General features: G+C 46.8%; 1 protein-coding gene and 2 pseudogenes across 1 annotated transcript; 1 reads left to right on the top strand and 2 right to left on the bottom strand.

Annotated features, from left to right (window-relative positions):
• Positions 1–4,458: 4,458 nt before the first annotated feature.
• On the bottom strand, positions 4,459–15,797 carry LOC142456746 (arpin-like). The gene is made up of 6 exons (XM_075557979.1): positions 15,597–15,797; positions 13,982–14,057; positions 11,139–11,271; positions 7,260–7,466; positions 6,498–6,661; positions 4,459–5,199 (listed from the first exon to the last, which is right to left on the bottom strand). Exons 1-6 carry the CDS (start codon positions 15,686–15,688, stop codon positions 5,191–5,193), a joined length of 681 nt encoding a protein of 226 aa, XP_075414094.1. The 5' UTR covers positions 15,689–15,797; the 3' UTR covers positions 4,459–5,190.
• Positions 15,687–41,201, top strand: LOC142457258 (AP-2 complex subunit beta pseudogene; annotated as a pseudogene).
• Positions 41,202–50,962: 9,761 nt separating this feature from the next.
• LOC142457260 (tubulin delta chain pseudogene) lies at positions 50,963–52,186 on the bottom strand (annotated as a pseudogene).
• Positions 52,187–71,842: the final 19,656 nt, after the last annotated feature.

The following is a 71,842-nucleotide window of genomic DNA, read 5'->3' on the forward strand; positions in this document are numbered from 1 at the left end:
ATGATGGTCTTGCCCGCAGGCAGGGTTCATTAGAACATAGCCTACTTCCACACCCTCTCCAGCCAGCCAGGGAGGGCTACCCTCCCTTAGGGTCCTGCCTAGGTTTGTCCTTCAAGATGACCTTGCTGGGGGTTTCTGTCTGTCATGCCCCAACTGCCTTGGTAGGAAGGCCCTAGTCTAATCTTCCCAACTTATTGAATGTGCCCCAACCGTCTCAGGCTCGTGTCTGTTACCCCAATTAGGAGGCATTGATCTGTCAACAGAATGCCTGTCAGACCATTTCCTTTGGCCTCTGATGTCCTTTTTATAGCTCATTATCTCAGCAAACCCTTGAATGCCATTACGATCTTGTACTAAGGGCTCCCTCATCTGGATGATGTGCCTTTGTCCTCTTTAAGACTTAAATGCTCTTCTTAAATTGTATTTGAAATTGGTGGGTCTCTTGTGCCCCAAACAACTCCTATGTGCTATTCAAGATGCCAATTCCATTATGACCTCATGCTGATGGCCTCCTTCGTCCAGGTGATGGGCGGGGCTTTGTCTTTGTCCTCTTCAATGCTAAACAAAGGTTATCTGTAAATATTTGAGATCTGGGTGTGTATGTTCTCTTTTGTCTCCTACAACCAGAGTTGGGATTTTTAACATCCATCTGGGGCGGGGGTGAGGGTGGGGGGGAGCACAGTTGAATCCGTCATCTGGGGTGCCCTGGAACAGGATTTTATCCCCTGCCTGTTTCCCTGACCGAGATGTGCATCTAATAATGCTCCACCCATTAGCTGGGCCTGCCTGATACCTGAGCCAGTGCTAAACAAGGTGAGAAGTCAAAGGTCATGACCTCACCATCTTCGTGGGAGCCTGAGGCTGAGTTTGGTAGCACTGGCTCTTCTACCAGAGTCAGAAAGTTTCCTGGACACCCACACAGCCTGAGCCATAGCAGCTCCCCACTTCCTAGTGCCAGGATAGGGCTCTGCCTCAGTGGCCATACCTGCTAAGCCTAGAACCCTACTTCTTACCCCCAAGCTTTCCCTTCCCAGGGAGTGCTGGTTTCGACTCCCAATACTTCCTAGAATTACAGGAACTATGGCTTTCCCCACCCCCACCCTCCAGTACCTCCATTCGCCCAGAATCTGGGCATCTTGCTCCCCAAGTCCTGTTGATTCAAATCATTTCTTCTTCCCACCTCTACTGCCAGAGCTGTAGAACCAACCACTGGAGCCCTCGCCAGGTTCCCTGCAGTCACGTGAAACATACCACCTTCTACAGTAAGGATGGCAAACCTTTGTCTGTCAAGGGCCAGTTGGATATTCATAACCTGGTTTGCAAGCCACACTAGTCAAACATTGTATGAGCTCATCCCTAATGTGATGGCTGGAGTTGCTTTCTTTTGGTGAAGCGTGATGGGCTTTATCTGGCCCGTGGGCCTGACATTCCCCGCCTCTGCTCTATGGGATCATTTGTTAAGGCCCAATCTTGAACATGCTTAAGGTGCCCTGCCCACCTCCAACACATCCAACTCTATTCATTCTCCACGCTCCTGCCACAGTCGCTGTTTCTTCTCGGTCGCGTGCGGTGTTGCCACAGACTCCCAAGGCTAGTCCTCGGTAGGTGGGATGGTCACCTGCCCACAGAACTTGCAATACCCTTTGGCCACAGTGCTTTGAGCAACAGGATGCCCCCACTAGTGCCTCTGCTCAGGCTTCCCAGTCCTCCTCTCACTCAACCCTCTCCCTGACCACTCCCACAATCAAGGTCCCAGCCTCGGGGCAGCTGTAAGACACCAGTGAGGTGGCTACGACAACCATTGAGGTGAGAGACTGCGAAGCAAAGAGAGGAGAGGCTTACTTCTCAATGACCTATGACTTCAAGTTGTCCCCGAGGCCCGACCTGTGCTGACCCTGTCCCTACCAGAATGACGCACTGCCCTGTCCTCTGTCATCCTCAGCCTTCTTCCCATGCTTGAGCCCATTGTGGTAGCCACCGTGTCAGTCCGACTCCTGGAAGGCCTTGCTCGCTTTCGCTGCCCCTCCACTTCGCCAAGCATCGTGTCCGTCTCCAGGGACTTGTCTCTTCTGACAACATGTCCAAAGGATGCACGGCAAAGTTTCGCCATCCTCGCCTCTAAGGAGCACTCTGGCCGTACTTCTTCCAAGACAGACACGTTTGTCCTTTTGATAGACTGCGGTATCTTCGGTATTCCTTTCCAGCACAATTCAAACATGTAGATTATTTTTCGATCTTCCTTATTCAGTGTCCAACTCTCACATGCCCATGAAGCATTTAGAAATGCCACGGCTTGGGTCAGGCGCACCTTAGTCCTCGAAGTAACATCTTTGCTTTTCAACACTCTAAAGATGTCTCGGGGGAGCAAAGTTACGCAGCAGAACGCATCATTTTGATCTCTTGACTTCCAGGCGGCCAGCTAACGTATGAATCCTAAGCCTCATGGCCATTAAGTTGAGCCGAGTCATAAATAGGTTGGAGGACAAACAAATGTTTGAACTATGACAGTGAACCCTGGACATACAATATTAATTATTCACCTATTGATAACAACAGAGGTGGGCCCAGCTGGGAAAGATTAGCTGTCAAGGTTCTGAGCAAGCCCCCTGCAGTCTGGGATGACAACCCTGTTTCATAGAACTCTGTGCCCTCCACTCTTCAGTAGGAGAGCACAGGGAAGGAGCAGAAGTCTTGCCTCACTGTGTTAGTCCAGGTAGACTAAAGAAACAAATTCATAGACACTCATTTGTGTGTAAGAGAGAGCTTTATATCAAAGAGCAATTGCACATTAAGAAAACATCCCAGCCCAGTCCAAATCAAGTCCATAAGTCCAATATTAGCCCATATGTCCAATACCAATCTATAAATTCCTCTTCAGATTCACAAAACACAACCAATGATGCCTAATGCAGGATTCATAGGCCAGTGGGTGGCAAGTCTTATGGATCCAGTGGCGGTGGAAGCATCTCAGCACTAGCAGGGGTCTCCACGTGCCTCCTCCAGCTCCAGGGCTCTAGCCTAACTCCATGTGTCTTGTCATCAGGAATACAGAGAGTGAGTTTCTCCTGCCTCCAGTGAGCTATTTATCTCCATCACACAGGCTGAACTCCACCCCTTAGCAAGTTGACAGATTATGTAACCACCACATTCACACAACTCTAGATTTGAGTTCTGGCTCTGTTGCTTAGTAGCTGAGTGACTTTGGCTCGGCTGCTCAATCTCTCTGAAGCCTCGTTCTTCCTCTGTAATATACACACAGAAGCCGAAAGGTGTGATCATTAATATTGGCATTGCCGCCAAATGGCCTGGGTTTGAAGTCCTCTCCTACATATGCAGGGCCTTCAGAAAGTTTGTGGGAAAAGTGTATTCACTTTCCATTCCATTTCCCCCCCAGCTTTTTTGAAGCCCTTCATATTGGTTATGAAGCTGCTGAGCTTCAGTTTCATATGAGAAAAATTGAGCTAATAATCATAGGTACTCCTGGAATTGCTGTGGAAATTACAAATAAGATCGTGCCAGTTCCCAGCACAGTGCCAGCACACGGGGGCACTCACAGAGGGCGGCTGGAGCTATTATCACAGAAAGCATCTGGCATGGTCGCCCAGGTGGAATCTAATTGATGCTGATTCAAGGAAATCACAGGTGTGTCAATTCAGACTACGTTCCATAAGGTTTTCAATGACTAATTCTTCAGAAGTAAATTTCCAGGCCAGTCTTCCAAGTAGCCTTGCAGTAGACTTGAATGTTCAACCTTTCAGTTAGCAGCCAAGTGTGTGATCTGTTTGTGCCACACAGGGACTCCTTGACACATTGAGCTTCCGAAACTGAATCCCTATGGGAGCAGACAGTCTTATCGTTCTCCCTTGGAGCGGCTGGTGGGTTTGAACCACTGACTTTGCTGTTAGCAGCCGGCAGTGCCACTAGGGCTCCTTCTTGATATATTAACCAAGTCCAACCCAACCACTGCTATCAATTTGATTCCAACGTCCGAGACTATGGATCCTCACATCAAGCACTCACCATTACCCAGCCCAGTCCGACGCACAGTGACCTATGGGGCAGGGTGGAGCTTCCAGGCTGTAACGCTGTACGGGAGTAGAAAGCCTTCATCTTTCTCCTGAGGAGCAGTTTTGTAACTACTGACCTTGGAGTTAGCAGCCCAAAGCATAACCCACTAGGGAACCCCGACTCCTTGTCATCTTAATTCACCATCGTTGTGAGCTCACCGCCACCCCCTGTCTTTCCTCAAGTCAAGCAAGGTCCATCTACGTGCCCCCCAGTCCTTACTCCTCCTTAGGACATGTACACTTAACTCCCTCTCGCTCCTCGGATCTGCATTTGGGTACACTAGCCAGCAAGGCAAAGTTCAAGAACAACGAGAAATGGGAGTCCTTCCAATCGGGACGCTACTCAGCTGGAACACTGTTTACGCGACAAGAACTCAGCACGCTGGAAGAATTCTTTTCTGAAAATTTACTTGTTTATTAAAAAGTTCCCAAGGTACAAAACAACAACAGAAGTGTTTTCAAAAACGCAGCCTGGCAGAGTGAGTCTGAGAGATGGGGAGTGAGAGTGCACACTGTTGGCCTCGCAGAGAACAGCATTCACCAGGAACCAGCCCAGGAAGGAAGCAGCAGACAGGAAACTCGGAGGGGGCACAGGATCAGTGGAAGGAAGCAGGGACAGGGACAAGGAGGCTGGGAGCAGGAGAGCAGAGGCTGCAATGCAGAGTGTGGGGCTTGGGACGGTGTGGGTGTGTGGAAAGAAAGCAGGAAGAATCGCAGGCACAGAGAAAAGTGCCCCCTGGAAACTTCCCCCACCATTCTGACCAATGGATGCTCCCCAACTCTGCACCAAGACCAAGCCAGTTCATCTCAGACTGCCCCAGACTTGTCTACCACCTGTCTCTCAAAATAAGTTCCAGATCATGGGCCAGGATGGAAAAGGTCTAAGAAGACTAGATTCTCACCCAGGGAGGGTCCTTCCCTGAGCCACTGTATGCCCCCACCCCCACGAGAGGAGCTTATCCAAAGGGTGTTCCAAGATGGGGGTAGGAAGGATCAGGTAAGGCTGATTCAGGTGGATTGCTCTTTGTCTTCAGCTCCAGAGTGGAAGTGGGTGGAAGAACCTCTCAACAGCGCCACAGCAGGTTCTGGTGGGGCCCTGGAGGCCTGCTGTCCCCCATGAACTTCAGGCATCCTGGGGAAACCCAAGGGGGCAGAGACACAAAGAGAGAGCTCTTAGTAAAAGCATGTTAGTGAGTCTGGGTAAACAGCTTCTCTTCCTTAGGCTCGCCCTGGAGCCAGGCCGGCAGCTCTCAGTGATTTTGCAGTCCAGATCCCCCGTCCCAAGACAAAAGAGAATCCAGACTCTCAATTCTATCTGGCCTTGCTTTCTCTGTCACCCCCAAATAAATAAATAGATAGATAGATAGATAGATAGATAGATAGATAGATAGATAGATAAAAAGCATCTTTATCACCTAGATAAATGGCTCATTTTCCTGTTGGGAAACATTTTTGTTTTTACTGTTCAAATTGGGGCCTTTGATAGCGATTCAAATCTTTGAGTGAAATACAGTTTAGGAAAACAACCCAACTGTGAAGAGCCTGCAGCCTGATGCTAAACCAGGAGGCTGACCCAGGGGGAAAAACTAGTGAGGAGCAACCCAGTCACTTCCCAGCTACTTCAAACAAGAAGCCAATCACTCATGCGCCTGCACCACGGCCCGGCCTGACCCGGCCCGGCTAATGCAATCACTTGCAGTGGAAATGCTTGAGAGATTTACTGGCCTTTGCAGGCTCCCCTCAGTACCCCTTTCTTCCAATCCTCCTGGTTTCCTTACATCTTTGGGGCATACATGCAGACAGACCCAGCTCGGAAAGGTTCCAGGTCAAACTGTCTCCCCTGAGACATCTATTTTTGGGGCTGCAACCTGCCTTTCCTGTTCTTATGTTAATGAGAAAATCCAACGTAGGGTGGATCCTAAACCCAATCACTTCTGAGTTACGAAAGTAGCCACAGCGGCACTCATGCAAAGACATGCCAAGGGACACGGACAGCGGTCAATGGACGCTGCGCACTAAGAGATTCACAGAAGGGTCTACCTGCCAGGCCCAGTTTGGATGCAGAGCCTCCAAAGGGGAGCACATTCACATCTGCTCTTGAAGCCATTCGCGGATGGGGCTTCTGTTCGGGCAGCACCAGATACTGAGACGGAGGGTGTGCCCCCGGAACCTTGTAGGAATGTTTCTGGTGCGTGGATGTAGGGTGCCCTGGAGTCCATTGTGACTCAGCAACGCCACAAGCAGCGGAACGGGGACACTGCCCGTCCAGGTCCCCCTCACCGTGGCTGTCAGGCTTGGGCTCACCCCTCAGAATTCCATGAGGAGCTTATCACGACCGATAAACGAGCTGCTGTCCTCCCCTCGTCCCACAACACTACCCGAAGAGAGGAGCACTCCAAGGCCAGGTCCACAGCCGTCTCCCGGACCTACCCACTCCTCGTCCTCTGCGCCGTCTCCCTGCTCGCGGGCCTCCGCAGTGGCCCCTTCTGAAGACTTCTGGGCCATGATGTTGTCTGTCCAGGAAGTGCCTGTCTTTCCATCCCCAGCAAAATTACATCTGGTCACGGTTCCTGCCTCCAGTTTGGCTAATGACTCTGAAAGAAGAAGAGAAGCTGAATGGCCTTCTGCCTTGCGTGGGAAACACTGCGGGGAAGGGGAGGGCTTCGTCTGGGGTGGGGGGTCCTGTGGGACTCGATTCAGCCTTTGTCCTCTGTACTGTCTCGGCCAGGGTGTGGTGAGGGAGTCTCTGAGTGGTTCTCAGCCTTCCTAATGCCGCGACCCTTTTGTACAGTTCATGTTGTGGGGACCCCCCTAACCAGAAAATTATTTTCATTGCTACTTCATATCTGTCATTTTGCTACTGTTATAAATTGGACAACCCCTGTGAAAGGGTCATTTGAACCCCAAAGGGGTCACGACCCACAGGTTGAGAACCACTGCACTAGATTACTAGGCTATAAGGCTGCTCACAAGAACCATGGGCTTGGACAACACTCTGGAATCCAGGGCATCCAGGCCAAGACCCCAAAGGCATGTGTCCAGGAATTTTAAAATAAATATCAAGTGACTTGGGGCCCACCGAGACTGGACTAGCCAGTGGCCATGAGCTCCGAGGAAAGGCTCAGGAAGGGGACCAGGAGTCCTCAACTCCCACACAAGAAGTTATGTCAGCAGGAAGGCTGTACTGCTCACCCAGGAAGGGGCCATCTCCCCGCGTTTTCAGCCGTAACCCGGCCCCCAGCTCGAGCTCCATCACTTCCATCTGTGCCTCGGGCATCCAGAAGGCCACGGTCTGGTCTGGGGTGAGGCTCGCTGTCAGTGCCAGCAGCTCTGGCTTATTGACCAGCTCCTTCAGCGCCTCGGGGGTGAGCCTGTCCGTGTCCCCCTTGGCTTCTACCTCTGCAGATAGACAGCATTGGATGGGTTATTATCGATTCACTTACAGAAACAAAAACACACACTCACTGCCATCGAATTAAGCTTGGCTCAAAGCTACCCTGCAGGACAGGGGAGACCTGCTCCTGTGGCTTCCTGGGGCTGTGAATCTTACAAGAGCAGAAAGCCTCAGTTTTCTCCTTCGGAGTGACTGGTGGGTTTGAACTGCTGGACTTGTGGTTAAGTAGCCCAAGGCATAATCCACTATGTCACCAAGACTCCTGAAGTTCTTACAAAGGGCTTATGTTTATCTTTTCTTTCTTCTTTTTTTCCCCTTTACGTTTCTTTTGATTTCTGTTCCTGAGAATATGAGGGTAAGTCAAAAAGCATGGCTAGAAAGTCATAGAAAATGTTCTTCAAGAGAAACATCAAATCGCGAAGCTACCGTTTTCTCAGTATGTCGTCCACACTTAGGTCCACCCTCTTCAGAAGGTGGCGCTTCCATCTCCCAGACATTCTGCATTCTCTGATTTACACCAGGGCAAAATGGCAGCTTTGGCCTTCTTGGGGTCTCAAATCATTCTTCTTTGAAATATCCTTTTGAGTTTGGGAAACAAAAGGATGCCTGAAGGGGCCAGACCAGGGGTAGGGCCATGGGTAGATGGGGTAAGGCACCCCAATGAGATTTTCACAAGCCATTCTGCTACCCTCAAAGACGGAGCAGCTGCACAGCTGATGGGTAAAATTACCCCTTGGTCCAACTTCCTTGGCCTTTTCCTCACCACTGTTTTCAATTTTCTGAAATCCTCCTCAAAATAAGTTCCGCAATCACCAGGTCTGAGAAAATCTACCAATATGACCTCTTTGGAATCCAAAAATTTCGGCACTAGAACTTCTCAGCTGATCTCTCTGCCTTCATTTCACTGGCCCGGCAGCTCCCTCAGAAGCCACCGTTTCGATTGGCGCACGCCGCTCGCTCGGGACTGGACTGGCAGCGGCAAGGCTCGTCCTCAGGAGCTTCAGCTTTGTTGGAAAGATCAGCCCTTCGAGCCAGCCCATCTTCATGCAGTGCTTTTAGAAACCGTTCAACCCAAAGCTTGATCACTTACCACTGAAAACGCCGAGCCAGTGAGAGCTCAACTCCAAGAGCTACCTTAACAATGGTCATCCTATAGTCTTCGACCAGTGTCTGCTCTTCGGACGCTGTTTCTTCATTCACCGGGTTGACTGTCTTCCCTCTTGGGGTTCATTTCGTAAATTTTTCCAGCATTCCTCAAAATTCTTGGTGCTTCTAAAAACTATTGTTTTACGTAGGACAGCCTATCTATGTTACGAAGCTTCGGTGATTTTAGAAGATGTTCATCTAAGTTTTGCTAAAAATCTTATATTAGCCCTGACCTCAAAATGGTTTTTCCTGACATAGAAGTATGCCTTTTGCTGAAGGTACCTCACGAAACTAAGACGATATTACTACGAGAACTTATCTGTCACCAGTCATCAGTCATTGCTCGTATGAACTGGAACCCCAACCAGCAATTCAGTGACATTGATTACATTCTTCAAGTTGTGGCGCCATGCCCGGCCTCCTTTTCCCCAAGTGTCCCTTCTGCATCACCATAAACTCACTGCCCGCCCCCATGCTTCTTGTCTAATCCACAAGAGTAGCTGTTGTCAATTTAATACCCTATAGATCAGCAGTTCTCAACTTGTGGGTCGCGACCCCCTGGGGGTCGAATGACCCTTTCACAGGGGTATCCCAATTATAACAGTAGCAAAATTACATTTTTCCATAATTATGAAGTAGCAATGAAAATATGGCTGGAGGTCACCTCAACATGAGGAACTGTATGAAAGGGTCATGGCAGTAGGAAGGTTGAGAACCACTGATCTAGATTGATCTTGACTGATCAGACTGCTCAAAACAGTCTTCACTAAAAAACTTTCGGGGATACCTATGTTTGGTTTCAGGTTTCAAGATGATCTCAGGGCCCTGGGCTCAGGGGTTCATCTAGCCTCCATGGCTCCAGAAAGTCTGGAGTCCCTGAGAATTTGAACTTCTGATCCATATAATCCCTGTTTAGATCAGGATTCCTGTAGTGTCTTTGAGGAATCAGCTGTTCGGTAATGGTCGCTGTGCACGCTCCAGTTCTGGTCTCATGGCAAAGGGGGCAGTTGTTCATGGAGTTAGCCAGCTACCCCTTCCATTCCTCCTCCTATGCCCGACTCTCCTCCTCCCTCTGCTACTCCCACAGAGCGTCTTTTGTGACTGAGTGCTCTAGATGCCTTGCCTCAGTCACCCCTCACAGACTGCACAGCAGGCCTGTGGGTACTCATGAATCTGAGCTTAGAGCAAATTACTTCATTGCCCTGCGCCTGAAAAGGAGGGAGAAAATGTGCCTGTTTGACAGGACTGACAGCAGCTGTAAACGAAATGAGGCCTGTAAAGCATGTGTCAGCACAGTATCTTCCTGACCAGTAAATCTCAGTGAGGGTTACTCCATCTTTAAGATTCCCATGTTACAGATGAGAAAACCTGTGCTCAGAGAAGTTAAGTTACTGCTCTAAGATCACACAACGAGTCAGTCTCCAAACTCACTACAGAATTCTGCCTTCCTCCTGAAACCATGGAGGCCAGGCAGGGATCTCTCCAGATCCTGAGTCTTACTGCTTTGGGGAGAGGTAGGGAGGATCTGCTGAAGCAGGAACAAACTTTAGTGGTCTCCAGATGCTCTACGGATCCCCTCTTACTGGAAGCTTCTCCTGACTTACATGGTTACAAGGGCGGAAGAACCCCAAAGCAGCAGGTCAGGCAGCAGGCTGCTGGCTCGCAGGGTTTTGGGGGTTGTTGTTATTGTTAGGTGTTCTCGAGCCGGCTCCGACTCACAGTGACCTTATGTACCATAGAACGGAACGCGGCCCCGTCCTGGACCAGCCTCACAATAGCTGCTAAGGTTGAGCCCATTGTTGCTGCCACTGTGTTAATTCATCTCACTGAGGGTCTTCTTTTTCACTGACACCACTTTACCAAGCACGATACTCTCCTCTTGGGGCTATTGTCTCCTCATAACATGTCCAAAGTACACAAGATAAAAGTCTAGACATCGTCCCTTCTACAGAGCATCCTGGTTTTACTTCTTTCAAGACAATTTGATTTGTTCTTCTGGAAGTCCATGGTATAGTCAATATGTTTGCCAATGCCATAATTCAAAATGGAAGCTAACAAATCCCAAAATCGGCAAGTCAGATGAAAGACTGCTGGCTCAAGTCCCCAGACCAGGAGGTCAGAGGATGACAAATCAGATACAGGATCAAGAAAGGGTAGGCTTTGCCAAAACATCTACAGCTGTTGGATGCAGGCCATTCCCACAAGGGAATAAATGCCTCTTCCAATGGATTGACCACTCACATCAGATCACAAAATGGAGACTGTTTACTTAGTGTTTATCAAACCACTAAGAAGCATGACCTAAACAGATGGACACAACCAGTTAAGAGTCCAGAGCCAGGTCATGGGTGGTCTTGTAGCCTGTAGGAGAAGATGGAAGGGAAATAGAAAGCTAGACAGGACCCTGGTCCCAAGGTAGCTTCAAGGCTAACCATCCTGGGAAGATATTATCTAGGGGCTGAGAGGTTCAGGGGCCAAGGAAGAACGCCCTGTGGGAGGGCCCTGAGGGAGAAGGGTGGAAGGATACCTACTGTATGATGACATGAGGAAGCCCGTGTTCACCTTCTTTGTAGCGCTGAAGTTGGGTTCAAGTTCATTTCCCTTGGGGTCAAATTTGCGGCGGTGGATGCTGCTGGGCTGGACATACAACACGTAGTAGCGTTCCTGTGGTCCGGCAGAGAGAGAATGAGGAGGCTGCCATCACTGTGCTCACCTCAACACACAACTCCCCTTGGCTCTGGGCGTGGCCCTCCTCAACCTCACCTTAACCCTCAAGTCCCACCTCAGCTCTAAAAAATATTCAAGCTGGGCTGATGTCCCCCATTCAAATATTCATTCATTTATTCATTCATGTGTTCAGTAGAGCACACAATGAGCCCTGGTGGTGTAGTGGGTTGCATGTTGGGCTGCTGACCACAAGGTCAGCGGTTCGAAATCACCAGCCACTCTATAGGAGAAAGTGGAGGCTTTCTACTCCTGGAAGCAGTTACACTCTCTGAAACTCACAGGGGGCAGTTTTACTCTGTCCTACAGGCCTGGTATGAGTCAGAATCTACTAGATGGCTGCGAGTTGAGGTTTAGAGGTCCATAGTAGGGTGGGCACAAGGCCTGCACATGACCAGGATAGAAAGTACATGCAAAAATCCATGAGCCAAGCACAAAGCATGAAGCACCCCGAACACCATAAAGCAGAAGTGGATACAGCCAACGTGTCATGGGAAAGGTACTGAGAAAGACCTTGGGCCCAGTGGCCCCTCTGCCTCTTCCAACAGATTCATGACCTGGAACAAATCACTCCCAGCCTCCCAAGCTCCAGGATCCTCTGGGAGCCAGGGGTGAAGTGATGGCTACCCTTAGGAATGCTGCAAGGCTTCAATGGGATCCTGGGGAGGAGCAAGCACGGTGTTAAGCGGGAAGCGAACCCTAGCTGCTATTTGCCGGCTAGTCTAACAAGAAAAGGCCAACGCATGATGCCAGCAGACTGATGAAGAGATGCCCACTTCCTGGGAGAGCTGAGGAAGGTGAAGTCTCAGAGAGCAGAGAGACCTGCAAGTGCAGAGGTAAGGGACTAGAATAGATATTAAACACAAGACAGGTACACAGAAATCTAGAGTCCCACCTACAGTGGAGCGCCTTGAGCCACTTGGCCAAGACCTGGGGAAGCCGAGGCTAGGAAGGCAAGCGTGATCAGTTGGAGGCAGATCCCCAGTTGGCATTGGGAGCTTATCTGGTAAATAAGAAGGAATCCTTCGGAGCAGCAAAGACCCCAGAGGGTCTCTCAGGAAACAAGTTGGCAACAGGGCAGGAATGAGCTTTGGAGCGAGGGGCAGTCAGAAGGGGTAGGTCGGAGAGCCCATCACGACGGACTGGCGTTCCTGGGGATCTAGCCGAGGTGAGTGGATATGGATGAGGGAGGTCAGGAATGGCCAAGGGAGGAGCTCGACCTGACTGGACATTGCTTTTTTAGCTCTAGCTTCACCAAGAAACTTGGAGGAAGCAAGTTTGGAGCGGGCTGAGGAGAGCACCCTGCCTGCCTGGGCACAAGTCAGCCCTAGCAGAAGTTCGGCCTCAGCATGGGCGTGCACATGGACTCTCCTGAGAAGGTTGGCTCAGGACTCCAGATTGGCATGGCCAGGAAGGGCGAAGCAAAGCATTTCTTGGCATCAAAGTAGTGGGGGGCTGGGAGGGGGGACGTTCTCATGGGGTAGAGAGAAAGGCTCTGGGTAGCACCATTGGCCACCTTGACAGGGTGCTACTATCAACGAGTCACCTTGTCAACATATCCGGGTCATGCCATGGGGTGGCGCGGACACTCAGAACAAGCAGCATCCGCTGGAGGCAGCCGTTCAGTTGGCGCTCTGGGTTGGGATTCTATTTGGCAGACAGGCAGGGATCCTTTGGCGCAGCAACGAGCGACAGCAAAGAGATGGCTGTGTAAGATGTCACCTTGGACATGAGAGAGAGCAACAGTGGCAGGGGCTCCAAGGAGATGGGAAGTCACTAACTGTCAACAACGGAGAGGTCACATGAAGCGTGGAAATAAAAGCCCAGAAAACAGCAGCCCTCTCCCATAGTCCCTGCCACCAATGTGCACCCAGTGGAGATCCAGGTCCACACAGGTGACCTGCTTTGTAAACGCCCAACATTCTTAGATGCCCAGTCGCAAACAGCAATGAAAAAAGATGAGTCGGTGCCAAGAGCCGCCCTGCTTCTATAGAGCTGCAAACAACAAACGTAGCGGTACATTTATGATAACCCACTCCCAAGGGCTGGCATGCGCACAACTGCCCAGGATCAGAGCTGGTACCCAGGAGGGGTGAGGTCGTTGGTTGCCCTCTCTGACCTTGCCTGCTACTTTGAGGCAGTGGGAAGTACCAGGCCAGAGGGAAGGGATCTGGGCCCTAGACTCTAAGAACAAAGAGCCAGCCACCCATCCTGCCTTCCTCCCCTCCTCTACTCCATGCCCAGCAAGGCTCCTGGCCCCATTCCTTTCATAAGTCACCCCTGCAGGCCCTCCTCAGGGCATCCACAAGCTGAGTCCTGAAGCATCCACCTCACCCCTTCCTGCTTTCAGGCTCCCAATCTCAGCCCAATCACACTATCTGGGTCCAGGGCCTGGTCTGTTTTCTGAGCTACGACCCGGGCCTTTCCTCCTGGCCACACACTGCCCAGCATGGCCTGAATGGATCCCTTCCCATCTTCAGCCACATTTGGTTGGTGTTGGTGTTGGGACACATCTCCCAACACCCCGTGCACCACTCAGTGAAGAAGCTGCATCCCTCCCCAGTCCTCGGCACTGGCAGAGCCTGGAGCAGGGAGCGACTTCTGGAAGGACTAAAGCCAGCGCCGAGCTGCCACCCCAGAAGCAGCGCACCTTCCTGCCGTGGGTATCCAAGATGCTGTGCCGTGACACATCCACCAGCTCTCCCTCCAGCAGGACCCCGTTGCCCCTGAGACAAGAGGAAGAGAAGGGATGGGTCAGCTCTGCCAGAAAATAGCCCCCTTCCAGTGTGATGGCCCAAGATCCGCGAAGCAAGATCCTGACCTGTGGGGGTGGGGGGATGGGGGGCGGTGGGAGGGGTGGATTTTATTATCCCAGAGTGGGTGTGCAAGTGAGGGCACTACCAGAGGGCAGTGCTGTTGAGACCAAGCAATGGGCCCCCCTGCAGAGCCCAGAACTCAGTCTTACATACAATAGGCAGAGAACACATTCAGCACTCCCCACTGCTCCTCAGGTGACAAAGACCGTGGGCACGAAGGGTTTTTGTAAACTATCAAAACGTTTACTACATATAAAGGATGTTGCCTTTTTATTAACCGAAAAACAATTTTGGGCAGGGGGGGGGGTGTTTCTAAAGGGCTATCTATGATCATCCCTTCTCATTGACTTTAAAGCCGTGCATATATTTCTGTTGTCATTCACATCACATAGGGGACGACCTAATGACTCAGGGCCATCAAGTTTGACCCCTAGTGACCCTCTCGAACAGGACAGAACTGCCCCCTGTGGGTTTCCCAGACTGTCAATGTCTTCAGGAGTGGAAAGCCTCAACTTTCCCCTGAGCAGTCGGTGGTTTTGAACTCTGACCTTGGGTTAGCAGCATACTACGCCAGCAGTGCTCCTCAACAACCTAACACGGAAGTGGTTGGTGGAGCTGGAGAAACGGGGATGCGGGGACTTAGGATTTTCCTGACCAGACTGAGATGGCAGGGTGGCCCGTGAGATCAGCTGAACCCGAGGTTTTCTGGTTCCACTCTGCATAAAATCAGCACCGGAGGCTCCCTCTTTGGGAATGCAGAAATGGGAGAGAGGCTGACAAGGTGTGTGGGGTGGGGGGAGGAAATCACGATTGGAAAACAACTCTTATTTTGTCACAACCACCACATACAAAACAGGAGGTAGCATTTGGGTTTCAGGCAGTCTTGGTGGCACAATGGTTAAGGCACTTGGCTGCTAAAAGAAAACAGGGGCCCAACGGCTGTTCCAAACGAAAAGGCTGGGCAGCCTGCTTCCTGAAGACTGACAGCGTCGGGACGCACGGGGCGGTTCTACTCCGTGCTCCCAGGTCGCTGTGCGCGGGATCGGCTCCAGGCAGGGGTGTGAGTGGCGTGTCAGTTTGACTGGAAGGGCTCCTTTGCTTTTAGGATCTGGATATCCGCCGGGGCGGGCTCTCCTGCACCCAACTCTGCCCTGGACTCGCCAACTCCCACCGGCACCCCAAGGGCGCGGTCCTTTCTAGAGGGGGTGGGCACCCGTGCAAAGGCCCGCGCTGGAGGAGGGACAGAGGTCGGGACAGGTCCGAGCCCGCGGGCAAGCCGGCCTGTGGCCCTGCGCATCTTTGTCTCAGGGGGTGCAGCTCGGGCTGCGGGGCGCGGGCCCGAGAGGGCAATGTGGGCACCCCAATCTTCCCTTCCTCCGTGCCACCCGCAGCCTGGGGAGTTGGGGTGGCGGAGTTGGGGTGGCTCCCAGAGGCGGCGGCGGGGCCTACCCCTGGTGGGCGCCGGGGTCCCAGGCGGCGGGCAGCCGCGCGCTCCGCACCGCCTTGTGCCGGAGGGCGCCGTCCTGGTAGATGCGGCTCATGGCCGCGCCGGGAGGCCCGAGGCGCGAGCCGGCTCCCGGGAGCAGAGGCGCGGGGCGGAGAGTGGCGGAGACGCGCCGGGCCGGGGCTGCGGGTCCGGGAAGGGCGCGGCTCCGCTCGGGCGCGCCCGGGCGGGATTTAAAGGAGCCGAGCTCCATTCCCGCCTGCCCGGCGCGCTGGGAGCGGGCTTCCTGCGCGACGCCCATCGCGGGTTAGGGACCTGCGTCCGCGGGCTCAGGGTACTTTCCCTCCTTCCCTGCGAGGGGAGGGAGGCCCTTGTCCCAACACACGCACAAAGGAGATATGTAGGAGGATGGGTTTGGGGGGAGCAGGAACGGGGAAGAGGGGGACAGCCCTCAGGAATGACGCTATGCCGACCTGTGCCCTCTCGTGGTCCCACAGTGGCTGAGGAAGGGGCTCCAGAGCTCTGGGACAAATAACTCTGAGCCTGGGAACCTGAGCAAGGATTGGATGCAGCTGTGTGCGCTTGGACGGACTCCTCAACCTCTCTGCGTCCACGCTCCTTCTTCTGTAAAAGGGGGTTGGATGAGTTTACCACTGCCCATCCCTTCCTGTGCTGGCACAGTGGCCCTCAGGTTGAGGCAGAGAGAAGGCAGAATCTTTTTTCAAACCTGTCCTGGGAGTGAGCCCAGGAGTGTGTGGGGCTATCCAGGGAGACCTTGTTCTGGCCGAAGGGCTCTTTCAAAGGGAGGTAGCCAGACAGTGTGAGAGCGCTGTGTGCCCTCCCCCTCTCACCTCAGGGTTTCCGTGGGCCCCAGACAACAGCCATCCTCCCCCTCCCCCCAAATAAATATCCTTGTAGTTAGACAAAGATCTTGGTGTCTTATTGACAATGTGGAGGCATTTGCGTAGATCAGAACATTGGGACATGGGTAACATTGTAAAGCACTGTCATTCCAGAACATCTATTGTGCTCATGTGGAACCTGTAGCCAGGGACAGTTGTTGGACCAGAACAAGGGGAGACCGTGTGATTTCAATTCACCAAAGAAAGGTCAAGACATTGGGAGGTTTGATGAGATAGTGAATATACAACAGATGATTTGCTCTGTAAACCTTCACCTACTTCACACTGAAAAGTTCAATTAAAAAGAAAACCAGGAAAGGTGTATGCCAGGGGTGTACATTTCACCATACTCACTCTGTTTGCTGAAGAGATAGCATGTGAAGCTAGACCATGTGCAGAAGACTATGGCATCGGGATTGGAGGAAGACTCACTAGCAAGCTGTGATTTGAAGGTGACACAATCTTGTTGAAAGCAAAAAGGACTTGATGAAGATCAGAGAGGACAGCCTTCAATATGAATGATGTTTCAATTTAAAGAAAACAAGGAGCCCTGGGTGGCCTAATGGTTACAAGTTCGTCTGCTAATTGCAAGGTCAGTAGTTTGAAACCATCAGCCGCTCCGCAGGAGAAAGATGGGGCTTTCTACTCCTGTACAGAGTTACAGTCTCAGAAGCCCACAGGGACTGCTCTACCCTGCCCTGTCGGGTTGCTATGAGTCAGCACCAACTGGAGTTGTGGTTGTTGTTGTAAAGAAAAGAAGATTCCTTCCTGGACCAATAAACAACATCATGATAAATGGAGAAGAGACTGAAGTTGTCCAGGATTGCATTTTCCTGGGATTCACAATCGAGGTCTGCGAAAGTCAGGAAACCCAATCACGTATTGCATTGGGGAAATCTGCTCCTCAAAGCATGAAAAAACAAAAATGCCATGTTGAAGATTAAGGTGCATCTGCCCTGTTAGATTTCTGGGTTGGTTTACCTTGGCTCTTCTCAACGCTGAAAGAATTCATGGGGCAGAAGCACTTTCATAATCCGAGTTACTTTTAGGAGGGAAAGGGGAGTTTCAGGTATTACAGTCTCAAAGGGTACCCACTATCTCTGGAAAGCATGCAAAGCTGAGAGGAGGTTGTGCAAGATTTCCCCACTGAAGAAGGCCACTTCCGGAGAGCGCTAAAACCCACGTGAAACCAGTGTCGGAAGCAGCGAGTGGAACCAGAGCGTGGTGCCAGCAGAGCGGAACCACCAAGAGACACACAGCTGGCCCTGCTGCTATCCCCTCCTACATTCATTGAGGGGGCGTGGTTGTGGGTATTACCATGCCTGATGGCTAAGTTCATGGGCACCTGTGAGGTTGACCTGTGAAGGTTGACCTGCGCCTGCACCTAAGTAGGTGAGTGTAGTCTGCGCATGCTCCGTTTCAGGAGCATGCTATATTCAGGACTACGCGTGTGATGTATTATGTCCCAGGATCTGAGCAAGGTCCGCTTTGAATTGTCCCCTCGGACGTCTAATGTGAGCCTGATTCCTTTCCCACCCCTTTATTGTGGCATGACCAGCTAATTTTCGCTTAGGGTAGGCGTTTGGTGGAGTCAACCCCCTGATCCCTAATCTGGCGACCTGTCAGACCCATGCCATGCTCTTTTCCGTTGCCTTGGATGCCTTTGGAAGCTGGACAATGAATAATGCAGATCAAAGAAGAATTGATGCCTTTGAGCTCTGGCGCTGGTGAAGAATGATACTACGAACTCCCAGAAGAATAAACAAACCTCTGTTGGATGAGCACCAGCATGTCCTTAGCATTGGGGATGGTGAGACTTTGTTCCCATGTTTTGGATATTTGTAGCCATTTAATTTTTTGTTAACTTGAAGCTATTAATCAGGTCACAGCCTGATGCTGCTGCTTTGAGGGGGTAAGAAAGAGAGTGAGGCTCTTCTCTCTCTTCTCTCTGGCTCTTCGCTTCCTCCTGGCTGGGACTTCACTGAGTCTGCCTCCAAGAGTGACCCCATGTGAGCTGCTGACCTGGAGAACTGTCAGCGTCCTGTGACATATCCCCTGACCTTGGATCCATATGACTCAGCACCCACTGGCCTGTGAGCTCCCTGCTTCCCACTTCACTGCTGCAGCTCTGTGAGTCTGCAGAGGGCTTGGCTAGCATCAGACCCATGGACTTGAGTTGGACTGGGCTGGGGCGCCTTCTGGATATCAAGTTCCCTTTTATATGTAAATGAGCATCACTGGTTTTACTTCTCCTGCAAACCCAACCTAATACAGACACGTTCAGGAGAGGCCGATCTCTGGAGAAGGACATCAGGCTCGATAGAGTGGAGGCTCAGCGAAAAAGAGGAAGCGCCTCAATGAGATGGGTTGACGCCGTGGCTGCGACAATGGGCTCACACATAATGACAGTTGTGAGACTGGCACAGAACCTGGCAGTGCTTCGTTCCGCCAAAAGTCCAACAACATACATATGCATACGCATATGTCAGCAGAAAGAAAAAGGAACTTTCAGGTCAAAGAAATTATTTTGATATATACTATTCATCTTGATGCCAATAGTGATGAAATATAACTTTTAAATCTTTTAGTGTATGTTGTACATATTTGTTATGTGGAGATCTATGAAAATTATATGTCTGTAATATATGTATATAATTCATATAATTTTCTTCTATGTGTATGCTGTTGTTAGTTAAGTGCCCTGGGGTCAATTCCGGCTCTTAGAACCGCTATGTACAACAGACTGAAGCTCTGCCAGGCCCTGTGCCATCCTCACAATTGGCCCGTCATTTCTAGGCTTGGCCCCACTGTTGCAGCCCCTGTGTGTCCATCCAGCTCACTGACGATCTTCCTCTTTTTTTTTTTTTTTTTTTGGCTTCTCTTCTACTTTACCAAGCGCAATGTCCTTCTCCAGAGTCTGGTCTCTCCTGAGAACATGTCCAAAGTCCGTGAGACGAAGTCTTGCCATCCGCACTTCCAAGGGGCACTCTGGCTGTGCTTCTTTCAGACAGATCCGTCCGTCCTTCTGGCAGTTCCTGGTGTGGTCACTATTCTCTGCCAACACCATCTTCGAATGCAACCATTTGTTCTCGGGTTTTTCTTTCTCAAGGGAGACCCAGCTACTGTACCTCCTGGGTAAGTTAGCCCAACCCCTGGCTGACCTTCTCTGCCTTCTCAGTAAAAGGCAGAGAAGGAGGAAACAGAAGAGTCCTGCAGGAGCCCTCAGGGCACAGCTAGTCCTTCCTGGGCCCTCCTGCCCCCAAACACTCCCAGGCTGATTCCCTGGCTATCTTGCCCTCCTCCTACCTTCCTTCTGTGTCATCTTCCCCTACACCGTGGCTCCAAATTTAAGCAGCCAGTTAAGACTGTTTAATTAAACTGAAAGAAGACTTAAATTCCATCCTTCAGTCTTACTGGCCACGTTTGGAAGGCTCAGTACGTACCAACAAACAGCCAGTCGTTACCGTATTGGACAGTGCAGATTCAGAAGCTGCCCATCACTGCAGGAAGTTCTGTAGGACAAACCAAAAACTCACTGCCACCGAGTTCATTCTGACCCACGGTGACTCCATAGCGCAGGATGCGCTTCTGAGAAGGTAACTTTACAGGAGTAGAAAGCCTCATCTCGCTCCTGCAGAGAGCTGGGTGGATTTGAAGGGGTGACCTTGTTTGCAGACCAACTCGCCACCAATGCTGGAAAGCACTACACTTGGGAAGACCAATCTCCTCTGGGTCGCAGGTTCTGCAACTTTGCTGCGTCAGCTCACTAGGTGGACCAGGCACCACCAAGGCAGAGAAATCTAAATGAACCAGGAAGCATTTAAAATAGAACTTTGTTAGATTTTTTTTGCATTTAACTTTGCAGTTTATGTTCTCGTAGGACACCTGGCAGAGCCATGACTAAGCGCTTGATGACTAACTGAAAGGTCAGTGGTTCAAACCCCCCAGCTGCTCTGTGAGGGAAGATGGGACAATCTGTTCCTGGTAAGTGGCAGCCTTGGAAACCCACTGGGGGCAGTTCCACTCTGTCCTGTAGGGCCACTCTACACTGGAATCGGCTCAATGGCACAATTTAACTTTAAGCCAAACGCCCTGAGGTGTAACATCTGTCTGGAAACACAGCATGCAGGTATGTCCTGAGAGTAGCATTCGGCATTCATATTCAACAACGGAGTCCTCTTGTTCTGAATATGGAGTCATCACATTTCCCTTGAGACTTATTTTTAAGAAAGCAAATGTTTTGAGAATGAAGATGGCAACAGGTATACAAATGTGCTTGACACAAAGGATGGATGTATGGATTGTTATAAGCATTGCATGAGCCCCCAATAATAAAACAACAGCAACTTATTTTTGTTTTTGAAATTATTGTTGGCACAAATGGAATTTCGGCTACAAAAACGTAAGCTTTGGACCCCTCTGTGCCATGGGGGAACTGACAGTGTGTTCACACGAGTATGTATGCTTTGTGACATTTTCAATGGTAAGTAGTTTTGCTGAAGTTGAGACCACTCTCTTTTCTTTGCCAAGAGGTCTCCTTTGCTTCATGTCAAGCGAGATAGTTAGTTTATTGTGCCAGCCTGGCCGATAAACACAAGTGAGATTAATTGAAGGGCAGAGAGATAAATGGCTTGGTGAGTCTCGCTTTTATTGTCTCTTGCTCTTTGATCATCTGACCAGCTGTGCTTGTTCTGTGTCTCAATTTACAGGCTACACTACCTGTGGGATGATTAGCCGGTGGACTGTGTCGCTTTAAATTGAGGTCCCTTTAAGACCACATGATTGGAATGCACATCTCTGGAGCTGAGGACTGACGGTTAGTGACAGTTGGGGACCTGCCTTGCTGTTTGTTGCCTGGGGACATATAGCCCAGCTCTCTCTACAGAGGACGAACTGGTGGCCCTCAAGACTTGAAGGACTGCCAGTGTCTCACAACTCTCTCACGGGAGTGAGTTGCACTGAGCCATTTGTACTGCTTTATAATTTCACTGTTCATTTCTTGTGTTATCTATCTATCTTTATAAATATATATAAAATTACTAGCAATCTGGTTTTGTTTCTCTAGAGAACCCTGTGTAACACATCAAGTGACATTAGAGTGAGATTTGGGTGAAGGGACATTAAGAAGAGGAACATGTCATATGCAGTCCCTGGGTGGTGCAAATGATTAATGGTCTTTACTGCCAAAGGTTGGAGGTTTCACTCCATCTAGAGCCCCTCAGAAGAAAGGCCTGGCCATCTATTCCCCCTATGGAGCTTAGTTCTTCTCTGACACACATCAAAACCAACCCGGCAGCAGCTGACACAAGAAGGTTTCATTTGGGTTAGTGGGATATAAGGGCATTTTTGTGTCATGTCCATACATGGTTAGCTTGTTGCCAGCTGTGCTACGGTGGTAAGAATTCCAGGAATACTTGGCCACACTCTGTGCTGACTCATCTGATGCTGTGCCCCAAAGAAGTGAAGCTAGAGCTGGAAATATGCCCTAGAGCGAGTGCCTCCCTTACACTGGGCTATGTGGGCAGTGGAAAGGAGCCAGGCTTGAGACCACGGGGGCCATGGAGCTGGTATGCAGAACACTCCTCCTGGCCTCAGACATGAGAAATTCTTCATGCAGCTTTTGGCTCTCAATGACCCTGATCAAATCGAAGCTCTCTCAGGAATTGTCTCACTAAAGCTGTGCACGTGTGCGTAGCAGTGAAACAAAGAGGGAGTGCATTGGTGTGTGGAGTCGTAGGCTTTATGCATGAGATCACATCTTACCATATCTGACACATCTTGTCCTGACAAAGCCTGGTGGTTCCAGGAGAAATCGCATGCTCACTTGTGGGGAAATAGCCGGAAGGAAAATATAGATACATGCTTACATACACACGCACCAGAGAGCAGGGAGCCACAAAACAAAGGAGGCACTCAATAGAGAAAGCATAACATAAAATAAGATGCCAGAGTGAGGACTACACCCACCCATCATATTGCATCAATAAATGCAAAGGGAGTAAGCCTCGTTTTGAAAGAAAATCTATCCTATGCCTTTGTAGCAGACATGTCTTAATGCCACGTCAGAGCCTCTCAGCTTCACGTGTCTAGAGCCTTTGGCCACTTATCCTGTCCTAGCCTCTGCCGCAGCGTCCAGTGCGTTCCAACCCACAGCGACTCTATGAACAACAACGGGACACACTGCTCAGTCCTGGGCCAGCCTCACAACTGTTCTCTGAGACCATTGTTGCAGCCACTGGGTCAGCCCATCTTGGCCAGAGCCTTCCTCCTTTTTGCTGTCCCTTGGCTTTACCAAGCATGATGCCCTTCTCCAGAGACTGCCCTCCCCTGACATGTCCAGAGTATATGAACCTAAGTCTCACCATCCTTGCCTCTAAGGAGGATTCTGACTTCATCCAAGACACATTTGTTGGTTCTTTTGGCAGTCTGTGGTACGTTTTATTTTGTTTTACCTTTTTTGTTTTAATTTTTTAAATTAATTAAAAATCATTTTATCGGGGGCTTGTACAACTCATCACAATCCATCCATCCATCCATCCATTGTGTCAAGCACATTTATACATCTCTAGCCATCCTTATTCTAAAAACATTTGTTTTCTACTTGAGCCCTTGGTATCAGCTCCTTCCTCCCCACTCCCTTCCCACTCCCTCCTCCCTCATGAACCCTTGATAACTTGTAAATTATTATTATTTTGTCATGTCTTACATCCTCTGACATCTCCCTTCACCCACTTTTCTGTTGTCCATCCCCCAGGGAGGAAGTTATATGTAGATCCTTGTAATCAGTTCTCCCTTTCCACCCCATCCTCCCTCCACCTTCCTGGTATCGCCACTCTCACCACTGGTCCTGAAGGGATTATCTGTTCTGCATTCCATGTGTTTCCAGTTCTTATCTGTACCAGTGAATAGCTGGATTTGTAAGGTAGAATTGGGATCATGATAGTGTGTGTGTGTGTGTGTGTGTGTGTGTGTAATCATTAAAGAACTAGAGGAAAGATGTATGTTTCATCATTGCTACACTGCACCCTGACTAGCTCATTTCCTCCCTGAGACCCTTCTGTAAGGGGATGTCCAGTTGCCTACAGATGGGTCTTGGGTCCCAATCTGCACTCTGCCTCATTCACAATGATATGATGTTTTGTTCTTTGATGCCTGATATCTGATCCATACCTGAGCTAGATGGTCGCTTGTTTACCTTCAAGCCTTTAAGACCCCAGATGCTATATCTTTTGATAGCTGGGCACCATCAGCTTCCTTCACCACATTTGCTTATGCACCTGCTAGTCCATGGTACCTTCAATATTCTTCACCAGCACCATAAATCAAATGCATCAATTCTTCTTTGGTCTTCCTTATTCAATGTACAACTTGCATTAAGTGTGTATGAGGCAATTGAAAACACCCTGGCTTGGATAAGGAACACTTTAGTCCTCAAAGTAACATCCTTAAATTAAAAATTTTAAAAAAGTAACATCCTTGCTTTTCAATACTTGAAAGAGGTCTTGTGCAGCCAATTTACCTAATGCAATGTGTCGTTGGATCTCTTGACTGCTGCTTCCATATGTATTGATTGTGTGTCCAAGCAAGACAAAATCCCCGATAACTGACATTTTTCCTTCATTTGTCACGCTGTTACCTACAGGTCCAGTTGTGGAGATTTTGGTTTTCTTTACATTGAGTTGTAATCCACACTGAGAACTGTAGCCTTTGATCTTCACCAGCAAGTGCTTCCAGTCCTCCTCATTTCAGCAAGCCAGTGTGTGCCATCTGCATATCTCAGGTTGTTAGTGAGCCTTTCCTAATCCTAATGCCACATCCTTCTTCATGATCCACCTTCTCTGATTATTTGCTCAGCATACAGATTGAATCAGCATGGAGAGAGGATACAACCCTGAAGCACACCTTTCCCGATTTTAAACCATACAGTATTCCCTTGTTCTAGTCACACAACTGCCTCTCAATCCATGTATAAATTTTCCATAAGCAAAATGAAATGTTCTGGAATTCCCATTTATTTCAAGACTATCCATAGTTTGTTATGATCCACACAGTTGAATGCCTTGGCACAGTCAATAAAACACAAGTAAACATCTTTTCGGTTTTCTCTGCTTTCAGCCAAGATCCATTTGCCATATCCCCTGATATGTCCCAATGATATACCCCTTGTTTCAAGATCTCTTCTGAATCCAGCCTGAACTAGTAGCTCCTTATCAATGTACTGCTGCAACAATTGTTGAATGATCTTCAAAATAATTTTACTTACATGTGATATCAGTAATATTGTTCTATAATGTGAGCATTCTGTTCAGTCACCTTCCATTGGAATGAGTGCGAATACGTACCTCTTCCAATGAGTTGACCAAGTAGCTGTCATCCAAATTTCCTGGCATAGACCAGTAAGTGTTTTCCGTGTTTTGTCAGCTTGTTGAAACATTTCAACGAGCGTTCCATCCATTTTTGGAGCCTTATTTTCGGTTAATGCTTTCAGTGCAGCTTGAACTTCTTCCTTCAGCCCCATTGGTTCTTGCTCTTGAAATGGTGGATTGTTAACTAGTTCTTTTTGGTACAATGATTTTGAATATGCTTTCCACCTTATTTTGATGCTTCCTGCCTCATCTTTTACCATGGAATCTTTCAGTATTGCAACTCAAGACTTGATTTTTTTTTCTCCCTTGAGTTCTTTTAGTTTAAGATATGCATGTGTTCTTCCTTTTTGGTTTGTCCATTTCATGATAATATTTGACTGTCTTCTCAAGCTGCCCTTTGAAATTTCCCATCCAGCTCTTTACTTCACGGTTTCTTCCATTTGATTGAGCTACTCTACCATTAAATTCAATTTTCAGAGTTTTGTCTGACATCAGTTTGAGCTTTTATCTCTTTCCTGTCTTTTTAATGGTCACTAAATATTCTTGTTTTGCTTCCACAGCTCATCAGATCTTCTGTCATTAGTGTTCAATGTTTTTTAGATGTTCTCAAAATTCAGATGAGATAGACTCAAGATCTTATTTAGACTCTGGTGGACTTGCTCCAGTCTTTAGTTTTATCCTGAACTTCCCATGTAAGCAATGGATGGTGTGTGTTCCACAATGTGTTAGACCGGATTGACTAGAGAAATAAATCCAGATGTACTCATATGTGTATAAAAGAGAGTTTTATAGGAAAAAGCAATTGGATATTGAGAAAACATCCCAGCCCAGTCCTGATCAAGTTCATAAGTCTGATATTAGCCCATATGTCTGATACTAGTCCATATATTCCTCTTCAGACTCACACAGTACATGATGAAATGATGCCAAATGCAGGAAGATCATAGGCCGGTGGGTGAAAAGTCTTGTGGGTCCAATGACAGTGAAAGTGTCTCAGTGCTGGCTCTTCAACAGGAAGGTGAAGCAGAGAGAGAATGTGGCCGGCCTCCCAGGAGAAAGAGAGGAAGTTCCCAGAATCCTCATAAGAAGGCCACACCCACAAGGAAGCATCATCAGGCTAATTGACAGGCTAGACTATACCCCTTCACTCTTAATATCCTCAAGTTGACACAAGATTATGTAACTACCACACACAGTCATCCCTTGGCCTGGTTTTACCTGCTCATACAGAGCTTCTCCATCACATCCTGTCACAGATATAGTTAATTTGATTTCTGTGTATTCTATATGAAGAAGTCCATGTAGATAGTTGTTGAAAAAGGGATTTGTGACGAATAAGTCACTGGTCTTGCAATGTCTGTCATGAGATCTCCAGCTTTATTTCTATCGCCAAGACCTTATTTTACAACTGCTGTTCCTTCCTGTGTTTCCAACGTTTGCATTCCAATTGCCAGTAATTATCAATACATCTTGATTGCATGTTTGATCAATTTCAGACTAAAACTATGGCAGAATTCTTCAATTTTTTTCATCACTAGCTTTGCTGGTTGGTGCATACATTTGAATAATAGTCATATTGATTGGATTTCCTTGAAGTGGGGACAGATGTAATCCTATCACAGACAGCATTGTACTTCAAGATAGATCTTGAAATGCCCTTTTTGGTGATGGACCCAACACCATTCCTCTTGACCATGTCATTCCCGGCGTAGTAAACCATATGATTTTCTGATTAAAAATGGCCAATACCAGTCCATGGCAGCTCCCTAACACCTAGGAAATCCATATTCATGTTCCATTTCACTTTGATGACTTCCAATTTTCCTAGATTCAGATTGCTTATATTCCAAGTTCCAATTATTAGATTTTTACAGCTGTTTCTTCTCATTTTGAGTTGTGCCCCGTCAATAAACGAAGGCCCCAGTGGTTTTATTCTCACAGACTTTACTCCATTCATGTCATTCTGGTTGACCCTCCTTTGAGCAGGCAGCTCATCGACGGTCATATTCTGAGGGCTTTCTGACCTAAGTTCTGTCCTCCAGCACTGTTTCTGACAAAGTTTTGCTTCTATCCATTTGGCCTTGGGTGTCTGACAATTTTTCAATGCTGTTCACAGGTGTGCAGTGACCGATTCCTCTGAAGTGGACAGCTGATTCCTTCTTCGTAGGCTTCTTAGCCTGGAAGCTCCACTGAAACCTGTTTACTCTGGTGATACTGCTGGAATCAGGAATATCACAGACAGCATTATACTTCAGGACCCATCTTTAAATGTCCTTTTGGACAATGGATCCATTTCTCTTGAATGAGTCACTCAATCCCTGTGAGGGCGTGTCCATCTGGGTCTCAAAGAACCTGGGTATAGATGGCTTGAAAGCAAGAGGAAACACATTCCTTTAATAAATTAACAGATGGTATATGGTCCAAACTGTAAACAAAATATGATCATATCAAGACATCCCAGAAGAGGAACCACGTTACAGATGGAAGAAAGCTCTTTCTATTTCTCCAGATATCTTCAGTGAACTCTGTCTGGTTTTCTCTCCACCACTTGGCCTGGTGAAATAGGTTGCTTGCTCTCAACACTACCGGCTGACCTCTGTGAAAGCAACCTGAGGCATTGGCAAGAGCACAGACTCCACCATGGTTAATAGGCAGCCTCGGGGGGGTTTGTCAGTCTAGTGTCTGATGAGCCCAAGAGTCCACGGACATTTGACGGCTCGCAGGTCTTGTCCACATGCAGGAGGTGGTTTGGATAATGTTTGCCTTGTAGGCCACTCTTCCAGCTAAGCCCGGGGCTGAAATTACAGTTGTGACTCCTTCCATAGCTATTCCTCGTCCTCTCCTTGGAGGTAAGGTAAGGTAGTTTCTCGGGGATGTAGCATGGGATGAAACAGAGGAATGAGTGGAGGTAGAAAGGACTGGAATCTTGGGATATATGAATAGAACCTGTGGTAGTTATATGAGTGTTTGTCAATTTGAAAGGATTAAGAGTGAAGGGGTGGAGTATAACCTGTCAATCAGGTCATAGCCAATGAGGCTCTGTGTGGGCATGGCCTTCTCCTGAGGATTCTGGGAGCTCTGCTACTCCTCCTTGTAGGAGGAGACACACACTTTCTCTGTTCACTCCCTGGGAGGCATTGCAGCTGGCAAGACACATGGAACTATGCTAGCACCTTGAGCTGGAGCAGCCACATGGAGCCCCCTGCCAGCGCGGATGCTTCCACCATCACTGGGTCCACAAAGCTATCCACCTACTGGCCTGTGACCTTCCTGCATTCAGCATCATTGCATGGCTTCAGGAATCTAAAGAGGAATTGATGGACTACTATTAGTATTGACATATGGGGTAATATCAGACTTAGGAACTTGATCTTGATTGGGCTGGTCTGTTTTCTCAATATTCAATTGCTCTTGTATATAAAGCTCTTTCCTATATACATATGAGTGTCTCTGGATTTGTTTCTCTAGTCAACCCAGACGAACACAGAACTTGTGGGGGAAGTCCCTCAGCCCAGAGAATACATTCCCTTGACTGAAGATTGGGCTAACCAAGTGAATCCCCAACACTGGAAGCACTGATCCATCCACATGCAAACCATGTGTAGGGAGGGGTGTTTATAATGGCAGAGTTAATCTGCCCTGCCCATTTTTGCAGGTTACTTGGACCCCTGTATATCTCAGGCCCTACCTATATTGGTCCCCAGCTTGCTGCTATCCCCTCCTTGGCCTTGACATCTTTGGAAGTATTGGTGAGGGTCCCACTGGCCTGGTCTGCCCACATAGACTGGATATAAGGGTCTAAAGTCCGGATTTTAAATTTTTGTGTATTGCTCAATGCCCATCAAAGCAGTGATATGCAAACATCTGGGAAGAATAACAATTACATGTAAAGGCCCAGCCAGATGGCAGGTTTTAGTCCCAAATGTTATTTTTCCACAAATGTATGCAAGGGGCCTGGCTATGCTTGGCCCATCCACTTGAGTTACATTTTGATTCCACACTAGAACGTCACCTGGTTGGAGTTCAGGAACTGCTCTGGAGGTGTTGTAAAGGGGATAAAGCACAAGGGGTGACAGTGTAATAATATACATTCATCGTCCTTATGGTGCTATTTATTAAAGAGAAGGGTCCAATGGTGCAGTTCTGTGGAGTTTGGGTTGTGAATGTGGTATATTGCCAAACGAATTCCTCAGGGAACTGTTAATAGTAAAGTGTGGATCGGGGCCCTCAAACTACAGCCCATGGGCCACAGGCGGCCCACCGAGGACATTTATCTGGCCTGCTGGGTGTTTTTTGTCACCGCTGCCTGTCCTGCTTAGCAGCTGACACCTGCAGTGTGCATAGGAATTTGTACATAGTTTTTTTTAAAACTATAGTCCAGCCCTCCAACAGTCTGAGTGACAGTGAACTGGCCCCGTTAAAAAAGTTTGAGGAGCCCTGGGTGGATGATTGCCACGTGGTGTGATCTGTCCCCCCAGTCCTCGAATAGCTGAGGGCATTTAAGAACAGTACCACTTGTGGACTTGTTGTATAGCAAAATTACTTGGGGTCCAAATGGAGGTTCTGTATTCCTACTACTGCTGGGTGCTGAGACACAGATCTGCCCTAGGAATCTTGGGATTACAGAGACTTGCGAGTGGGGATAAAGGTGGAAGAGGCTGAGAGCCTCTCCTTGGGGGATTGATGGCATAGCTTTCAGTCACCAAGATTTTGACCCGAAATCACAGTCCTAGTGAGGGGGAGATAATTATTCTCTCTCACTGCTCCAGTGAAGACCAGTTGCAGCCACCAGTTACAACTCCAAATAAATATTCATTTTAACTTATAAGGAGGCTTGTGATAAGAACCCCTGTCTTACAGGAAGCAAACATCATGAAGAAATTCTGGTCACAGCCAGGATTAGGCAAAGTGGAACTGCAAAAACAATCCCTGCCCAAGGAATGCATTTATTCTACAAAAACACTAGAAGGCTTAGCTTTCTGAGAGTGGCTTCTTTTTTCTTGAACAGGTGTCTCCAGCTGTCTTTTGGGAGTCATAGCAGCCCAGATCAACCTCAGCATGATCTTGTGTTATTCCCATGGTTCTTCACAGTCTTGACCAGAGACAGGAGGACTCAATTCTTGACTCCTCCTAGTTTCACTCCTATAGGACTGTGGTATGTCACAATTGTAGGGAGGGAGATTTATCGAGCAGTCTAATTTGATACCAAAGATGCTGTCCATGATGGACTTACCTGGCTTGCCACTCCCCTTTCTGGGAGGAATCAGAGTTGGCCATGGCATCAAATACCACACAAACTCACTCATCAAGCACTTACTTACAAGTTAAAGTACATTCTAAAGAAGGAACGATAGGTGTTCTCCACAGAATGGAGAAGACTCAGTTATGATACAAAGCAAGGGCTTTTATATCTTGATGTGAAATATATGCTTAGGGGAGAAAGTCAGGGTTTTTCTGGGAATAGGAATGTTCCCCCAGCCTCCTACCCCCGCCCAGTTTGAGTGACATCCCTTGTCCCTTGTGTTACTCTGGGTAGACTAGTGAGAGAAACAAATCCAGGGAGACTCATATGTGTGTAAGAGAGAGTTTTATATTAAAGAGTAATTGTATATTAAGAAAACATTCCAGGCCCGTCCAGATCAAGTCCACAAGTCTGATATTAGTCCATATGTCTGATTCCAGTCTATACATTCCTCTTCAAACTCACACAACACATGCAATGATGCTGAATGCAGCAAGATCGCAGGCTAGTGGGTGGAAAGTCTTGTGGATTCAGTGGTGGTGGAAGCATCTCAGTGTTGGTGTGAGTCTCCATGTGGCTCCTCTAGCTCCAGGGCTGTGGATCCATCAGCATAGCTCCATGTGGCTTGTCATCAGGGATGTCAAGGGGAGAGTGCATCTACCATCTGATAAGCTTTTTGTCTCCATAGTGCCTCCAAATGAGGTCATCAAGCTGTGACCCGATTGACAGGCTAAACTCCACCCCTCCACTCTTAATAGTCTCAAGTTGACACTAGAATATGTAACTGCTATACCCCTCTCCTGTCTTGAATTGGTTGGGCTCTGAACTGCCATGGTGCTAGAGGATATGCGCCTTTTACAATACTAGTGAATCTAAGGGTATCTAAGTCATTTGCCACCCCTACTCCGGAGGCTCCAAGTTGGTACAGCCCCTTACCTCAGAGTCCCTGCTCTTGTGGTTTTAGCCCCCTTTTCTGCTCGGAAAGCAATTATTTGGAAAAGGCACCAAATGCAGGAATTTCCTTGTTCTGTCCTTAACAGTACATACTTATCGTCGAGCAAAACTCAATAGGCGATTCTCCTTTTCAGGCTATTTGTGTGGACATGCTCATTTCGCTGCTATCACCCAACATTAGGTCATTAAAAGAAATTAAAAAACGTTACCAATTTGGGATCGCGCACACCCCTTAATAAAATCCCATTAAGACCGACCCCTTACTTCCATCGTTCTTTATTATTTTCTAAAGAGAAATATCAGGCCATTTGTTCGCGGAGGTGCTCCATATAATTCACTGCAGCACGAGGGGTGACAAGTGAACAGTCAGAACAATCAGATGCTCCCACACAGAGGGCAGACAAATTAGCTGGCATCTCCATACAACCCTAGGCTTGCTAACGACTGCTTTTCTGACGTGTCCGGCTTCTTAAGGTGCTCGGGATTCCGAGGCAAACGGTCGGTCCGGGAAGGGTTCGGAGCCGGGTCGAGTCCTAGTCGGGCCCTGAATCGCTACGTCTTCCTCCCTGGTTAAGCGCATCGCCCACTGGGAGCCTTCCCCGCACCGCGGCGAGGCCGGACCCTCGGGCGGCCCGGACCCCAGACGCCGGAGCCGGGTTTCCGGGGCCCACTTGCTGCCGCGCACCAACCGGAAGCTCCCTATGGGCGGGAGCTCCCTGTGGGCGGGAGCTCCCGGTGGGCGGGAGCTCCCGGTGGGCGGGAGCTCCCGGTGGGCGGGAGCTCCCGGTGGGCGGGAGCTCCCGGTGGGCGGGAGCTCCCGGTGGGCGGGAGCTCCCGTGGGGGAGGTTGGAGCTACTGTGGGCCAGATGCTGGTTTCGAGAGAGGCACGCCCCGCGAAGGTGATTCGGTCCATTCTGGTTTTCACCTCGGAAAGCCGCAGCTGGTCCGCTTCTAACGGTGTTTTGTGAGCGCCGCCTGGCGTCGCCGACCCGGGGGCCCTTTCCCTGGCTCTCGGCCCACAGGGCGCCCGGGGCACCTCTGGCCGGCTCAGTCTCCTCTCACTCTCCTTAACCTCCTTCCTGCACCGAGGCCGCTACCAGACCCTTTGTTCCACGGCCCAGGCCCGCATTCCCGCATTCCCGCATTCCCGCATTCCCGCATTCCCGCATTCCCGCCCACCTCTTCTGGAGCCCCGGCGTCATTGTGTGGCATACCAGGTATAAGCGACAGTTGGGGGTGTGTCTCACTCGGAACTCCTAATTGCGTTGGTTGTCAACCTGGTTGTACCGTTTGGCTTGGAGGAGGAGACGGATTCTTAACCCTTTGGCTGTGGTTGGGTCGGGAAAAGTTAGTACTTGGCTTCAGTGTTGGCGTTGAAGGCTAAGTGGGAAGATGAGAACTTAAAAAGTACTGCCGCGTTAGGACTCAAATGATCTGTGTATTTGAATGTTCCAAAAGTGTGTCTGAGACAACCACAAATAGTGTTACTCGCCGTTACTCACTTCGTTTTTATTTTTTAGGGATTAGGTTTCAGAGCTGCTGACAGATAACCGAGACTCAGGTTTCAGCCAAGTTCCCGACCAGTTCATCCTCTTACAGAGTTAATAGCCTTTTGTCGGCTAGACAAGAAACAATTTACCTTTTTCATGGAATTTTTATTAGGTAGGTTACATTTTATCCAATAAATTACATCAAGGTAGATGAGTGTTGAGTATAACTATTCACATTCCACTTGTATTCTTTGTGTGAATTTTCTTGTTTTTAAAAAGCTTTTTGTGATTTGGGTGAAAGTTTACAGAGCAAAGTGATTTTTTTGTTCAACAGCTCATAAACTCTGTGATTCGTGGCATTAATTGCAATCCCCACAATGTAATAACATTGTTCCTACTTTCTGTGTTTACTGCTTTTTCTTCGGTTTTAAAAAAACAAGTTTAGTAAGATTTCACACATCACACTCACCTAACTGCACTGTACAATTAAATGGGTTTTCACTATATTTACAAAGTTGTGCATCACCACTATCAATTTAGATCATTTTCATCAATCCAGAGGAAAGCTATATTCATTAGCAAGTGATCATGCTTCATCTCCCCTCCCCCAGTGTCTGCCAGCCCCTCATTTACTCTCTTTTTAGAATTCCCTATTCTGGGCATTACACTTAAATGGAATCAGATGGGGTGACTTTTGTGACTGTTATCTTCTACTTAATGATTTAATCTCACTGAGGATAATAATTTCAAGGTTCATCCAAGTTGTAGCATAAATCATTTTCATTGCTGAATAACATTCCATTGTATGGATATACTAGTTTGTTTTTCCATTCACCAGTTGCATATAGGGTTGCTATCAGGGTTTTAGTTTTGATTATAAGAGGGGACTTCAAAAAATGAATCAATGGAATTAAAAAATAATGAATAATGGGTTTTTTCCTTTGAGTTTTTTTAACCCCTTTGTATACCTTGGAGTGGACTTGCTTGGCTATATGTTAGCAGTATACTTAGCTATTTGAGGAACTGCCAAGTTGTTTTCCAAAGTGGCTGCAGCATCTTGTATTTCCATCTGCACTGAATAAGGGTGCCAATTTCTCCACTTCCTCTCAAACACTTCCATTGTCTTTTTATTGTAGCCACCCTATGTGTGTGATTTACAAACATCTCCCTAATGAGGAAGGAAGGCAACTTGGTGGGGCAATGGCTACACCCTGATGACCAGGAAGGCCAGTGGTTCTGGTCTACCAGCCACTCAAGGGCTTGTGGGCTAGCTTGAGGGTTTCAGGGCTAGTTTGGGGCTTTGAGGATTAGTTTGAGGCCTGAGAGCCAGTTGGAAGCCTTGAAGTCTAGTTGGGTGGGCTTGAGGGCTAGAAGCATGCATCTTGGGAACACCCACTGGCAGCCCCCCAACAGAAGCTTGCTTTTTGGGTTGGTTATAGCAGAAGCATGCCACTGGGTGGGGGTAGGTAGGAGTGGGAGCATGCAAAATCATGCTTCTTGGACACACCCTCTGGAATACCCTTGCCAGAGCATGCCTAGAGGGGAGAGGGGCTAGTGTCAGACTGCAGCCAGAAGCATGCTTCTGGGAAGCTCCCCCTGGTCCCTCCCCAAACATGCTTCTGGGGGCATATAAGAGTGGGATGCTGCCAAGAGCCTGTTTCTGGGGAGCTCCTCCTAGCTGCCTCCTGCCAAAGCATCCTCTGGGATTTTGTAGACTGGGACCCTGTCAGAAGCCTCTTGAAGCATACCTCTGGGGAATAGTGCAAGAGTGGGACCCCACCAGAAGTCTATTTCTGATGGCTCCCACTGTTGGTGTAGGAATGGAACCCGCAAGGAGCATGCTCTGGGGGCCTCCCATTTGCAGCTTTCACTAGAATCATGCCTCTCGGGGGTGAAGGAGTAGGGCACCGTGCGAAGCATGCTTTTGAGGGTGTCTCCCAGGCAACCACCTGCCAAAAGCATGGCTAGGGGACATGGAAGAGAGGGACCCTGCCAGAAGATTGCTAGTGGAGGGCTCCTCTGGGAGGCCCCACAATCCCGAAGCAAGCCACTGGGGGCGATATAGGAGTTGGGACCCCACCAGAAGCATTCCTTTGAGGAGGGGGGTATAGGACTGGAACCCTGCCAAAAGAAAGCTTATGTGGAGCTACCCTGGCAGCCTCCACCAGAAGCATGCCTCTGGGGTGGGTGTAAGAGTGAGACCCCGCCAGAAACAGGCTGCTGGGGGCTTCCCCTGCTAGCACCCCTCCAGATACATGCATCTGGGGTGGTGGTGGTATAGGAATGGGATCCCACCAGGAGCATGCTTCTGAGGGGCTCCCCCTGGCAGTCCCCACTCCGGAAGTTTGCATCTGGTGTGGGGGTGTAGGAGTGTACACCAGCAGTATGCTTCTGGGAGACTCCCCCTGGCATCCTGTCGAAAGCCATGCCTCTGTGGGGTGGGTTTGGGTGTGGGTCTAGGAGTGGGACTCTGCCAGAAGCATGCTTCGAAGTTGTGTCAGGATAGCCAGCCCCTAACGAATCATCGCAGGTCTGGTAGGCCCAATTGTACAGAGATAATAAGTAAACATTACTGTAGTAAAGTCATTGAGGTCATGAGAGATAGAAGAGAGAGTAAAGTGAAGGAGTCAGACATATTTCATGGTAGTATGCTCACTTCAGCCCCACTTGGTGGTCCACATGGAGATGGAAGAGGAGAGGGCAGGAGAGAGTTATCTGAATTGGGTGTGGCCCCAGGAGAGGGTGCCTCACCGGAGCCATTGAACTCAACTTTGCCAGCCGTGAGTGTTCCAAGCTCCAGCTAAGAAGGTATCCACCGGTCCCTTCCGCAGGCTGAGTCCACGGCTTATCCTGGCCAGTCTGCCCTTGTGCTGAGCCCTTTACTCTGGGCACTCACCTCCCCGTGGCTCAGGGAAGGCCCTGTTAGGGCCATTGCTGGTCCTAGTCTCAGACCTTCCCAAGGAACAGGGCACTCAGCTTGAAGCCCCACCGATGAACTTCTCTCCGCCCTACTTATTGTGGGATAAACAGTGTTGTCTGCTTGCTCTGGATGGCTGATAACCCCCAGGGAGAATAACCCCTGACCTACTACTTTCCTTGGCCTCCAAGTGTAGTCATTTACCATACGTAGCAAGCACCTAAGTTTGGCATATATTTGGGGGAGGCAACTCGGGAGAAATCTTTGTTTCCTGTAGGGTTGCTCCCCACCAGCTCCAGCAAAAAGCATGCCTCCGTCCGGAGTGTGGGAGTGGGGCCTACTTTTTTGCAGGGCGTGCCAGGAGGAGCCCACCAGAAGTATGCTTCTGGAGGGGTCTCACACCTACACCCCCCCCCCCCCCCAGAGCATGCTTCTAGTGGAGTCCCTCTCCTATACCCAAACCGAGCCTGCTAGGTAGCACGTTTCTGGCAGGTTCCCACTCCCCCCCCCAAGAGTTTACTTCTGGTGTGGAGTGCAGGGGGATCCCCAAGAAGTATGCTTCTGGTAAAGTCCCACACCTACACCCACGCCCCTTCCCAAAGCCTGCTTCTGGAGGGGAGGGAGGTTCCAGGGAGTGCTCCTCTGTAGCAGGCTCAGGTCCCATCCTATACAACCCCGGAGGGAGGCTGCTGCTGAGGAGGGGTGCTAGGGTGAGCCCCCTAGAGGAATGGTTCTAGTGGGATCCCACTCCTATACCCCTCCCCCACCCCACAGCATAATTCTTGTAGGGGGGGTCAGGGGGAGCTCCAGAAGCATGCTTCTGGCAGGGCCCCACTCTTTCAGCCCCCCCACATAATGCTTCTGGTGGAGTGCAAGGGGGAGAATACTTTAAGAGAGAGATTCAAGGAGCCCCCCAAGCATGCAAGGGGGGTTTCTCCAGAAGCATGCTTCTCTTGGGGTCCCACTGCTACAACCCTCTCTGTAGGATGCTTCTGCAGGCAGATTCAGGGGGAGCCCCACAAAAGCATCCTGATGGGGTCCTACTCCTACACCCCCTCCCCAGAACATGCTTCTGGTGAGGGGTCCTAGGGGGGGCTCCTCAGTAGCAGGCTTTTAGCAGGGTCCCACCCCAACATCCCTTCTCCAGATCCTGCTTCTGGCGGTGGGTGCTGGGGGGAGCCCCCCAGATACATGCTTCTGGCAGGATTCCACTCCTACAATCCCCCTAGAGGATGTTTCTGGTGTGTGTGGGGCAACGAGAGCCCTCAGAAGCATTCTCCTGGTGCGGTTCCATTTATACCTTCTTCAGAGCCTGCTTCTGACTGGGACCGACTCTTATACCTGCCCCAACTATGTTTCTGGGGGAGGTGCCAGGGGAAGCTCCACAAAAGCAGGCTTCTGATGGGTTCCCATTCCCACATGGCCCACCAGAGACATATCTCCCATGAGGGGCTGCCAGGGAGAGCCCCCCAGAAGCATGCTTTGGTGGTGTACCCCTGCCACCACCCCCAGAGCCTGCTTCTGGTAGGGGTTGGGGGCAGGAGGAGCCCCTCTCAGAAGCACGCTTCTGCCTGGGTGCCACTCCTACATACCCCCAGAGCCTGCTTGGTGGGGTAGGGGTGGGATGGGAGGGGGAGAAGGGGGGTATCCCTTCAGAAACATGCTTCTGTCAGGATACCACTCCTACACCTCCCTACAGACTGCTTTTGATGGGGGTGCCAGGGGGAGCTCCCCAGAGCTTGTTTCTGGTGGGGTTCCACTCCTACCCCACCCTGCTGAGCATGCTTTTTTCAGGAGGTGCTAGAGGGAGACCCCAGAATCATACTTCTGGTGGTGTCCAACTTCTACAGCCGCCCCCAAGCATGCTCCCAGTGGGGGGGGGTGCCAGGGGTCCCCCAAGAAGCATGATTCTGGTGGGGCCCCACTCCTACAGCACCCCAGAGTATGCTACTGGCAGGGGTGGGGTAAGGGAGAGCCCCTAGAACAGACTTTCTCACAGGCCCAGATCTTCAAGAATTAACAGGTGTCAATTTACAATAGAATTTACTAATGAATTTACTGTAGAGCTGGTTTATCCTTATTGTTAGGTGCCATCAAGATGGTTCCAGCCCATAGCAACCCTATGCACAACAGAATGAAACATTACATTGTCCTGCGCCAACCTCACAATTGTTCCTATGTCTAAGCTCATCGTTGCAGCCACCGTATCAATACATCTCTCTGAGGCCTTCCTCTTTTTTGCTGCCCCCACACTTTACCAAGCCCGATGCCCTTCTCCAGGAATTATCTCCTGACAATCTGTCCAGAGTGTGCAAGACAAAGTCTTGCCATCCTTGCCTCACAGAAGCACTCTGGCCTCACTCCTTCCAACACACACTGGTTTGTACTGTTAGGCCAGGGTATTTTCATGACCTTCTCCAGCACCACAATTCAAACGCAGTGGTTCTCTTTCGGTCTTCCTTATTCAGTGTCCAACTTTCACATGCAAATGAGGCAATGGGAAATGCCTTTTAACAAACTAAATCTCAATTAAATATGGTACATTTACAGAGTTGATCAACAGCCGACAGTCTTCCACTTCCCTCTATCAACATGGATTTAATTTGTTCCAACTGTCCCATTGAGTTGCAGACAGTAGTAGAGCTAATTTCCTAATTCTTTCTCATTTTGTACCAAAATGTGTTAGTCCAGGTGGACTAGAGAAACAAATCCAGAGACACTTATATGTGTATCAGAAAGAGCTTTATGTACAAGAGCAATTTTACATTAAGAAAGCAGCCCAGTCCAGTCCAAATCCGTGTGTCTGATATTTGCCCATATGTCCAGTACCAGTCTATAAATTTCTCTTCAGACTCACGCAACACATGCAATGATGCTGAATGTAGGAAGACCACAGGCTGGTGGGGGGAAAGTCTTGTGGATCCAGTGGTGGAGGAGGCATCTCAGTGCTGGCAGGGTTCTCCACGTGGTTCCTTCACCTCTGAGGCTTTGACTTCCATCAGTCAGTCTCCATGTGGCTTGTCAACAAGAATGTCTCTCTGGGAGTGGCCTGTTTCCTGCCTCCAAAATGTGGTCATCAAACTGCATCATGCTTGACAGGCTAAACTCCACTCCCTCACTCTTAATTCTCTCAAATTGACAACAGATTATGTTACTACCACCCCGAATCATCATGTCACCACGTCTCTGAGTTCAGTGGGTATTTCTGATCCATGGCACAGTGCTACTTCCACTAACTTTCTGCTTCTTGTCACCAGTCTCCCAGTCTCCAAGTGATATGATGTGACTTGGAACTTTGCTTCTGATTTTTTCTCCCTATAATTCTGAAAACCTCCAATATCATTGGTAATTCAAATGCCTTGTAATTACAGGAAAGAGTAAAGTTTTAAAATTAATATCTCATGGACCATTTATTAATGTGAGAAAAGCATCGTGATACATTTTCAGGGGACAAGAACATACAATTCCATAGATGTATAGATTTTTACTTCACTACACCTGTGGATTTGTTTAGGTAAGATGTATGTTTGGTGTGTGTTGGACATGTAAAAAGAGAAAATAGTATTAGAACGATGTTTTCTGTGCATGAAAAGGGAATCAACGAATTCTAGAAAGTTCGGCAACCGAGGACTCTGGTAACCCTGAACTTTGCAACTGGGGCTACATTCACTGGTACCTTCTGTCAACAGATTCCGTCACTGCCAAAGAAGTAGTCTTGTCTGAGAAACCACTGATCTCCAAGGAAACAGACCTTATTGAGCCAACCTTGTTAGATGAACTAATCTGTCACACTGACTCTGTAGCCTCTGTGTACCATCAGCTTCCCAATGCGTTTGTAGAAGGAAGTCTTAGGATCCATAACAAACACCCATTCAATATGGAAGCACTGATTCTGGTGACAACCCTGTTGGCACGATCACTGCAACCAACTTGGAACAACCTCAGCTTCTTTACTCAGGCAACCTTTTGATTCCTCAAGGAGATCTTTTGAATCTTGATCTTAGTCTCCCAGTCAATGAGCCACAGGTGTCTTCCATGCAAATGGGAGCAGTGGATCTCTTGGCAGGGGAACTAGATAGTCTGGCTGGGCAGTCCTGCATCCCATCTTCAGTGCCTGCAAAATTTGCTCTTCCACCTACTACTGCTGACCACCTACTACTGCTGAATGACCTTTTTGAATTTTCCACAGAAACAGGAGAATATGTGACTGCAGCAAAGTTTAAAGGCTTGGAGATTTCAGGAACATTCACTTACCATCAAGGCGACATCTATATGGAAATGAACTTCACCCACACAGGTTTGCAGCACATGACAGACTTTGCCATCCAGTTAAACAAGAATAACTTTGGTGCCATGCCCAGCACACCTCTGACCATCTATACACCACTGATGCCAAACCAGAGCATTGACATCTCCCTTCTTCTCAACACCTTAGACCCAGTCATGAAGATGGAACTTCTGCAGGTGGTTGTGAAAAATAATATGGATGTTGTGGTAGTTATATAACAGTCAATTTAAGGATTAAGCGTGTAGGGGTGGAGTCCAGCCTGTCAATCAGGTCATAACCAATGAGGCTTCTGTGTGGGCATAGCCTTCCCCTAAGGATTCTGGGAATTCCACTATTTCCTCCTTGGAGGTGGGAGACTCTGCTCACACCCTGGGAGACAAGCAGCTGCCACAACACATGGACCCACCCTGATGCAGCCCTAGGTGCTGGAGAAGCCATGCAGAGACCTCCCAGCACTGAGATGTTTCCAATGCCACTGGATCCAAAGACTTTCTACCCACTCGCCTGTGATCTTCTACATTCGGTGCCATTGCATGTGTTTCGTGAGTCTGAAGAGGACTTTATAGATTGGTTTTGGACATATGGGCTAATATTGGACTTATGGACTTGATCTTGACTGGGCTGGGATGTTTTCTCAATGTCCAATTGCTCATACATAAATCTCTTTCTTATACCCATATGTGTGTCCATGGATTTGTTTCTCTAGTCTACCCAGACTAACACAGATGTTTTCTACTTCAGCTACCTCATTCCATTCAATATGCTTTTTGTAGAAGATGGCAAAATGGAATGCCAGATCTTCTTTGCAACATGGAAGGATATTCCTAATGAAAATGAACTTCAGTTTCAGATGAAGAAATGTCATTTAAATGCCAACACTGTTTCCGGAAAATTGCAAAACAGCAATGTTTATATTGTTGCCAAGCAAAATATGGAAGAGCAGAACATACTGTACCAATCGCTGAAGCTCATGGGAAATGGATTTTGGCCAAACTTTTTATCCAGTCAGGAAACCCAATTATATATTGTTACTGAAGTGCAGAGCTTCTGAAGTCTCTCAGTACATCTATCAGATTTATGACAGCATCTTAAAAAACTAATGGACGGGTCCAGTGCCCTCCAGCAACCCTGTGTTTCGTGTAAGCCATGAGCTCTTCACTGGAGGAAATTGCTTTGATGTACAGAATCTAAACACAAACACACTGAGGGTACCCACTAAAGTAGTGACTGATGTAACCTGTACTAACAGTAGGGCATCACCTGCCGCATATTTTGAGCTTCGTGTGAACCTGTATAACCACTGCTTCAATCGCTTCCCATTTGTCACCTGCTGCTGCTATCTGGTCCTTACTTGTGGCCTTCTCCATGCTATGCCAATGATTGGTGTTGTCTACATCTGCTTTTGAGTGTCATTTGATATTTTGAAACCAACCACTCCTTTCAAAAGCAGAAAAGAGGGAAAAGTAAAGTAAGGAAGTGTTCCTGAAAAAAAAAAGTTTCATTTTGTACTTTAAGTTTTATTTCATCGGTCGATATGGGGTCCCTGCTGAATCAAATGAATAAGCCCTGCTCTTCTCTTTTAACACAAGAGAAGCAGTTTTACTCTGAGCCAGAATCACCTCTACACAAACTAAAACAACACCTGGTTGGTTTTTATTCTGTTTTTTAATACAATGAGGATACAGAAATCCTGGTGGCACTGTGATTAGAGCACTGGCCATCGAAACTCCAGTTTCTAAGGAGAACTATTACATTACCTGTCCATAAAGATCTACAGTCCAGAAAACCCTATATAAAGTCCCTGTGAGTTGGAATACTCAATGACAGAGTATGATTGTATGATTGGAGTCAGAAAGCATGTTCTCTCCCATTTTGTGGAATGAGTTTAATGGCCCAGAACTGAAAGTAGTTAACAGGAAGTGAAAGTTTCCTGTTTTACAAAGTTGTATTCAGCAAGTCAATTCAAGTCTGCAAACAAATTGCCCCAGTCCCTGCCCCCGTCCAGCACAGCCACCTTCTGCTGTGGGTCTCGGACATTTTCAGGATGCGACTTTTCTCTGTTTCTTGCATGGTCATCGGTGTCAGTGTCCTCAGACGGCAGGCTCTTAATCTGAAAACAGGCTGTGCTGACTGAAAGGACCATGGAAAGGAAAGACATTTCCTTTGCGAAGTCCTCAGGAGATCGATTGATGCAGTGGCTGTTGCAACACTGGGCTCCAATATAGCAAATATTGTTAAGACAGTGTGGTGGTGTTAGGTGCCTTGGAGTCAGTCCTGACTCCTTGAGAGCCTGCATGCAGTAGAAGGAAATACTGCCTGGCCCTGTACCCTCCTCACAGTGCTGATATTGGAGCCCAATTTTCCCAGCCATGTGTCACTTTATCTCCATGACAGTCTTCTCTCTTCTCCTCTTCCCTCTCCTCCTCCTTTGGTTTAAAGGACAGTGTAGGATTAAGCAGTGTTTCCTTCTGCTGTCCAACACAATGGGATACTTAGATTTTATAGATCTGCAGTGAGGTTGAGTGCATATATCACTGGAAATTTTGTAAATTACATGGTAGCATTTTTCACTTTGGAGGTCTTACAAAGAATTTATGTGTTTTCCTTTTAAGATACTCCTTGTTATACAGCTTGGAAATAATCAAATTACTTTTCATAATTATTTCATGATTATTTTCTTGGTTTAGTTTCATTATGGTTTAGATTCTGCATAATCAGACAGGCTTACAATATACTATACATATCCGGTAACACTCTCATCCTTTCCATTACTGACCCAAATAAAATTTATCATCTGAAAAAATTCATTGATTAAATTACTCATTGATTTTAATCCCTCAAGTTATTTTACTGAATGCTTTTAGAAAATTATAAGGTCCATCTGAGCGAAGGGGCAGCTCTCAGCCATAGCCAGCGTCTCTAACCCTTTCTCCACCCCCATGAGGTAGCTCCATACTGTGACACCTCGTCTTCTCAAAATAGTCTCACAGAGACCTTGCCCCCTCTCTTCACCATTCCCCTGGTGCCACAGGCAATGTGGGGAATAGTAGACTCCTTTTAGACATAATGATTTATTTCTGCCCCCAAAGATTATTAACATGGGATTCCTTTGTTCTCTCTCTCTCTGACTTTCTGCACCTTCTCCTGTGGCCGCAAGTCCCTCAGTCTCTTCCTCTCTCTAGCTCTCCCTTCTTCCTGTCAGATATTCTCTCTCTACTGTCTTCCAAACTTCCTTTAACCTGCCCTCTTTACTCTCATTCCAATCTAAACACCCTGGCAGTTCGTTAACTCTACTAAAACCTGTTAATTAAAATCTATTATCTGGCTCTGCTTTTCCTTTATTCCCGTTCCAACATAATGGTGCTGAAACTCTAGAGAGGTATTTGTGGCCAGAACTGTTGAGACATTAGCCTCTCTAATACTGATTCTCTGGTGGCCTCTTCCCGGACCCATCACAGCAGTCTTGTATGTCTGCGGTTAGAGACATTCCAATTCGAAAGGATCTGTGAGTGTAAAATCCAAAGCTCCCCACTCCAGGGTCATCTGCAGTCAGATGTCCTTCTCAGCCAGTGGCTCCTCTCACGAGCTCAATTTTTCACTCATTCAGCCTTTGATTATAGGATGTACTGTGAATGCAACCTGGAACTGCTGGGTATCCAACTGATTATAGAAAATCTAGCGACTACAAATTAATCCTCACAATTTGAAATGTCCACTAGATGGCACTCCTGACTTAAAAATTCTAATGATTACTGCAAATCAAATTCTTTTTTTCAACAACCATACTTGCAAGCATTCTATAGTCTCCGCTCTCATCCCCATCTCTATCAGGATTGCCTTCCTCCTCAATTCCTGCAAGCCCAGGGTAAAATTGCCCTTCTAGTTTTTCAGATCACGTTAAGCCTCAGTCAGCCTCTTCCTTTAGTGCTGTTTCACCCCCTCCTCAAGAATGTCTTCTTCCTTTGTTCTAAACCCCTCCCACTCCCACCTCCACCACCTTCTCCTCCACCACCTTCTGACATTCTGTAATCCCATCTCCTCCACCTCCATCTCCTCCACCACCTTCTGACATTCTGTAATCCCATACCCCCTACCCTGTTATCTATACAACTTCTGCAGTCATTTCTCCCTCCCCACACCACAAGTTTCTCCCCTCACTCCTTCTGTGTCAGAGTGCCCTCCCATCAGCACCATCTTCTGAGCAATCTGACATCTCTCCCCTGCTGCTGGCATCATTCCTTCCTCTCACCAGTTTTTGTTCAACTCTTCCCTGCACAGAAGCAGCTTCTTTGAATCCAGAGTCCATCCTCAAACCCTGCCTCCTTCCTTCCTCTCCGAGAAGTCATGGGAGCAGAAGGGCTGGTAAAAATGCATATTCTTTTCTCAAATTTATGGTTTATTTTTTTCTAGGAAGATGTCTGGAAACTTTTGCCTCTGACGTAGACATTTATGCCAGAAAGTTTAAAATATCACTCAGTCTTATAATCTTACCTGGAAAGATATTCATATTATTCATATAACTACTCTGGCTCCTAAAGCTTGAAGATAAACAAGCGGCCACCTAGCTGAGAACCATCAAAGCCTACATGGAAGAAGCAAACCAGCCTGTCTGACCCCAAGGTGCAGAAGGGACCAGTTATCAGATATCAAAGAGCTAAAAACCATATCAGTGGGTGCCCAGCTCCCTGATATGATCAATGAAGCCAAATGTGTGCATAAGCAAATGTGGTGAAGAAAGCTGATGGTGCCAGGCTATCAAAAGAGATAGTGTCTGGTGTCTTAAAGGCTCGAAGATAAACAAGCGGCCATATAGCTCAGAAGCAACAAAGCCCACATGGAAGAACACACCAGCCTGTGTGACCATGAGCTGTCGAAGGGATGAGGTATCAAGCATCAAGGAACAAAACATCATTCATTGAAAATGTGGGTGAGTGCAGAGTGGAGACCCAAAGCCCAATGGTAGCCAACTGGACACCCCTTGCTGAGGGGTTGGGGGGAGGAGATGAACCAGGCAGGGTGCAGGGTAGCAATGATGAAACATATAAATTTCCTCTAGTTCTTAAATACTTCCTCCTCCCCACTATCATGATCCCAATTCTACCTTGCAAAACTGGCTAGAACAGAAGGTGTACATTGGTACAGAGAGCAACTGGAAACACAGGGAATCCAGGACAGATGACTCCTCCAGAAACAGTGATGAGAGTAGTGATGCCTGGAGGGTGGAGAGACTGTGGGGTAGAAAGGGGGAACTGATTACAGGAATCTACATATAGCCTCCTCCCTGGGGGAGGGACAGCAGAGAAGAGGGCAGGGGGAGATGTCAGACAGTGTAATATATGACAAAATAGTAATATATGAATGATGAAGGGTGCACGAGGTAGGGGAGAAGTGGGGAGGGAGGGGGAAAATGAGCAGCAGATATTAAGGCTCAAGTAGAAGGCAAATGTTTTGAGAATGATGATGGCAACCAATGTACATATGTTCTTGACAATGGATGTATGTATGGACTGTGATAAGAATTGTATGAGATATAAACAATACCCTCCCCTTGGGTGGATTAATGCCCCATGACCCCACTACCCTTTTCTTCCTTGTATTCATCCTTTTGTTTTCCTTTCCCCGCTTCCTCCACCATTGTCTACCATGTACATCCCTGGTTTTGGTCTGGTCTCTTCCATACTACACAGTCTTCACCCCTAAAATGTTTGTATATATGGCGGGAAAAAAATGTTTGTATACAGTAGTTTTTTTCCCTATGCCACTTTTGCTTTTTTAAAAATGTTTTAATTCTTACCTCAGCGGGCTCATGTTGTACTTGTCCTTTTGTGCCTGACTTACCTCGCTTAGCATGATTTCCTCTAGTTCTTCCCATGCCGCTATGTGCCTCATACGTTCATCACTGCTTTTTAGTGATGCCTAGTACTCCATTGTATGTATATACCACAGTTTTTTAATCCAATCGTCAGTTGATGGAAATTTGGGTTGCTTCCAACTCCTTGCAATTCTGAACTGTGCCGCAATGAACACTGGAGCACAGATGTCTGGTCTTGGTTTGTTTCTTGCCTCTTCTGGGTATATGCCCAGTAGGGGGATTGCTGGGTCATATGGTAACTCTATTTCCATCTGTTTTAGGTATCGCTAGATTGATTTCCATAGTGGCTGTACGTACTTACAGTCCCACCAGCAGTGGATGAGAGTTCCTGTCTCCCCTCAGCCCCTCCAACACTTGTTGCTTTCTGATTTTTTGAATTGGGCTACCTTTGAGGGTGTCAGGTGGTACCTCATTGTTGTTTTAATTTGCATTTCTCTTATGGCTAAAGATCGGGAACATTTTCTCATATGTTTGTTGGCCATTCGGATTTCTGCGCCTGTGAAACTTCTGTTCAAGTACTTTGCCCACCTTTCAAGTGGGCTATTGGTTTTTTCTTTTTGGAAGCTAGCAAAGTGGGTGAACAAGTAAATGTGGTGAAGAAAGCTGATGGTGCCCGGCTATCAAAAGAGATAGTGACTGGGGTCTTAAAGGCTTGAAGATAAACAAGCGGCCATCTAGCTCAGAAGCAACAAAGTCCACATGGAAGAACACACCAGCCTGTGTGATCGAGTGGTCCTGAAGGGATCAGTTACCAGGCATCAAAGAACAAAAAATCATATCATTGACTGCACACCTCCATGATAGGATCGCTGAAGACAAATGGGTGCATAAGCAAATGTGGTGAAGAAAGCTGATGGTGCCCAGCTATCAAAAGAGATAGTGTTTGGGGTCTTAAAGGCTTGAAGGTGAACAAGCGGCCATCTAGCTCAGAAGCAAAAAAGCCCACATGGAAGAAGCACACCGGCCAGTGCTATCACGAGGTGCCAAGGGACCAGGTATAAGGCATCATGCAAAAAAAACAACAACGATATAAGTGTGTGTATATATGTGTATATGTATATGTATATATATACACCATATTAAATGAAGGGGGAAGTGCAGAGTGGAGACCCAAGGCCCAAGTGTCGGCCAATGGAGATCCCCTCATAGAGGGGTTTAGGAGAGGAGATGGGTTAATTAGGGTGCGAGGTAGTACCCATGAAGAACACAGCTTTCCCCCAGATCCTGGATGCTTCCTCCCCCCAACTACCATGATCCGAATTCTAGCTTGCAGGGCTGGATAGGACAGAGGCTGTACACTGGTACATATGAGGGCTGGAGGTACAGGGAATCCAGGGTGGATGATACCTTCAGGACCAAGGGTGTGAGGGACGATGCTGGGAGAGTGGAGGGTGAGTGGGTTGGAAGGGGGGAACTGATTACAAGGATCCACATGTGACCTCTTCCCTGGGAGAGGGACAGCAGAGAAGGGGGGAAGGGAGACTCCGGATAGGGCAAGATATGACACAATAACGATGTATAAATTACCAAGGGCACATGAGGGAGGGGGGAAAGGGGATGGAAGGGGAAAAAAAAAGAGGACCTGATGCAAGGGGCTTAAGTGGAGAGCAAATGCTTTGAGAATGATTGGGGCAGGGAATGTATGGATGTGCTTTATACAATTGATGTATGTATATGTATGGATTGTGATAAGAGTTGTATGAGTCCCTAATAAAATGTAAAAAAAAAAGAGGAGAAAAAAATGATTAGGGCAAAGACTGTACAGATGTGCTTTATACAATTGATGTATGTATATGTATGAACTGTGATAAGAATTGTATGAGCCCCAATAAATTGTTAAAAAAAAAGAATTGTATGAGCCCCCAGTAAAATGATTAAACAAAAAAGACAGGAAGAGTGTCTGGGTAGCAGCATGGTTTGTCTGGGTAGACTAGAAAAACAAATCCAGGGAGACTCATATGTGAATAAGAAAGAGCTTTACATGCAAGAGTAATTGAATATTGAGAAAATGTCCCAGTCTAGTCCAGATCAAATCCATAAGTCCGATATTAGCCATATATCTGATTCCAGTGTATAAATTCCTCTTCAGACTCACACAACACATGCAATGATGCCAAATGCAGAAATATCACAGGCCAGTGTGGGTGCAAAGTCTTATGGATCCAGTGGTGTGTAAGCATCTCAGCACTGGCAGGGGTCTCTACATGGCTCCTCAAGCTCAGGGCATTAGTTTAGCTCCATATGTCTTCTCAGGTGGAATGTCTTTCAGGGAGTCATACTATGTCCTGCCTCCAGTGAGCTATTTATCTCCTTAGCACCTCCAAATAAGGTCATTAAGCTGTGACCTGATTGACAGGCTACACCCCACCCCCTGGCTCTTAATCCTCTCAAATGGACAACAGATTATGTAACTAATATATGGCATTACAGAGAAGCAATAGAAATTCATATCTAGAACCCATGAGAAAATTCAGCACAGTTTTTATATAGCAGTGGTTCTCAACCTTTTTAATGCCGTAACCCTTTAATACAGTTCCTCATGTTGTGGTGACCCCCCCAAGCATAAAATTATTTTCTTTTTTTTTTTGCATAAAATTATTTTCATTGCTACTTCATCACTGTAATTTTTCTACTGTTATGAATCAGGCAGCCCCTTTGAAAGGGTCGTTTGATCCCCAAAGGGGTCGTGACCCACAGGTTAAGAACCACTGTCATATAGCCTCTCAAAGACTTTTCATAAATTCACCAGGTTTACTCTTTCAACACTAGGTGGCACTACATTACCTCATCCACATCTTATCTCACAGCTCCCAAGGTGAGGAAAGAGCTTATACATTTGCTGGCCTTTACCCTTCAAAGCACAATGGGTATATCTGAACCAGTTAACACTCAACCACAAGTGGGTAAGCCACTTGGACCCTGATTTCCGCCAGAACCTGTCCTAGAATACACTCAAAAGGGGACTCTAGGATGCTGATTGCCTTTTCTGCCAGAAAGTGGGAAGGATCACCTCTTCCATAATGTCTCTGGAGCAACCTCCTCAAAATGCCTCACCATCAGGGCTCGTAGGCTCAGCAATCAAGAACTGGGTCCAGGGTCTGAGGCCCACGGAGACCACCCACCTCATGCCCAGGGTAACTACTGTCATCTCTGGTAAGCCCATTTCTTTCCTCTCTGCATAGTCTACATTACTTACACACGTAGGACACACTTCTTTAGCACCAGCCACTATTCCAGCAGTCACAAGTGTAGTATCAGAGTCACTCATTACACGAACACTTTCATATCACTGGTATAATGTGCAGTTCTCACACAAGCTTCTACCCATTCCATATTGCCCATCCCCATACTCAATTCAAAACAGGAATATCTATACAATTGACAGAAGCCTCACAGCCTCCCAACCTATTACTTCTCTTACAATGCTACCTGCCTTCACTTCCTCCCAAAATAGCTCTAGTGTCCTGGTACCTCCCTGTCAATTCCCTCCTTTACTACCTGCTCTGGTTAACCCACGGGTGAGGTATATCATTTAAATGCTGTTACTTTGCGTCACTAACCTGTTTACATCAGGTTAAATGACACCTTGACATTTCCTAATGTGCCTCAGTCCCCTATCACTTTTGACACTTAAAAGCCTGAAACCTATAATGTCAAAACCCCTGAAGGAGGGCCTATTAAGGCCCACTCACTCTCCCTACAACTTACCAATTCTGCCAGTCATTAAACCAGTAGCAACAACAGACTAGTTCAAGATCTTAAAGCATCATCAACTTTGCTGTCTTGCCGATTCATCCCATTGTTCCCAACCCTTACACTCTGTTCTCCACTATTCTGCCCAATACGCAATTGGGCAGGTTTAAAAGTTATGTTAACTGCAAAAATCATAGATGCCAAGAAGTGAAGTTCCAATGCCAGCTAGGGGAAAAGATTCGGTAAGCTGAAGAAGGAAGAAGAACGTGAATTTTACGTCTGTGCCAGAAGATGAAAGAGGGCAAAGCGAAGCTTGAGAGTATGCAGTAAGTTGGAGAAGGATTGAGGAAAGGTGAACTGTATTTGTCAGGGTTTGCAATACCTGCAAACAATGAGGATGTAAGAAGGTTAAAGAAAGTAGCTTTGGGGGGACAGGCTACAGAAAAGTGGCTGAAGGGAGATATTGGACAGTGTAAAACATGAAAAAAGTAATTTCTAAATTATCAAGGTTTCCTGAAGGAGGGATGGTGGGGGAGGGAGGGGAAATGAGCTGATACCAAGGGCACAAGTAGAAAGGAAATGTTTTGAGAATGATGATGGCAACAAATGTACAAATGTGCTTGACACAGTGGATGGATGGATTCCGATAAGAGTTGTATGAGCCCTCAATAAAAATGATTACAAAAACAAAAACACAAAAAGAGGAGCTTGTCTTAGGATGTCTGGGTGTACCAGAGGATGGACAGTAGGCTAAACTTGAAGGTATACAGTACATTGTAGAAGGTTTGAGGAAAGTGGATTGTATTTGCCTTGGTTTCTTTAAAAGAAAAGAACATTAAAAACTATTTTGAAATCTTGAGCCCCATGGCTCCTACCACTTCTGGGACTTCTTAGTTTAATATGTATAATTATGTACTTTGGACCCTGCTTCTTTCGCTGTTAAAAAGGCACAACAAGGCATCGAGTGAGATGGAGAAGAAAAGAGGAATCTACGTAGCCCTCCTGATACCCAATTCAGTTTCCACCAGAGAGGACAGCCCTAAGAAATACATGATGTATATTTATTATAAAAATCCTGACATTCATTTCTTAAATAGTTGCTTAAGTGGGAAAAAAATCTTACTTTAAAAAAACAACAACTTATTTTTATGACTTTTTACTTTTAAATGTTCGTTGTAGCTTTTGACAACAGCTCCCTCTGCTGGCTCAAAGCGTGCACTTCAAAGATAAATACATTTGTATTTACGTACGCAACTGGAATTTCTTAGCTTAACATTTTGCAGCAGAGGTTTACTTTATATTGAATGAATTTTCTTTTTCAGAAAAGACGGAAGATTTAGGAATATGAGGGCAAGTGGAATATTCTTTTTCCTTGGCTACTCCAGACACGAGTCTCAACAGCTCAGCAAGGGTTTCTAATATTCTTTGTAAAAGAACCAATTTTTCCCCTAAAAATGAAAAGTAAGTAGAAGATGTTTTCATTGAAAACATTATTTTGTAATATAAAGATGTCCCTCCTTTCCTTTGGGTCTAGTGTGCACAACGAAACCAGCATTCCACTGTTACTTTAACAAATAAGACGTTGAAACCCTTACAGAAATGATATTAACAATAATTATTTTAGTCCCAAAACACTCTTGTTCAAGATCAGAGGTTACAGTGACTGGAAATGACCTGCTCTAGCAAAGAGAAAGTGTCCAAGAAGTCCTCTTCTTCAATTCCAAATTTTGTGTATTGATGGATGTAGGCTTTTGAAGCAAACACATTCCACGCTTTGCCGACAATCAGATCAAGTGGCTTGACTACGAACTGGCTGTTGCTGACCAATGTGGCAGACTTCTCATACTTGTTGAAGGCTCGTTGAGTTTTCCATACATTAAAAGCATCAACAGGTGCTAACCAGGAAGTATAGAGGGCTGGATCTTTCAATCCCCCCAGATCTGCACTTTGCACATCTTTGCCACGAAGGATGACCAAGTTAGCAATAGAAGTGTTCAAATGAAGCTCCCTGGTGAAAGGTGTTTTGCCAAGAGGAGGCAGTCCTGATACAGGTGGCCGTACTTGCCAGTTGATACCTTCTTCCACGTTTGCATTAGAAATGAGCATCTGTCTCAAATGCTTGAGGAGGCCTGCCCAAGTAAATGTGCTGTACGCCAGTGGGTTCTCAGACATCTGAGGAATGGTCCGCACACCCAGCATCTTGAATTCAGGGTGGGGAACAAGATTCTCCATTAAGTCTCCCAATTTTTTTTCCGGCTGACAGATGTTTATTACCGCCTTGGCACAGTCACTGATGGACGGGGACACACAGACAAGGCGGGCAAGGGCACCCGGCCCTCCCCCCCCCCCTCAGCCCCCAGGGTGCTTGCACTCAGGCTGAGTGGGGGTGGGGACTCACAGGAGGGACAGCCATCTGAGGGACCCAATCAACCAAGGAAGTCGTTGGCAGGGTCAGAACACCCACACAGTCAGATGAGGCACAGTTTACAGAGCAGCAAGTTCAAAGCCAACCAGCGCAAAGAGGAGTCCCTCTCTGATCCTGGCTTAGCCACCACAAACATTTGCTGGCCAGGCGCCTCTCCACACAGCGGCAGCAGCGGCTCACCTCGCCTCCAGACTGTCCCTGGCCACCAGGTGTGGCTCAAGAACTGAGGCCTCGGCCAGCTGGGGTAGGACAATCTCACAGCAGGTGACCGGGCAGGTCACCTGGGAGACTTGTGGAAGTGGAGAGCTGAACTTGGTCTGCACCCTCACGGACTCCCGGGTGGACACACTGAGTAGCAAGCACCAAGGTGACAGCACAAGAATTCCCTGGGGGCTCTGGGGGTGTGGGCATCGCAGCACTAGGGAATATCCCAGGCCAGCTGTCATCTCGGGAACAGGTGAAGTGGGGGAGGGGAAGGGGACCAGCCATCAGGGCTCTTGCTGGACCAGGGGATCTGATATAGGATGAACCACCGCCGTCGGTAGCCATCAGAGGCAGGCAGAGGGAGCTGGAGGTGCCAATTGTCTGAGGGGCCCTGATCTAATCGCTATGACAATTTAATTCTCTACCAGAAGAGGGGCTCTGTAGTGAAGCGTTTGGCTACCAACCAAAAGGGGGCTGGCTGGAGCCCACCCAGCGGCAATCAGCTTCCATAAAGATTTGAGCCAAGAAAACCCTAGGGGGCAACTCTGTCCCAAGGGGCCACTAGGGGTCAGAATCATCTGGACAGCATCTAAGAACAGGAACACGATGGACAGGGGTGTACCTGCATGTTAATTCCTATAAACGAACAGGAAACAGTAAAGCTTGATGAACACCTTCCTGGCCTGTAGAGCACCCAGCATGACATCCTTTCAACAAAACTCTAATTGGGTGACCGAATATCCCTTGTTATCGGATGTATACATAACCTTCTCCCTGGGGAACGGACAACAGAAAAGTGGGTGAAGGGAGACATCAGACAGTGTAAGACATGACAAAATAATAATTTATAAATTATCAAGGGTTCATGGGGGAGGGGGGATGGGCAGGGAGGGGAAAATGAGCTGATGCCAGGGGCTTAGCAAATGTTTTGAGAATGATGAGGGTAATGAACGTACAGATGTGCTTGACACAACTGATATATAGATGGATTATGATAAGAGTTGTATGAACCCCTAATAAAATGATTTTTAAAAAGAAAGGAAGAAAGGTTTGAAATCGCCAGTCACTGCGAGGGAGACAGAGGAAGCCTTCTATGCCCGTAAAGAGTCTTGTCTTACAGGGTCGCGGCGAGTTAGAGTTGACCAGATAGCAGTTACTGAGACTGGGTGCAAGAACAAGCTGGCTGGGAGAAAGTGACAAATCCTGAAAAAAGAATCCCTGCCTGGTCCATGTTGGAAAACATTTCCTTCTATTGAGATAGAAGAGAAGGGGCGGGGGGTGGGTGGGGAGGAATCAGCCTAAAATGAAACACATTGATCTAATTCCACCATGTGAAATTTTAAAATGTGAAGTGTAAAATAAACTTTCTCAAAATATGTACCCCTGGACACATTGTCTGATCAAATACATTTGGAATTTCTGGATTAAAAAAGACTTAATTGATCCATGGGTCCTGCTGCTCCTAGGATGCCTCATTTTAATATGTATGTATATTTTGTTTCATTGTTTTCCTTTTTTTTCTTGCAGAAAAAAAATATACATATCTTCACCAAGCATCCAGCAGGAAGAAATTACAGAAGACAAAGAGCTTTGCCCATATTCCATATTATTAAAAGGCAGGAATTTAAGGTTTATTGAGTGAAGGGGTCTTGATGCCAGCCTCTGTAACTTCTTCTCAGTACCTGCTGAGCATAACGTAACCCCTCACCTTCTCAAAACCTCTCACAGACACCTTTCCTTTTATTCCCGTTGTAACAAAAATCCTCCTTTATAAAATACAGTTAGCCTAAGGGCGCTTCCTTAGGGTCTCTATGAAACTTTTGTAACTTGCTACATTGCTCAGAAGTAGGCAGGTTGCACGTGGATGGCCAAGTAAAAGGGTCCATAATACTGGGAGTTTTCTCTTAGTTACCAGACTATGAGTGATTAAAATGTAGACCCTGCTACGTAGTTAGTCAATGAAGACTTCCCAAGACTGGCCCACGGCTCACAGGACCCTCTTGCTCTGTATGTTTTCTCCTGGGCAACAGTTGTTTCACGTGAATGACCTGAAACCCCAGGCAATATAAAGTATCTACATGCGACTCCTCAAAGTGTAAATTCCAAAGCCAAAAGTATGTATGAGGGGTATCCCCAAGAAAAAACCAACAGTACACATCCCATTAACCCCCTCGTCTCCCAACCCCCTCCCTCTGGCTCCTGTGAGCAACTCCTTCTGAATTAGTACAGGCACTGGCCTCACCTGGGAAGGTTCTCACTGGTCACAGTGAATTTTTTCTCTAAAAGCAGTTTCACTTGAACTTCATTTTTTTGTGATGGCCAATTTAAGAGAACAGCATGCAGCTCTGAAATCCCCTCCCCCCCCCGCTGAGGAAAAATGCCACAGAAACTGTTGTGATGTTGAACACAGCTTACAAGGACAGCGCTATGGGGGTGTGTGTGAAGTGTACAAGTGGTTTTCTCATTTCAAAAAAGATGAAATGTCCATTGATAACAAACCTTGTTTGGAAGGCCTGTCACCTTCCCCAACGGACAAAAATGTAGACTCCTGGTGCATTTGGAGTTCATTCCACCAGGTAAGACTGTTAATTAAGCTTTCTATGGGGGAAAAGATTGTGTAACAGTGCAACAAAAAAAGTCCTGATTTGTGACAGACGGGGGCTGGTTTTGCAACCATGACAATGCACCTGCTCAGGTAGCTATCTCAGTGCACCAGTTTGTGGAAAAAGCCAGCATGCCTCTCTTGCCCCACGGACCTTAATCACCTGACCTTGCTCTGTGTGACTTCTTTTTGTTTCCATGAATGAAGACGAACATGAAAAGCCAGTGACTTGATGAACGTAGACATGAAGAGAAAAACGAGGGAGGTGCTGTTAGCCATCTAAACAGTTGAGTTTGAAAAATGTTTCCAAGAATGGAATTGCAGATTTGACAAATGTATTAAGTGTAAGCTTGTTTTGTTAAAAAATTTAAATACAGAGTTTGAAAATAATTTTTTTGTTTTGTTTTTGCATACCCTCTTATATTCTCTCTGTATTCTGATTTCAAGCATAATACCACAAAGACATTCTATTTTGGACTGCTGTGGTTTCCTCACTGGGATACATTTGAAATCAAAACTTTCCTTTCTTCCTTTGACTTGGAGAGGGTAAATTGGCTGCACCCCTGCAGGAGAAAAACAACAACAACAACAACAACACACCAGCATTTCCGGTTGCATTCCTTTGACTGCTGTAAGACAGAAAAGTTTTTCCTATTATAATACAACTTTTGAATTCCCAGATATCAGGAGTAAACAGAATTAAAAAAATAGAACTACCTTAGGGAAGCTGTGAGATATATATGAATCAGAAACCACAAAATGAAACCTGCTCTGAAGCCATCTGCACCTGCTTCAGTATCTAAATCCTGGGTGGTCCTGTGCACCCCTTGCTGCCCAGCCATCCTCCCTGCAGGGTGGGTTGGTGTCTGGCTCTCAGACTTCCTCTCACTATGTACCTTGCACAGTAACACATGACCATGTCCTCAGCAGTCATGGAGCTCAGCTTCAGGAATAACTGAGTATTTGATGTGTCTGTAGTGATGGAGAGTTGGTTTTTGAAGGGCAGGTTATAATTTGTATTACCATCATAGCATATGAGTCCCACCCACTGAAGTCCCTTCCCGAAAGTGGCAGATGCAGGGCCAGCAGTGACTACTGGTGATGGAGAACCCAGAGACACTGCAGGTGGATTTGTACCCTAGTGCCTGAAGAATAAGTTGCATGTGAGTGATCCTTGCCATTATAAATAGAGAGGGACTGAAGTCAATCTCCCTGGTTTCTTCTGAGGCCACTGTAGAGTAATTATTTTGAATTTATCTGCCTGTTAGTCTGTGATGGAGAAAACCTGATCTCAGCGGTGTGAGGAAAATGTAAAAGGAAAGCAAAGTATGTCTAAGCCCAAAGTTCTCTTGTGTCAGCCCTTCATTGCTCTTTACCTGTCTTGGGCTCCAGAATATTCTGTTGTCTGTAAGTTAACAGGATGTAATTCTCTGAAAGGATCAGGGAATTTTCATTCCCTCACACTTTTCAAAATTCTTTTTTTCCTTTATCTTCAGACACCCTTTAAGCTACATCCTTGAATTCCTTGTGTTGCACGGTGGTAACAGAGAGGCCCCATATTGCACTGTCACTGTTGCCAGGTTACAGAAACAGGTGGATTCGAAAGATTCTAAATTTTATTTTCACATATGTGGGAAAGGAGACTGCGGGAGATAGTCATGGGGGTGTCTCTCTAAATGTTAGCCTCCTTGTCCCTTTGTGTATAAAGCATATATACACATGCTGGTGGGATAGCTCTTCAGTCAGACACAAATCATAGAATGACGGGCACAAACTGAGTGTGATAGTTAGGTTTATTGTGCAGACTAGGCCTCTGTAGGAACATGTGGACGGAGTTTAATCAGGTCACAGCTTGATTGGAGGGCGACCGAGATAAATACTTTCCAAGGCTGGCCTCCCGTTTCTCTTTCTCCCTGGTTATTGGACCAGCATGCTGTTGCTTGGGCTAATCCTTTGCCTCAACCATGTGCTGCACTACCTGTGGGCTGAGCCAACCTGTGGATTGTGTCTGTCGCCTGGCTGTGCATTGCTAGAACTTGAGGCTCCTTCGAGACCAGCTTTGCCATTCTACTGGTGGTGTTGCTGTTCAGAAATTCCTGGAGCTTGAGACCCCATTGGGGCCTGCTTCACCATGTTCCCACGCTACTACCTGTGGCGGCCCCACCCTACTGTCTGCTGTCAGTGGGCAAACTCTACCTGTCTTGCCTGAGAGCAGATGCCGCTGTTTGCTTCCTTGACCTTGGACCTGCAGCCCTTGTGAATTGTAGGGCTATCAGTATATTAACTGTTCAAAGAAAGTGAGTTGAACTGAGCCCTCTGTACTGCTGTGTGGGCTAACTAGCTGTTATACTCCCTCTCACTACATAGATCTATCTATCTATCTATCTATCTATCTATCTATCTATCTATCTATCTATCTAATCACAAGTGTCCTGATTTTGTTTCTCTAGAGATCCCTGCCTAACACACTGGGGTAAATAAAATTTTGGTTTAACATGGATCTTGTGTTACAGAGCTGCCATTACATAGGAACCCTACATTTCAGAGGAGACAGGCTTGATTTGTAGGTCCTGGTTCTTAGAGAGAGTGTAATGTGATCACATGAGTTTATATAATCTCCGGCATGCAAACCATGGTAAACACATCCATAGCAGGAAGGGATTGTACTGGAGACATACACGTAATGGGGATGGGGATGAGCTAGGTGTATACACACAATAGGAAAGGGAGGGACTAGAGGTATACATGTGACAGGAAGATACATAGACGGTACATATGTAACAAGATGGATGGACTGTAGTCAAGGTGGCAGCCTAAACTTGGTCGTCTCTGAGCTGGCTTGACCTTAGGTGTCTTTGAGTTCTCCTCCAGGGGAATCATCTATGATCCTTATCAGAAGGGAGTGGGCTGTACTTAGGGTGGGGCAGACAATAGGGTCTGATTGCTTTTGATGACAGACACCCTTCAGGCAGATAGCCTTCAAGCAGTTGACCTGCAAGCACCTAGTAAGTGACCATGTGTTTGCAAACATCTCCTTAAATTTGGCATTATTATGGGAGGACATTGAGGGGAATGACTTACTTTTTAGGAGAATGTTATTGGAACATATCTCCAGTTTACGATTGTGAAGGTTCCCTTCTCAGAAGCCCTGGCCTCGAAGACCCCTTAACATATGAATGTTGAGAATTTGTCCGCATGCACTCTTTCCCAGGTTCTGTTTCCCACACAAGTTCACCTGTATGGATTCAAAACTTAAATGTCCCTAACACTCATCATAACCCTAGGTCTAAACCGAGCCCTACCATTACCCTTAAACCTAAAGCTACCAGTAACCCTAACCCTAAACTCAAGCAAAGGTCTAATCTTTTTTTAAAAAATCTTTTTATTGGGGCTCATAAGGCTCTTATCACAATCCACACATACATCAATTGTATAAAGCACATCTGTACATTCTTTGCCCTAATCATTTTCAAACCATTTGCTCTCCACTTAAGCCCTTTGCATCAAGTCCTCTTTTTGACCCTCCTTCCCTGCTCCCCCCTCCCTCATGAGCCCTTGATAATTTATAAATTATTATTTTGTCATATCTTGCCCTGTTCGACGTCTCCCTTCACCCCCTTTTCTGTTGTCCGTCCCCCAGGGAGGAGGTCACATGTAGATCCTTGTAATCGGTTCCCTCTTTCCAACCCACTCACCCTCTACCCTCCCCGTATTGCCACTCACACCCCTGGTCTTGAAGGGATCATCCGCTCTGGATTCCCTGTGCCTCCAGCTCCTATCTGCACCAGTGTACAACCTCTGCTCTATCCAGACTTGCAAGGTAGAATTCGGATCATGGTAGTTGGGGGTGAGGAAGCATTTAGGAACCGGAGGAAAGCTGTATTCTTCATCAGTGCTACATCGCACCCTGACTGCCTCATCTCCTCCCCTAGACCCTTCTGTGAGGTGATATCCAGTGACTGACAAATGGGCTTTGGGCCTCCACTCTGCGCTTCCTCCTTCATTCACTGTGGTAAGATTTTTTTTTTCTGATGATGCCTTATACCTGATCCCTTCCACACCTCGTGATTGCACAGGCTGGTGTGCTTCTTCCATGTGGGCTTTGTTGCTTCTGAGCTAGATGGCCGCTTGTTTACCTTCAAGCCTTTAAGACCCCAGACACTATCTCTTTTGATAGCCAGGCACCATCAGCTTTCTTCACCACATTTGCTTGTTCACTTGCTTTGGCTTCAGTGGTTGTGTCGGGAGGGTGAGCATCATAGAATGCCAATTTAATAGAAGAAAGTATTCATGCATTGAGGGATGCTTGAGTAGAGGCCCAAGGTCCTTCCACCACTTTAATACTAAACCTATAAATATAGGCACATAGATCTATTTCCCCACCCTCATATATATATTTGCATATGTACATATCTTTGTCTAGACCTCTATAAATGCCCTTTGCCTCCAAGCTCTTTCCTCTACTTCCCTTGACTTTCCTCCTGCCCCACTATCATGCTCCATCTCCACCTGGGTTATAGCTATATCTCTTCGTTGCCTTACCCTTGATCATTCCTTACCAGGCCTCCCCCTCCCACCTCACCACCAATTTGGACCCTTTGTTGTTCCCTTGTCCCTGGGTTTGTTAACCCCACTTCCTTACTCCCACGTCCCCCTATCCCAAGTCCCCCCAGAACTGTCGGTCCTGTTGTTTTTCCTCCTGATACTTCATCCTGCCTATCTTATTTAGACAGACCTGTGGAGATAATAACATGCACAGAAACAAGACAGAGGAAAGCCAAGCAACAGTATACAACAAAACAACAACAACAAACCACTGACAAAGAACAAAACAAAAGACATCAAGAAAGAAAAGCTTGTAGTTAGTTCAAGGATTGCTTGTTGGCCTTTAGGAGTGTTCTCCAGTCCAGTCTGTTGGGGCACCATGCCCTGGCCCCAAAGTCCATTTTCAGCATTCCCTGGGGACCTTGTCGCTCCATTCCCTTGTTGTTCTGCTGCACTCCCCCAGTGCTTTGTCTCGGTGTGGTGGGATCAGTTTTGGCACAATTCCCACACTGTGTCTCCAATGCTATCCCCTGCAGGGCCATGGGTCAGTGAGGGACATCATATCTCATAGTGGGGCTGGCCATGTGGTTGTTCAGTTCTTTTGCTTCATCATTTCTCCTACCGCTTTTGCTTCTTTTGTTCTAAAGCAAGTTTCAGAGATTCTTCTGACATCTGCTTTGATCTTTTCTTTCTTTTTAATGACTTTTCCAGTTCTGTATGTGTGATGGCCTTGATGCCATCTCACAAGTTGTGTGGTCTTCTGTCATTAGTATCCAATGTGTTGAATCCATTCTTGAAATAGTCTTTGATTTAAATAGAATGGATTCAATACTATAATTTGGCTTTCCTGACTTGTTTTGATTTTGTTTAAGTTCAGTGTAAACTTCCATGAATTGTCCATATGGAAGTTCCAACCTAAATTTAGAGACTGTTTCAGGAATAAGTTTGATGTAGTTGGCCCCTGATTTTATTCAGACAGATGATATTGAGCCCTTCCATTGTCTCTTTCCACAGATGTAGTCTACTTGATTCTTGTTTATTCCATCTGGAAGAACCCGCATGCATAGCTGTCATTTATGTTGTTGAACAAAAGTAATCGCAGTGAATAAGTGATTGATCTTATAAAGTTTTATCATGTGCTCTCTGGCATAATTTCTATCATCAAGGCCTTATTTTTAAACCAGACTTGGTGGTGTAATGGTTATGTGTTGGGGTGCAGTCCACAAGGTTAGCAGTTCAAAACCACTAGCTGTCCCAAACAGCAGCTTTAGGCCTTTCTCTTCTTGTAGAAAGAGTTATAATTTCAGAAACCCACAAGGAGAACTCTACCCTATCCTAAGGGTTACTATGAGTTGGCATTGACTAGATAGAAGTGAGTTTTGAGTTATCCTTCATCTTTGCTTGCCACATTTACATTCCAATAATCAATAATTACCAACATATCTTGATTGCAACTTGGATTAATGTCAGATTTATTAAACCCTTCAGGCATACTTCCTGGTTTCCTGGAGCCCAAACCCCAGTGCTTTCTGAATACCTGCACAGTAAGTTAAAAATTACATAGCTCTTTAACAAATGGAAGCGCACATAAATTCACCCAATCCCTTGTCTTACCTCACCATTTTTTGTGAATATGTATAAATTACCTCTCTGTTTCCCTGTAATTCTGAAAATATCTAGGTATTTAAAGAGCCTAGGAATCTTCTTGGATCCTTGCTCAGGGCTTCTCAACAAAGTTATTTTCTTTCTTTCTTAAAAAAGATAGTATATCTAGAGATTGGATTTCTGTGCACATTATGGGTAGGGACACTTTTTGGTTAATTTACAGCTCAGTAAAACCAACTGACAGACAAGTAGTCTAGTGAGGGTGATAGTGTTGTTATTGTAGGGAGGTGCCATTGAATTGGCTCCTACCTATAGTGACCCTATTCAAAACAGAATTAAATGCTGCATGGCCCTGTACTGTCCTCACAATTGATCCTACGCCTGAGCGCATTGAGACAACTACTGTGACAATACCTTTCCTTGAGGACCTTGCTCTTTTTTGCCATCCCTCCACGTCACTCAACATGATGTCCTTCTCTAGAGCCTGGTCTCTCCTGATAATATGTCCAAAATATGTAAGATGAAGTCCTGCTATCCTTGCTTCTAATGAGCACTCTGGCCTTATTTCTAAGACAGGCCCGTTTTACCTTTTTTTGGCCATAGTGCTTTCAATATTAGTTTCTAGCACCACAATTCAAGTTCATCTATTCTTCTTAGTCCTTCCTTATTCAGTGTCCAACTTCCACATGCATATGATGCAGTGGAGGGTACCATGGCTTGGGTCAGGCACCTTAGTCCTTAAAGAAACATCCTTGCTCTTCAGTACTGTAGCAAGGTTTTGTGCAGCTGATTTAACTACTGTAATACATCGCATTTATCTCTTGCTGCTGCTTCCACGAGCATTTATTGTTGTTCCAAGTAAGACAAAATCCTTGACAATTTCAACCTTTACTCCATTTATCAAGATGTCACCTCCTGGTACAGTTGTGAGGATTTTGGCCTTCTTTACACTGAGTTGCAATCCATACTGAAGGCTGCAATCCTTGATCTTCATCAGCAAGTGCTTCAGTTCCTCCTCACTTTCAGCAAGTAAACGTGTGTCATCTGCTTATCCAGGTTCTTAGTAAGCCTTCCCCCAATTGTGATGCTGCACTCTTCTTCATAAAGTTCAGCTCTCCGGATATTTGCTCAGCATGTAGATTGAACAAGTACGGTGAGAAGAGGCAACCCCGCTGCACAACTGTCCTGATTTTAAACCATGCAATATCCCCTTGACCTGTTTTCACACTGCCTCTTGATCCACGTACAAGTTCCACATGAGCCCAATGAAGTGTTTTAGAATTCCCATTGTTTTCAAGGTTTTCCGCAGCTTATTATGATCCATGAAGTCAAATGCCTTTTCATAGTCAATGGAATGCAAGTAAGCATCTTTCTGGTATTCTCTGCTTTGAGCCAAGATGACCTGACATGAGCAATGTGATCAATATAGAATAATAGTGTACTGAAAATTAAGAAGGATATCCATGCATTACATTGAATAATGTTATGTACATGCAACATGCTTAGTAAGTATGAAATAGTATTTAGGGGCAATGCAAAGCCTGGACAAGTGAAGTTATTCTACGTTTGACAGTGTCCTTTTAAAAACAAATGTCACAGGTTGATGGTCAGCTAGATAAAAATCTAGTGTCAACTGACGTGCTTTATTTGATCCAAAATATTTGAACCAGGCACTTTTATTTGATCTCAACCATAAAATAAAAGATAATCTAGACCAGTCTTGATTTTCAATTTAAAATCTTTGGAGAGTAGACATGAGCTGTGACAGTGCTAGGCTGGAGCCGAGCAGCTATGAACGAATCCACATGCCACAGCCCTTGCACTTGGCATGGCTGCCTCTGAGCGCGTGTCGCTATTGATGCTACTGGTCTGGCCCCTGTGGGCTTTGCGGTTTACAACCTCTGTCTCAAAGCACTGTGTCTAGTTTGGACCTGGGATGTAAAGGAGTTGGAACAGACCAACAATAAGAAAAGACTAAAGGGATCGATACATTTAAATTTAATGGCCTGTTTTTTAAAAATCATTTTATTAGGGGCTCATACAACTCTTATCACAATCCATACCTATACATATATCAGTTGTATAAAGCACATCTGTACATTCTTTGCCCTAATCATTTTCTTTTTTTTTTTTTTTACATTTTATTAGGGACTCATACAACTCTCATCACAATCCATACATATACATACATCAATTGTATAAAGCACATCCATACATTCCCTGCCCCAATCATTCTCAAAGCATTTGCTCTCCACTTAAGCCCTTTGCATCAGGTCCTCTCTTTTTTCCCCTCCCTCCTGCTCCCCCCTCCCTCATGAGCCCTTGATAATTTATAGATTGTTATTTTGTCATATCTTGCCCTATATGGAGTCTCCCTTCCCCCCCCTTCTCTGCCGTCCATCTCCTAGGGAAGAGGTCACATGTGGATCCTTGTAATCAGTTCCCCCTTTCCAACCCACTCACCCTCCACTCTCCCAGCCTCGCCCCTCACACCCCTGGTCCTGAAGGTATCGTCCACCCTGGAGTCCCTCTGCCTCCAGCTCCCATATGCACCAGTGTACAACCTCTGCCCTATCCAGTCCTGCAAGGTAGCATTCGGATCATGGTAGTTGGGGGAAGGAAGCATCCAGGATCTAGGGGAAAGCTGTGTTCTTCATCAGACTACATCGCAGCCTGACTGACCCATCTCCTCTCCTAAACTCCTCTATGAGGGGATCTCCAGTGTAATGACCTGTTTTAAGGAAGACTTTTTATTGTTATCAGATAGAAGTAAATGTGATCAGTGGGCTTTGGCTGTGTGCCTTGTTTCCTGGCTGGAGCAACCCTGGAAATAGCTCAGGCTACGAGTGTGCTCACAAAGCCCTGGCTCCTGCTTCTGCTCCCACTGTCAGCTCTGCAGGCCGAGGGTCCCTGTGCATGGCAGGGAGAGAAGGAGGGCTGGCTTCCCTTGGGCACCACATGGGCCCGCGCATGGAAGACGCCCGGGCTTCTCCAGGGGCTGCCCAAGGAGCTGGGTAGCATGAGCTGCACCTGTGGGGCAGTTAGCAAGCCAACAGGAGAGACAAAGGCACCAGCAAGTGACATCGTTCCCGGTGGCCATTCTGGATATGTTCCAAGTCAAAGCTTCTTAAGCTGTGGGCTGCAACCCCATCTGGGGATCCCCTAACTGGATGCGGGGTTGTGAACAATTTGGCGAGAGTAAAAGGCTTCTGAATATGCCACGACCAAAAATTAATTCAAAATCAAACTTGTAATGAAGGTGAGGGGTTTCTGGCAGTGCGTGGCAGCCAGCGTTGCAAATTTCTCGGGTGAGAAGCAGTTAAGAGTGAGGAAAGTGTGCGAGTAATCAGGCACGTTTTCTGGTGAAGCTGGGAACAGCTCGCACCATTTGGGATATGTTTATGAGGCCCTGGCGGTGCAGCTACGCTGTAGGAGAATGATGTGCTGTTTGCTTTTGTAAATATGGTTGTCTGGAAAGCCCTGTGGGGAAGTGCTAGGCTATTCTCTGGGGTCTCTATGAGCCGATCAATTTTTTAAACAGTTTTATTGGCAAATAATTAAAAAATCACACAATTCAATAATTTACTCATATCAAGAAGAGTTGTACAATCATCACTACAGTCAGTTCTAGAACATTTTCTTCATTTAAAAATCATTTTATTTGGGGCCCATACAGCTCATCATAATCCATACATCCATTGTTTAAAGCACATTTGTACATTCGGTGACCTCATCATTCTCAAAATATTTGCTCTCCACTTAAGCCCCTGGCATCAGCTCCTAATTTTTCCTCCTCCCTCCCAGCTCCCCACTCCCTCATGAACCCTTGATAATTTATTATTTTGTCATATCTTACATTGTCCAACATCGCCCTTCACCCATTTTTCTGTTTTCTATCCCCCAGGGAGGAGGTTATATGTAGATCCTTGTAATCAGTTCCCCCTTTCTATCCCACCTTCGCTCCACCCTCCTGGTATCGCCACTCTCACCACTGATCCTGAGGGGTCCAGAGTGCCCTGGATTCCCTGTGTTTTCAGTTGCTATCTGTACCGGTGTACATGCTCTTGTCTGGCCGGATTTGTAAGGTAGAACTGGGATCATGATAGTTTGGGGGGAGGTGCATTGTCTTCATTCTGGCACTCACCGTTATTAGCTTTCCATTTCCACCCAACCTTCCCTGCCACAGCCTCCAACTGATGGCAATGGGTCTGGATTTCTACACGCACTTTCGCTTTCCCGGGAATGCTCCTCCAGTCAAGTGCGAAGAAACAAACTTTTGCTGCACTCTTTTTTTCTAGGGACACTGACCAAGCGCATATCTTCACTGACAACAAGTGGTAAAATCCCCAAAAACAGAGAACACAATAAAATAAGATCACTCACACTCCTACCGCACAGGGCTCACCACTGTGATTTCAAGGGAGTGTTAGCTGATGAAGCTGCTCCCTCGCTCTCCTGTCTCCTCTCCTCCTTCCTCCCCGCAGCCTTTCTTCTTGGCAGGGGGAGGATTGGGTGAACTGAAACTGAGAAGTCACTTGGGAAGATATGACTGAAAGATGGCTGAAAAGAAGGAGCTTTTGTAATGAAGATGTGGAGTAAGAAGAAAACAAATTAAACCGCAGCAGCACAGGAGAAGTTAGGTACACGAAAAGCTTCAAGGTTGCCTGGAGGGGTCTGCCCTGGGGGCGCCCCACTGGCCTGCAGAAAGCTTGGGCGGAGGGCAGGAAGAACAAGGACCACCGTGGAAGGCCCCTTTCTGGGGAAAGAGACATTAGCTAGGAAATGCAAAGCACCTGGCCATCCCCTCACAGAGAGGTCCCAGGGAAGACATGAGCCAGTACAGCACGGATGAAATACAAACTTTCCTCTGTCTCTTTAATGCTTCCTTCCTCCCACTATCATGACCTCAATTCTACTTTACAAATCAGATTAGACCAGAGAATGCACACTGCTACAGATACGAGCCTGAAACACAGGGAATCCAGGACAGATAAACCCCTCAGGACAAACAAGGAGAGCAGAGATACCAAGAGGATTAGGGGAGGGTGGGGGGAGAAAGGGGGAATTGATCACAAGGATCAATCTAGAACCCCCTCCCAGGGGGATGAATAACAGAAAAGTAGATGAGGGGCTATGGAGGACAATGTAAGATATGAAAATAATAATCCGTAACTTATCAAGGGTTCGTGAGGGAGTGTGGGTCGGGTAGGGAGAGGGAATAAATGGGGGGGATTGATATCAGGGGCTCAAGTGGGAAGAGAATGCTTTGAAAATGATGATGGTGGCATATATGCAAATGTGTTTGACACGCTGGATGAATGTATGGATTGCGATAAGAGATCTAAGAGCCCCCTATAAAAGTATTTAAAAAAAAGAAGAGGGAGAAATAAAAGGGGAGAGAATGCAAATTGAATTGACTGGGTTTACAAAAACTCCTATATGGTTAATTGTACTTTCCATTTTGGTTTGGCAGTGGAAGGAAAGGAATTGTAAATCAATATGAACAATATGTAAATGTGTTTGTAATAATACACCTGTGAGTGTCAAATGATGCCCCTGGTCTGAGGGCATAGTGCTCTATAAGGGGTAAGTGATAAAAGCAAAACAATTCACTGCTAGGCTAAACACTAACTTGTTGGTATGGTTTGTTAATTATTTCTGGAGGTGACTTAGGATGAATGACAATAAAAGTTTGGGAGAATAAGTTTTTGATTGACCCCAAAATGATTTTGCTGCAAAATTCAAATGTGGTGAGCATAATGTGGAGTTTATCCTCCTCTAGAGAACTCTAGGTTTTCCTATCCCATTTGCATCAATAGCAAGATAATTTATCTTGATTACAGGGAGTACTGAAGGGAGTAATTGTCATGTGCTGCTTATTATAGTGCTTCTAAGTAAATCAAAAACTCCAAAGATACAGAGGTTTGAAAGTCAGCCATAGGGCATGCACACTTGCATGTGTTTCGATGATCAATAGTAAATGATCCATGGACTAGAAATGCTTTCTTAGAGTGACCGTAATTGTTTTTATTCCTCTCTTTTCCAGCTCATTTACAATCAGCTTTTAAAAACAAGTCTGAACCTGGGCGCCTTTTCCCCAAAAAGAGGCTCTGGATCCTGACACTGGGCCCAAGGTACCAGGAATCCCTTTGGGAATGAGTCCAGTCTCACAGGTGACCCCATGGTGGCCTCTACATCCAGCTCTCAGGTGCAAACACACACACCTTGCATAGGGTTTGTTTGTTTTATAATTGGAATTCATTGCCAGCATTCAAAAACCAGGAGCTATCACATGAATGAACAGATCTCTCAGGTCTTTTTAAAAATCAGAAAGCTGGTCACATTGGGTCTTCACTGCCATGTATAGGTAGGAGGGGATAAGAAGCAGAAATGGAGGACAGGTGCCCTCTCTTTCAGTTTGGAGGGCCGGGTCTCTCCCTTAGGTGAAGCACGCATGCACACGTCCTCGCCCCCTGTCCAGTTCCACAGCTTGCTCTCTTTCGGCAGGCGCTCTCCTTGGGTCCCAGCACTTCTCGCTGGGGTTCTGGGCCTCCTCTTAACCAGCCATTTTCCCACGTGGTTTTTCAAACTCCTCCAAAGCGGCCATTTTCAGTTGTGAACTCTCCCCGCACACCATGAGGCCTTCCATACTTTCTAGAGATAGCATGTGTATCTGCATGTAGCACATTCAGATTGTAGTGTATTACCTGAAACTTCCCTTTCCCTCCTAAAAGTTACTTAGATTTACAAAAATGCTTCTGCCCCGTGAATTCTTTCAGCATTGAGAAGCAGGAACAGGGGGAACCCCTCTGAGAAACCTACACCATGACCCTCTCTCCTAAATGGGGTGGGCTCCACAGGCATATTGGTCCCCTCCCTTCTGTCTCATCTCTTCTATCTTCCAGGACACGTAGCATTTCAACTTAGGACCTTTACTCTATCCTCCATCATTTTAGTTCCTTGCACTTCCATCTGTCACTATGCTCAGAAAAAATGAAGGCTTCTCTTCATGATCCAGTCATCTGAGAAAGGGCGAGGTTGTCACAAACTTCATCACTGTCATCAGAAACCTCATCCTCATCTAGCCTTGTCTCCCAACCTGCGGCCCTTCCTAAATTCGCTGATGTGCTTTTTGACAGACCATCTACTGAACAACTTCGTATCTTCATCAGCTCTGTTCAACAGGTAGAGAACTTGGAGGGCTTGGGTTAGGATGTCTGCTTTCTGAAGCACTGCCTCTTCTTTTGTGTCCCTCTGGCTGAGAAGAAAGGCTAGAATAAGATGCGGGTAGGTAGTGTGCAGTTACTAAAAGCAGGAACATTCACAGGGACTCTAGTCCTCTGACTCAACCCTCCCAAGAGATCAAACGCAGCCCTCTGGAGGGTCATGAGGCCTGCTGCACATGAGACGATGCATTGTCTAAGTTTATAGACATGGTATTTACCTTCTTAAGACTCTGTTTCCTGATCTGTTTGGGTGGGTAAAGCTTTCAGGAAGGCCGAAAGAATGTGTGGTAGAGACCAAGGTGTCTAATACTTCCACCATATGAACAAGCAACTGGATCACTCTCTAGTTCTCTGTTCCAACTTTCTCTGCACTGTCTAGTGGAAAGGAGTAGCCTGGAGTCCCGTTCGAGGAATCTTCATATGGCTTGAGGGTTCAAGAAGGACCATAGGCCTAGATGCAAAACTGTTCCAAGTAGCAACCTGTGTACCCATTTCCTTCAGTGACATTGGGGAAACTTTACTGCACTCAGTCCAGGAGCAGTAGTAAGAGGTGGTACCGAGAAAGCACCTGCTGTGTAGGCTTACAGTTGATGCATCTGCTGTGTTGGATACCTCTGGCTCCCCTTTGGATCCAAGCATCACTCCCACAAACCTTTCTAGAGGCTTTGACCTGTGTCACATGATAATACCTTTTTTGGAAAAACTCCTCTTCAATGAAGGCTTACGAGAGACACAGGGGGTGGTGACATTGTCTGGGGCTTGTAAGGCTCTGCGGTGCCCTGGTGACCCTGCTCAATTGCCCCTTCTTCCTCCACCAATCCAGGATTCTCATTCAGACTCATTTGGTTTGGCTCCCTTCCAAACCTCATTTCCTTTAGCAGAGCACATTGCCTCGCCTCCTTTGTCTGGCCATGAATCGTATTTGACAGGGGTCCGCAGTCATGCTTTCACTTTTGGTGTCCAAGATCTGGGAGCCAATTCAATGTCTTCCTGTCTTTCTTTGGCACCACACTACAGAAAGGATATGGGTGCGGTTATGGTCATTGTGCTAATTTCAATGTAGTAGTGGGTATAAATGATATCGCACTAAATTTGCAGCAACTGTAATGTGACTCGAAAACACCTGTGGTTTCTATTGATGGCAAAGTCACAGAGACAACTTCATTTCAGTTAGACGTTAGAGAACATCATGACCATTTTCTTCAGCACAGTGAATTATTTAACACGGCATTTCTAGCCATGGTCTTTGTTATTCCCACCAAACCTCTTCCTGATGGGTCTCAGTCAGGGTAGAGACCAAGGTCTCAGTCAGGGTAGAGACCATGTGTGGGGAGATGCTGATAGGATTCAGTTATGAGTGACTGCTGATTGTGACTGCCATCTTGTTGGGTATAAAATGAACCATCTCAGAATAAGAAGGTGTTGGGGGAGGATCTTATTAACCTCTGTCCATTGAAAAGAGCCAGAAACGAGTCCTTTGGACCTTGAGATCCCTGTGTATTGAAACTCCTTGATCCAGGAGGGGCAGTCAATGAGTGACAGAGGAATGATGCAGCAGAATCAAGAGTCAAAGAATGAGACATGGCAGTAGACTTCCCAGCCCATGGAGGAAATCAAGCTGAGTGCCATTGGTTGCCTAGTGGAATGAGATTTCGCCAAGCATATAATTAGAGGAGCTAGGTTTGCTGATTCTCAGAGCTAGAGCTGAGTGGCTTTGAACTGAGGCTTGCAGTGGAGTGGCATGCCCTTTTGCATTTATTGTCATCCCTGAAGAACTTTGTCACATTGCATGAGCAGGGTAGAGGCTAAGGGACCCTGTAGCTGAGAGACCAAAGACCAGAGAGAGGCCTGCCTGCAGGCAGTCCCTGCTAAATAATTGTATCCTGAGCATTTGTAGCCTATTAACAACTCCCATAATCTTGAATGTTGTCTGTGAGCTCTGTGTGGCCATGACAGGGAATGACCAGCACAGAGGCTAGAGAGTGCTGTGGGAGGGATGGCTGGTATTCGAAATGACAAGGACAGTTGGAGGGCGGAGGCATGTCAGACCCCGGCCTCCTAGAAGCCGGCTTATAGCAGGTGATGCGGATGGCGGTGATTCTCCATCCCCTCTGTGAAGCCACCAGAGAGGGATGAAACGTTCTACTTCCATAAAGATGTACAGTCTCAGAAATGAACAGGGCCAGTTCTACTTTGTCCCACAGCATTGCCTTCAGTCGGAATTGACAGGATGGCAGTGAGTTGTGAAGCCAGAGGGGTCTTGGTGGTGTAGTGGGTTATATTTTGGGCTGCTAAGCACAAGATCAGCAGTTCAAACCCACCAGTTAGTCCAAGGGAAAATCATGAGGCTTTTTACTCCTATGAAGATTTATAGCCTTGAAGTACAGAGAGCTGAATGAAGGTCGAACATGATAGTGAGACAGGAGGAAAGTAAAAGGAAATAGAGGAAAGAACTAGCAGGCAAAAGATATTTATAGAGGTATAAACATAGGCATGTACATGTATAAATTTATTAATATATAACGACAGGGGTATAGGTCTATGTACATATATTTATAGGTTAGGTATTAGTTGTCCTTCAATGCAAGAACACTTTGTCCTAATCACCTGGCATTCTGTGATGCTCACCTTTCCAACATGATTGATGAAGACAAAATGGGGGTATGAGCTAATGTGGTGAAGAAAGTTATGGTGCCTGGCTATTACAAGATATAGCATTGGGGTCGTAGAGACTTGAACTTAAACAAGCGGCCATCTATCAGGGAATCAACAAAGCCACATGGAAGAAACACATCAGCCTGTTTGATCACAAGGTATTGATGGGATTAGGTATCAGGCATCAGAAGACCCCAAATAAACAACCATTTCTATGTGAATGAGGGGAGTTGGAATGGAGATTCAAAGCCCATCTGTAGACAATTGGACATCCCCTCACAGAAGGGTCACATGGAAGGGATGAGCCAGCCAGGATGCAGTACAGCACCAGCAAAATATACAACATGCCTCTAATTCTTTAATGCTTCCTCCCCCCACTATCATGACCCCAGATCTACCTTACAAATCTGGCTAGACCAGAGAATGTACACCGGTACAGATAAGAGCTCCGAATACATAGAATCCAGGACAGATAAATCGCTCAGGTCAAAAAATAAAAGTAGCGATACAATGAGGGCAGGGGGAAGCTGGGAGAGAAGGGGAGAAAGGAGGAATTGATCACAATGATGGACATACAACAACTGCCCCCTGCCCCGCCCAGCAGGATGAACAACAGAAACATGGGTGAAGGGAGACAGTGGATGGTATAAAATATGAACATGAAAATAATTTGTAAGTTATTAAGGATTCAAGAGGGTGGGAGGGATCGGGGGAGGAAGCAGTCAAAAAAGGAGTTGATACCAAGGGCTCAAGTAGAAAGAAAATGTTTGGAAATGATGATGGGAACCTATGTACAAATGTGCTTGACACAATTGATGCATGGAATGTTATAAGAGCTGTAAGAGCCCTCAATAAAATGATTTATTAAAATTTAAGAAAATAATAAAAATAAAAGATTTACAGCCTCAGAAATAGGGAGACGTTCTACAGGGTTGCTATGGTTGGAATCAACTTGATGGCAATGAGTTCAGACTTGAGTTGTGAAGCCAGAGAACTGACACATCACTTCTTAAAAATTCCCATGGAAGGTTACAGACTCAATGGCTTCTTTCCATGAAAGCCATTCTCGGTGGGGTCTTTGAATTCCAGCTTACCCTCCTTAGTCAGGCTCTACCACCTTCCCATTCCATCTCTTGCCACCCTTCCTCATGGCCTCTGCCCCAGCAGAGTCCTTCTGGCAGTGCCTCCTTGGACATGTCAAACTCTTGCTATGTCAAAGTCTTTATACCTCTTTCCCTAGTGCGTAGAATGTTCATCCCACTCTT

This window comes from Tenrec ecaudatus, chromosome 9 (genome assembly GCF_050624435.1).
Source record: "Tenrec ecaudatus isolate mTenEca1 chromosome 9, mTenEca1.hap1, whole genome shotgun sequence".
Classification (NCBI taxonomy): domain Eukaryota; kingdom Metazoa; phylum Chordata; class Mammalia; order Afrosoricida; family Tenrecidae; genus Tenrec; species Tenrec ecaudatus.

Excerpts from the sequence above, each read along its gene's own strand:
- LOC142456746 (XM_075557979.1), bottom strand. The coding sequence starts at position 15,688 with ATGAGCCGCATCTACCAGGACGGCGCCCTCCGGCACAAGGCGGTGCGG. Across the intron at positions 14,058-15,596 it reads GACCCCGGCGCCCACCAGGG|GGGCAACGGGGTCCTGCTGG; the intron begins GTAGGCCCCGCC and ends CTCTTGTCTCAG. Across the intron at positions 6,662-7,259 it reads GGGAGATGGCCCCTTCCTGG|AGTCATTAGCCAAACTGGAG; the intron begins GTGAGCAGTACA and ends TTCTTCTTTCAG.